A 71,897-nucleotide genomic window follows, 5' to 3' on the forward strand; every position below is an offset into this window, starting at 1 on the left:
ACTTCTGACTCAGAGTCGAACTCGTTGTCTTCGCTAGAAGAGGGGGTCTCTCGTGGTGGTCGCAGTTCAGATGGTGATTCTGCTCTAAGCACTTGTGTCGCCCCTAGTTGAGCAAGGCCTGCTCGCTCAAGGTCTATGGCTGCTACGTGTTCTAACCAAGCATGGTCACAATTCATATGCATGAGTCCTCGCTCTGTCTTGTAGGCACTTTTTTTTGCGGCTTGGAATATGCCTGTATTTGTACTATTTCATGTCCCTCCGTGTCGTACTCTATCGAATCCACCTCACCCTCACTTTCATCCCTGAAGGGTTGGTAGTCTTCGTACTCATCATCAAAGTCCTCTACGCTAGCCGGTTCATCATCCCGTAGGGCTTGGTACTTCTCTTATCGTTGATCCAGGACTAAGGCCCAGTTGTACATAAGGTTCAAGTCTTGCACTCTGGTCCATTGCCACTCGGATTCGCCTAAGAGGTCTTGGAGAGGTGTGAGGTTTGCTGTTGAGTTGTCAGCTAGCTTGTCTGTTAAGTATTCCAGGGCCTCTTGGAGTTCTTTCTTGTTGCCTGGCACTTGGAAGGTGACGGGCTTAGGTCTCCCAAGATGGGTTCCTTCCATCATGCACACTGGTATAGTGGGCGTGCCATCGGTCGCGCCCATCATTTGGATGGCTTGCTCATGCGCTTCTTGGTCCGAAAATGACAGGTCGATTGTAGCAAGGACATGCATCCAATCCCGCTCGTCTTCTGGACATGGAATATACTTGGTCAAGGGCCCATAAGACTTCTTGACCTGACTGTCACCCTTGAGCATCGAGGAGATGGCATCCAAGTTGACTGGTAAGGTTTTCCAAGTGTCCATCTCCACCCTCATAGCTTCCGTCCTATTTCAAAAAGTGAATGGAAGCTCATTCTTTGGTGTGTGCCCAACAAGAGCTTTTCTCTTCTTCTCTTCTTCTCTTCTTCTCCTCTCCTTGCTTGTGTGTGCTCTTGAGAGAGGGAGTGATTGTGAGAGTGAGGGAGGGAGTGAGTGGAAGTGAGGGATAAAGGGGGTGAATCTCTTCACCATCTTCTCTTCTCTTCTCTTCTCTTTCCTTCTTTTGCGCGCACCGTGTGGTTGGAGATTGGAGAAGGAGGAGGCTTGAGCATGCTTGAGCTAGCATCTAGGATCGTGGAGCTACCGGAGTGTGGAAGAGAGGAGGCAACTCATATCGACATCAAGGTAAGCTCACTACACTCGTAGGATCGAGGGCGCATCGGCTATGTGAGAGGTAGCCATTAGAGCTTGCTTGGAACCCTTGAAACAATAAGCGGTCCGTGGGTCTTGGCTGTTGAACGAAAGCTCCCACATTTTGGTTCCGTTTGCCGGGACCAATGGATTCAAGCTTGAGCGCTTGTGCGCCCCATATTAAGCATCGAAGTAAGAGATTCTCCCCCGAAACGGAGCTTGAGGTAGGTAGGAAGGTTGGGTGTTTTGATCTTCGAAACAAGTAAGCATTTTGGGTTAGTTAGTTAGTTTGATGATTGGAAAATAGGGAGAAATATGTCAGTTTGTTGCTTTCGATTCTTGTTGCATTTAGTGTAGGATAGCATTAGGAAATCGAATTGGGAAAGGGTAGGGTTTACTGTTATAAACAGGGCAAAACAGGGCATAAAACATGCAAAAAATGGCAAAAAGCTAGCTTGGATGCTTAATGTCGGCAAGTGAACGATTGAGAGTGTCAAAGCCCTGCCCGGAAGGGGTTTAAGGGCCAGGAGACCAAGGGAGAGCTCATTTGCAACCATTGCAGTGAGAGAGAGAGAGAGGGAGAGAGAAAGAGAGAGAGAGGGGGAGAGAGAGAGAGAGAGAGAGAGAGCCCCTGCAAAGATTTGATTCGATCGCGTCGTCGGAGAGCCTACCGCTCACCCCAGGTATACCAATCACTTCCCTTGGTGCCTTAGACAGGATCTGGAAGTTTATGCAAGGGATGATTGCTTGACTAGGGAGATTTGATCGAAATCGTCATTGCGCGGCATTCATCATGCCGTGTTCAGCCCATCTGAACGGCCCTTGTTAGGCGGGGTCCCAGACTCGACGCTCGGACCCGCCCATTCAGACCTTGACCCGAAAACCCTACTCGGCCCTCGAACCCAATACTCGATTCGGCCCGTCTGAGTTACTTGGCTCGGCCCTTTGACCAAACTAACATTCGGCCTGAAGTCCACTCGGCCCGAGTGCCCACTCGGCCCAGGACACGATACTTAGCCCTCGGCCCAACATGTGGCTCGGCCTGTCCGAGTTACTCCACTTGGACCTCAGCCTACGAAAAAACTTTTTGCACTCGAACATGCGAGATTCGGCCCGTCCGAGTCACTCTCTCAGCCCCTGCAATTCGAATCAGTTGGGCCGAGTGTGTGCCCAACTTAGTCTTAGAGATTTGACTGGAGCTCAGCGGCATAACTTGTCGTAAGCCTTCCTGACGTTTAAAGCATGATTCTGGCGCACCGAGTAGGCAAAATCGTAAGGCATGGCCGCTTAATAGTTTGAGTGGGCTGTTGCGATACCTAGAAACCCAGAGACCTAGAGGTAACCCACCGAGCCATAAAACCCTGATCGAGCCCAAAAGAAACGGCAAGGCAACGTAGCCGAGAGGCCCTAAACCCCTCCTAGATGGCTAGGCCCAAGGATGCATGAGACACTTAGAGGCTGTTTGTCCCACTCACCTTGAATTTTCACACTTGAAGGGCACTTAAGAAAAACTGAAAGCCTGATTGAACACACGTGCACCAGAAAGAACACACGCACGAAGTGGAGATTAACTTGAGAATTGTATTTAATAAGTCAAGGAACTCACTCAGATAAGCCACTCAAGGAACCCACAAATAGGAGAGAACCCACAGACGGAGACAAACCATCAACACGCAAAGTAGGACCAAGCAAGCGCCACAAGAGAAGGGGATTTGACAAACCCACTCAATCCGATTGATAGCTTGGCGAGGCACGAGAACTCAACTATGTCGGAGGAAAGCTCGGACCTCAGGTCTAACGAGGAACTCGACTTGGGCGTCTTCCAAGAGGCGATTCAACGATTGATCAGCAGCTATGATGCACACGCCCGATATGAGCACCGCGGTCGGACAGCAGATGCTATCATCGCAGACTTAGAAGAAGAGAGGAAGCTAGCCCATAAGGCGTTGCAAGACATAGCCGCGTACAATAGAGACCAGCAGGTCAGGAGTCAAAGGCAAAGGATGGAGTTGCATGAGGTACAGTGAGTGCTAAACTTAGCCAGCAGAAATCGAACAGATCACGAGAGAGCCCTAGAAGGAGACTTAACGCTCAGCGAACTTCTTATGAAGCGATTGCTAGACAACACCGCAGCAGAGCAAAGTGCTGCAGTGTTAGCAACCTCATTGCTGGCAGGGTTAGGAGCAACCCAAGGCTCTGTGGAGCCAGTCTAAAATCCCGATAGTCACAAAGCAGCTCGACAAGTACCAACCCCATGACGACCCATACAGCTTTGTAGAGCAGTTCGAGCAAGTCTGCAAAGCCAACGGCCTCAGCGACCTAACTCAGCATTCTCAAGCGTTCGAACTCTGCTTAGGTGACAAGGGTAGGACCTGGTATACAAGTTTAGATGCTGCAGAGTGGGCAAACTTCAATAGCCTCAAGGATCTCTTCATTAAGAGATTTGCCGAGCCTGGATACTCTGACAAGCTGCTGGTGCGATTGATGAATGTCAAGCAAAAAGAGAAGGAGGACATTCGCGATTATGTAACCCATGTAAGGAGCCTCTTCAAGAGAATCCCTACAAGTAAACGACCGACTGAAAGAGCAGTTTCAACTGTGTTCATCAGTGGAATTCGAAACAAGAAACTGTATAAGGATTTGGCAGCCAACTCGAGCTTGCAGCGAGACACGTTAGCTAGGGTTTTTGAGGAAGCTATCAGAGTTGACGACCAATTGAAAGAGAGGAGCTCTAGGAACTCCAATTCAGAAGAAACTAGCTCTCGAGGTTTGGAAAGAGCACCAATCTCTGGTGAGCGACCCGCACCATCATCCCAAGATAAGGGGAAGGCCACCGAGAAGAACCACGACTTGGATGATGTCAAGATGGAGATAGTCAAGCTGCAAGACCTATGGAGACAACCAACGCGGCCACACATCCAATGTGTGTAATGTGGCGAAAATCATTTGCCAGCCGAGTGTCAAGACCCTCAGTCGAGACCTTGTGGTAACTACGGAAGGTTCAGTCATGACGCTATGCACTGCAAATTGCCCAGGAGACTTCCGTACTCCCAACCATATGGTCAGCCTTACCTAGCAAATAGACCGCAACCACTTTTCGGAAGGGGAGCCCCATTGCCCTTCCTTCGCATAATGACATGAAGTCGGCTGTCCCCAGGATGGACATAAACCCTACAGGTATACCTAGGCCACCCAGTCCCTATGTGACCCATCCACCGAGTGATGCTCCAGTCCACTACGTGGAAGAGCCAAATAAGGAAGAGACTTACTTATACCCTTATGTCTCTTACGACGAAGAGGGTAACATCATCCTCATGGACTATCGACCAGTACCAGTGATGGCGTTAGGAAGAGGACGAGGTAGAGACCCAGGGGGGCAGATGCAGGATCCAATCATCTGTTGAACCTATGGACACCCAGGCCATGTCTCATCGCGTTGCTCTGAGAGGGAGCAGCAGAACAAAGAAAAAGCTGACCTAAGGTGTGTAGAGTGTGGAATCACCCATCTCTTCATCGATTGCCCAAAGCGAAAACCTTCTACAAATTCAACCGAAGTACCATTTGTCCCATTGGTGATGTTTGGCGTCGAGAATCTTGATGGGGAGGCCACACCCATCCCATTGCGGGTCATGACCCGTGCCCAGACAAAGCAGGCCGCTACCAGGGCCTAGCAACCTTGATGCAGCCTCGATGGGAAAAAAGAGCCACAAGCGAAGGAAGAGGAGACTGGAGACTAAGATCACACTGAAAGCTGAGAGTGCTACAACTCTACCTATTGGAAAGAAAGTTGAAGATGTAGAGACGAAAACTTCAGCCCCCAAGATGGCCAAAAAGGGAGTGCCAAGGTAGGGGAGTACCTGCATCCGAAGAGCCAACTCGAGGCCATAGAGAAGGTGAGCGACTGGGTAAAAGAGGCACAAGCGCACTTAAGAGACGCTGAGCCCATCCTAGAGGATGGGAACGAGGATCTCATCAGCATGACCACGGCAGACTCACCCCCTCAACCAAAGTCAGGAAGGGCAACTGCACCCCAGACAGCACCACTTAGGGCAAGCCTTGATGTTGAAGGCCCACAAATTAGTCACGGCCATTGGCTAGGAAAATTCGGCACAGGAGAGGAACGAGGAACCGACAGCCTCCTCACCACGCTAGTGACCACCCCAGTGACATTAAGCCTAGGAGACCTACTTAAGCATCACTTCACCCTATGGCGAAACCTCAAGCAGTGGGTCCGAGGAGTCATGAGAACAGGTGTTGGATCTGTAGGATCAGGACGAAGAAACACAAATACCGAGTCTAGCACTACACTTTGTGCCAAAATCCTTGCACATTAACGCTTTCTGGGAAGGCACTGAGATGCATGTAGTGTTACCAGTCCTAGCCTTAGGAGGCACAACAAGAAAGGGGATCATAGACACGGGAGTCGGGGTTAGTGTGCTAAGCCATGCCGTACTGCAAACTTGGGGTAATTGCACGTTAGCAAACGACATGAGGGTGAGGCCATTCGGGGTACTTAAAAACTGGCCAGTAAAAATCGCAGGTGTCCAGTTCTCGGTCGACTTTATAGTCATGAAGGGGGTGGACTACGATGTCCTGTTAGGTCGGCCCTGGATGCACAATGCCAAAGTTATTGAAGATTGGGGTAACGGCTTGATATTCTTAGGATGCTAGTCAAACAGAGACCATATCCTATGAATCCCAAACATGTGTATGCTGTGAAGGGGGAAACAAACAAGCTTAATGCACGCTGGGTTCATCTATGAAATTGAGCACACAGACTAGGTTTCACCCATTGTCATCATTATGAAAAAGAATGGAAAGATCAAAGTGTGTGTCAATTATAAGAAGGTTAATTTTGCCACGAAGAGAGACAATTATCCACTACCATACATAAAGCACATGCTAGTTCACTACTGAGTGGGGTGTCTTTGCCTATGTAGTCATGCCCTTCGGGCTGACTAATGCACTAGCCATGTTTCAATAGCTCATGTTTGCCATTTTCAAGGACATGCTTAGGCATGAGCTAGAAGTATTCATAGATGATCTTTGTGTCCATTCTAGCTAGTAGGAATACCTAGATAAGGTCCGCATTTTCTTTAAACAATGTCGATTATATAGTCTCTCATTGAACCCCCTTAAGTGCTAGTTCTAAATAAAGCACGACTACATTCTAGTGCATGTGGTGTCGAAGAACGGCATTGCCATGGACTTCTTGAAAATCAGGGTAATTGTTGACCTTCCATCCCCAAGGAGTTCAGTGCTTTTTAGGCCATACAAGATACTATCGATGGTTTATGCTAAACTATGCATTGATTGCTAGACCTATTTACAAACTACTCATAGTATTTGAGTGGACCGAAGAATGTCAGTGTGCATACGAGGAGTTGAAAAAGGCTCTAACAACACCACCTATCTTAAGAGCCCCAGACTGGACCATAACCTTCCATGTGCATATTGATGCTTCAAAGTTTGTTGTGGGGAAGATGTTGTGCCAGTCTGGTGAACACAACTTAGATTATCCTGTGAGCTTTGCTAGTAGACAACTCACAGATATATACAAAGATGAACTACTCCACCATGAAAAGGGAAGGACTAGTCATGGTATTTACTGTGAAGAAATTCTGGCATTATCTCTTGGCCATGCCCTTCACTTTCTTTGTGGATCATCAAGTTTTGCTCTATCTAGTGAATAAACCATGTGCTATAGGGCACATCGCTCGATGGTTGCTTATGCTTCTTGAAATTGACTTCTTAGTGGTGATATGCAAAGGGAAACAAAACTACATGGCTAATCACATGTCCCGCATACCCACTAGAGAAACCGCTGGACAGGGTATAATGGAAAACTTGTCGGATGCACACCTCTTTAACTTGTCTGGTGAGAGAGAATTATTTAGAGCCGATTTAATGCCATACTAGGCAAACTACATAGTCCAAGTGCTAGAGTACGGACTACCTGAGACACCCATTGAGAAGGCTCGACTTAGGCATCTTATCCTCAAGATACAACTATGTCAACTCATAGCTGGTCAACTCTATAGGCTCGGACAAGACAACTTGTTGCATAGATGCATGTGCGAGTATGAGATGCATGATGTGCTCATAGAGGCACATGGCAAAATTGCGGGAGGACATTTTAGCGAAGACACAGCATCCTCCAAGGTGCTACAGTCTCAACTGTGGTAGCCCACCCTTTTTCATGATGCAACAAGATTCATGAAGCATTATGATGAGTGCCAAACAATGGACCAAGGTACCTGTTCGGAAGGACAAAATGGAGCTAACCCCTGTTATTGCAAGACAACCATTTGAAAAATGGGGAATAGACTTCATTGGGCCCATTAGTCCAACAGCATAATACTCACAAGCCAAATATATCATAGTTGCCACGAATTACCTTATGAAGTGGGTCGAAGCTTGAGCTACTAAAAAGAATGACACTAGAACCACGGCTAAGTTTCTTTGGGAACAAGTGATCTCACGATTCGACTATCCCATCAAGCTGGTTAGTGACCAAGGCACACACTTCATCGGCAAAGTGATTGCCCACCTCCTATGCACCTTCATGATCATACATCGAAAGTCCTCACCCTACTATCCTCAGGAAAATGGTCAAGCAGAATCCACGAATAAAATTCTAGTAAACATGTTAACCAAGGTTGTCTCTGTCTCTCTTAATGGGGTGATCAGAGCACTGTGACGGGGATATCTAGTACATGTAGTACAAGTTACGAAGGGGGAAGGATGTGTCTGCCAAGTGTAAGAGTGTACACAAGGGTTACACATAAATGAAGATGGATTGAGTTCTAAGAAGAGGAAGTGCATTAGCATTGTGTATATGTATTTATGTGTGCATCCAAGGATGCCTAGGAACGTTTTCTTGTGTGTAATGAGCATTGCGTTCATTTGGTGTCATCTTCTCCCTTACAAGTCAAGTTTTAAGGTCTTTTCTTTCATTAAGAAAGACGGGAGAGGTAATTCTCTCACTAAGAAAGACGAGAGAGGTGATTCTCCCACTAATAAAGACAAGAAGTGTGATCCTCAGGAAGTGAGGAGAGAAGTGATTTTCTCTTTCTAAGGTCTAAGATGACACGAGCTTTTGTGGGAAGTCAATCTTAAGATTGAGACCCAATGCAATCTAATGAACTCTCCTTATCTATGGCTCAAGGTGGTTGCATGGACCATAAGTTAAGAGTAGAGGTTAAAAAGCTACTTTCTTAAAATAGATATGGTGAAAACATTTTTAAAACATCTCGTAATAGAAAGTCGATCTCTAAAAATGGCCTACAAAGGTTATCAAAAATGGCGATATCTACAACTTTTGTGTCGGACGTTTTTCCATCTGAACAACGCACAGAGAGATATTCCAAATTAGTGTTGCAGAGCAAGTCCTAGAATAGCCACATCTTGCATGAAGATCAACCTTTCCAATCTTGGCACTCAAGTCTCTCTCCAAGAAGAGAATCTCTTGAAGCCTATCAAAGAGGAGGCTCTCCTTGGGTGTGGAGGAGGTGAAGGAAGCATCACTTTGCATGCATCCAAGAGGAGGAGAGAATATGCAAGTGCTGCAGAAGCCCTGCTGAAATCAAGTTCCAAGAGGAGAGAAGATGTAAGTGTTGCAGATTGCAAAAGCCTTGCTGAAATCAAGTTCCAAGAGAATGAGAGAAGGTGTAAGTGCTACGGAAGCCCTGCTAAAATCAAGTTCCAAGAGGAGGAGAGAAGGTGCAAGTGATGCGGAAGCTCTACTGAAATCAAGTAGCAAAAGGAGATCCCTACACATATTGTGTAGGAGAGAAGGAGAGACTCAAGAAGGATCAAAAGGTGCCAACTTCCAAGTTGTGCAAGTGTTAGCCAATTGTATACCGTGCAAGGGACCGTGATCTTGTTCCCAAGATCTACAAGTTAAGAACTGGTTTATGTGTAACAAAGGAGCTTGCTCCTTGTCAATAATATAACTCCACAAGGGGGGGACTGGCCCATCTTCCAGTCCCTAGTGTGTTGTCAATCTCTCTATCCCTCTCTCTTTCTCTCTACATCTTTCTTTTCTCTCATATGTTCTCTCTCTGCGCCAGCATAATATTCACCATATATCTTTTAAGTATATAAGAAGGTTGAGCATATTTCTTGGATCTTATAACAGTGCTATCAAAGCATGTCTCTTTGCTTTTCTCAAAGTAAAGGCGATCCTTGCAAGAAAAAGGTAAAGATGGCAATTGATGAAGTGCCTACAAGTAAGCAATTACAAGCTCAATTGACAGAGTATTGTAGCTTGTTGGAAATTCCCGAAGTACATCAATTGATCGACAGCTTAAGGGCAAGGGAAGAAGCTACTTATGAAGGAACGAATCCTCCAAAAGATGGTGATATTGGAGGAAACACCATTGTACCGAGACTCTGAGATCAAGAAACGTAAAAAGATCTCACTTTGAGTGAGGCAAATAAGGAGGGAGTCATCTCCCTAAGCAACAACCAGCTACTCCCCTAATTACTCAAGTTCCTCCTCCTCCTCATCATCTTCTAGTTCCTACTCTCTTGGTTCTAAGTCTTGTGCAATTTGCAGACGGACAAAGAGGGACCATAAGAGGAGCAAGCTTAAGAAGACTAAGACTTTCAAGTCTGGGGATAAGGACATAAAGTTTGACTCTTACTCCGATAAGAGAGATCCTGCTAAGGCGTTAGCCTTTGTCATGCAATTTGAAGTTACTTTTTCTGATGGTAATTTCTTAGAAAAGTCCAAGCTCAGGCATGTAGGCATGCACTTGAAAGACACTGCTAGCAATTGGTGGTTGACTCTCATTTTGGAGTGAAGGAAACCTACAACTTGGGAAAAGTTCAAGAAGAATTTTTATGCTCAATTCTTGCCTCCTGATATTGAGAATGATATCAAGAAGGAGTGGGATTGGCCAGGCCATGGCTATTCCTGCAATGTTTGGAAAAGGATACTATTGTTTTTTTGTTGACTAATCAATTAACATCCAAAATGCTTTGCATTAAACTGATTGATTGTTGGGATGTGATGTAAATGATTATTCCAAGTGCTTGTGCTTGATGGTAAATGCATGGCAGGGGTTAATGATGACAAGTTGCCATGGGGAATAAGAAAATGCTTTCTTGGAAGATGATATCAGGCTGGCGGCCTTGATTTTGATTGATTCTTAATTAGATTAATTAAGAAATGATATTTTGCATGGGTGGATCATCTCCAAGGTCATGCTGCATTTCAACCCAAGAGGGCACTGCTCGATTCACGAGCCGAAGGTCGAGTGGTGAAAGGCCAACCACGAAAAGTGTGTCTCACTCCTAGGTCACTTGGGGTCAATGGAGCTCTGGGCACCCCTTGCCTAGTCCGGAATGGAGTTGTAGACTGCTGTGAGCCCAACATCTGGGGCGTTGGAAGATCCTATTCTAGATAAAGGAAAGAAAATTATGGTGCCATGTGATTTGGACTAGGTACTTCTGTTGGACAGAAGGGATATATAATTTCCCCTGTGTGGGCAAGAGACAAACAGAAATAAACGTGAAGATAAGGAATTTGTTTGAATTTGTTTGTCAAGGGATTGCTTGCTCTATATTCATGTTTGTGCTATAAATTACATGAACAAACTTTGTTTCCTAAAGGCTTAATTAAGGAAGCTGGTTTTAAATGTCACACGTAACTATGGTAGGACCTAATTAGAAAACTAAAGCTATCAAGGGAAGAGGATGGGCAGAACCCCTGATGGGTCTATCCTACTGTAGGGTGGTCCCAGAGAATAGGGAGGCTTCTCACAAGGTTTTATCATCGTTGGACATTTAAGTATTGATAGGTTAGAACCCAATTCATGCCATTTTAGGAGACCAGAATGGGACTATGCCCTATGGATAGAGAGGTTGAGCTATGAATCCCTCTCGTTTCCCATTCTCCTTGAACCAAGTGTGGCATGGGTCTGTTTCGGCTTGGGTATCTCTGCGTAAAAGTAGGATGTCCATGAATCAACGCTAGAATGCTATCAGGAGATATTGACCACTAGGAACCCAAATTTCAGGTCGATCCTATTGGGTTCAGCTGTGAACGTTCCATTGCGAGGCGGACTCGAGAAACCCTAGGCGACAAACCTCAGAACATTCCATGGGAGTGCTGGGCGGTGATGCTTAAATTCATTTCTCGATGGACCACTAAAACATGCTTGGACAACCGAGCACATTACACATACTTTGTCATTGATTATCTTGTCAATTATTAAGAGGGCTATTATACCTCATATTTGATCATGGTGGACCTCTAAATCAATGTGGGATGTCTTGGAAAGATGTTTATAGCCCAAAATGAAGCCATAATCTCTTATTTGCAAAGACAATGAGTTTATGCACATATGGATTAGGGTGACAATATTTCCTATCACCTTACACACTTGCAGGACTTATGTGAGCAACTTCTGAATATTGATGAGGTTATTGTGGATGCAGAGATGGTGAATATCACTCTGAATTCACTTCTAGAGTCTTATCTTGGGTTCCACACCTCACTGAATCTTTCTTTTGGGGGGTAGGGGGGAGAGTAGCTCCTTACATTCCTTGAGTTTTAAGGCCTCTTATTACAAGAGGAGCAGACTCAAAAAAATATTGCTATGTGTTCAAGTGATGTTGATGTACGACAACCATCTAGCAAGGTTGCCTAGGACATGGAAAAGACAAAGAAAATGTGGAAATGCCACTAGTATAAGAAACCTTGGCATTACATTGATAAATGCAGGAAAATATTAACCAAAGAGAAGGAGCAAGACTCTAGTTTGGCAAGAGACATTAGCCCCAAAATTGACTAATGATGATGCTATAACTAATTTTGTAGAGGAGGATTATCCATTTTTTACATGTGGTTATGACATTTCCATGGCTAATTCTACATTTAATGCAGTTGAAATGTAGCATACATGGTATTTTGATAGGGGGCATCAGGGCTTGTCACTTCATAGGACTGTTTATTTAAATCATTGCATTTAGCCCCTCCAAGGAAATGTGTTCTCCAAAACCTTGGGAGGCAAGGGTGCAATAGGGCACTTAAACAATCTTTCCTTCACCATTGTCAAAGTTGCATGCTCATTGTTGACTTAGGTCATAGTGCCCATGACTATAAGCATAACTCTACGATGCTCTCTATTCATTTGTCTACCTTTTCATTCCCATTAAAAGTAGATTGAGACTGTTTGAAGATTTTGCAATGGCTTGAAAGCGAGTAACCTATGAGATCCTTTAGGTGACTCTTTACACACACACACACACAGATGGAGAGAGAGAGAGAGAGAGAGAGAGAGAGAGAGAGAGAGAGAGAGAGAGAGAGAGAGAGAGAGAGAGAGAGAGAGAGAGAGAGAGAGAGAGAGAGAATCTCCACAAACTAGGAGGCAAGGGTGTAGAGGGGCACAAAACAATCTTTTCATCATCATCATTAAAGCTACATGCTCATTGGTGGCTTAGGTCATAAATGCCCATGACAATAAGCACAACTCTATGATGCACTTTATTCATTTATCTACCTTTCCATTCCCCCTAAAAGCATATTGAGGCTGCGTTTAGGGGGAATTGACAATTCCATAATGGCTTGAAAGTGAGTAACCTATGAGGTCCTCTCGATCACTTTTTTATCACCTAGCGAGAGAGAGAGAGAGAGAGAGAGAGAGAGAGAGAGAGGATGGTGAGTAATGTGATAAGTGGTTGTAAGGTAAGGGTGACTTGAATACATTTTCGATTATGAGAGAGAGATGACTATGTATCCTCAAAAACAAAGCATTAAATATTAGCTATCATTTGCTCATTTTAGATTATATTTTTATGAAAAGAAAAGGACTTTCTAATGAAAGGAAAAGAAAACGTTTCTATGGACCATGATTAGCAAGAAGAGAGAGAGAGGAGCATTACCAAAATAGTAAGTAGCAAGGTATATGTTGTTGGGAGTAAAGGCGCATGTGCCTAGCCGCATGTGTATTACTACATTAATAGTATCCACATACCTGTACACTGTAAGTGGCAGCGGGCTCCCATCATTGTCACTTCATTCTTTATTCTTTTAGTGACATTTGAATAAAGGTAAGGCCGATCACACATTGTGACTATTGGAGTCCCCACATCTCTCTCTCTCTCTCTCTCTCTCTCTCTCTCTCTCTCTCTCTCTCTCTCTCTCTCTCTCTCTCTCTCTCTCTCTCTCTCTCTCTCTCTCTCTCTTTGCTTCACCATAGCTATTGCTTTTGCTTGCATGCTTTCACTCCAAGCTCACTCCCTTCAATTGATATCAGAGCCATCTTCACTAAGAGCTTCAATTCAACCCATCATTGCTTTAGCTTCCATTCGAACACCTCCAATAATTCACAATCAATGACAGCCATGGCTTCTTCCATTCAAGGTGAGCATTGACCTCCATTGCTTTGAGGCTTGTTTGTCCCTTCTTTAAGACCTTCCTTAGGCTACTTGAGCCCCATTTAAGCCATCATCAAGGTCAGTATGAGTAGTAGGATGACCAGCAGGAACAACTAGCCTGATTTGCACCTGGCTGTCCTGGCTTCTCTACTACCCACATTCCACCTCATTCCAACTCCCATATGGTCTTTGGCACTTGGAGAATCATCTCCAACACTCCCTGACATTAGCCACTTGTGCATTGGAGCTCCCAACCTCCATTATTATTGAAATATATAGTAAATTGTTGTAATATAGGCCTAAACAAAGTTTTCTCAGACATTGGAGCTTGTACATGCTTCCCAGGATACCCATATGCGTATGTATGGATGCCAGATACTTAGGGGATGGTATGGCATTGATGTGAGATTCTATTGGCTGGTTTGAGCACACATTTAGCTCTGTTTTCTCAAATATTTCATTACTGCAATAGCAGGGTTGAATGCCATTTATTTGGAAAAAGCATATGCCTCTTGTTATTTAATGCTTCTAGGGCTTGGTATTAATGCTCAATTGTTAACTTGATACTTCGGGATGCTTGATACATGTCTTGGAATGCTTTTGCATTTTTTTTGAGCTTGCATTGGCTCAATTTTAATAGAGATTTCACTCTTGTAATAGAAATGTGGACAACAAGCTTTTCTCAGGGAACACTAAATGCCTATTGCTCTTGAATGTCATTTAGGTGTTTTAGATACATGTGTTGATGCTTAGCATTAGTCTATGCACTCAAATATACTATGGGATGCTCTTGAGTTTTGGAATATTCATCTTAATTGTGGTTCAAGCTTTGGTTGCTTCAATGGCTTATGTAGTTATGTGCTTGAAGAATATATTGGGTTTATGCTTCAAGATTATTGAATGCTGAAATGACTTGTGTTTTTTGGTTGATTTTTATTGTTTTTGAGGGCTGAATAGATGATTTTATATCATGATTGAATGGTTTGGAAGTGGTTTGTGAGTGTTTTGGAAAGGAATGAATGGTTTTGATAAGCTCATGATGTTTTTTAGTAGAGATATGAAGTATGTGATGTTCTGTTGAGGTTCTGTTTGGTTCTGATAGCTTCTATTTTGTTATGTTTTTATTATGTATGGAAGGATGGAGTAATGTTTGATAAACTTTGAGGTTTTTTGAAAGCTCATTGAATGTTTTTTGATGGTTTGGAATGGTTTTAGTATGGATTTTGTGATTTTGATGCTTTCTGTTGACCTTTTGTAACCCTTTGTTGAGCTTCTAGAGCCTCTGTTCATGTTCTATCCTGTTTTGTATGCCTCTGTAAGTGTTATATTGGATGAGGGTGTACTTTGAAAAAGTTTTCTAGCCTTGGAAAGAGGTGAATGCAAGTTCAAAAGAGCTCAAGGAAGTGGATGAAGCAGCTGCTTATATATATATATATATATATATATATATATATATATATATATATATATATATAGAGAGAGAGAGAGTTAGAGATAGCCAATTCTATGCAAACAATGTATCTATCTATGAGAGATTGTGAGAGAAAGCTATGGAAACTTTGAAGATGAATAATATGTGATATCTTTCCATTCAAAGTGGAGTATTATTTTGTGTTTTCAAAGTCTATCAAATAATTCTATGAAGAATATGAATAGAATGATGGATTTTGTTAAAGTTAAAGCCGTGGGAGAATTGCTTCTATGAAGCTGCATGAAGATTTCTTATTTATGGTGTTCTTTTCTTTGTAGGGATCATATCAAATATGAAAAATATGGTCGTTGATAATACAATATAGATTTTCTTGCAATAGAAATCCCGTTTTTCTTGGTGTCTCTCTTGGGGCTCCATGTTTTTTGTGCGTAGTTGGGGAATACTGCCATCAACAAGTATCAAAAGAGGTTGAAAATGAAGGAAATGGCATTGCCAAGAGGAGAAGAATGAAATGGATGCTTGCAAAGTTCCTTCGACCACTAAAGAACTAGAGATTCTCATTGCCAAAACCACTTTCTACAATAAGTTCATTCCACAATGGTAGAAACATATTACCATCATGTTGTAGGCTCTATGTGGTGGACTATTTCCTCTCCCTATTGAAGCAATAGAGACGTGCATCTTGGTGGCAAGTTATTTGGGAACAAACTGAGGTGCAGAAATAGAGAGAATGATCATCCATGGGAGATTTGACATTCATTGAGAAGTTTTCAGACATCATCAAGTGGGAGATCGTGAAGAAGCTTCAGGAGTTGTGGTCAATGGAGATTCACGAAAACAAGAAATAAAAGAGTTGGAATTTGTTCATGGATGCTCAACAGCAGGACACGTGGAACGTGTGGTGCACTGACAATCTCCTATTTGTCCAATTAGCAACCCAGTAGAAGTTAGTAGACAGATGTTAACGGTATTTTGAGAAGGCTGTAGAAAGCACAAGTGCTGGATACTATTTTTTGGTGGATTACTATTTTGTGGAGCTTCACTCATGGACATCATCAGACTATCATGGTTGTATTATTTTGTGAGAGCCGGGCTCACTCCCGTGCACATTGTATTTATCACCCGTAGTTGTATTTGTCACACCCGCATGTGTTGCGTGGGTTGCGCACATGTAATTGTGATTAGAATAGTGTAGGCTTGGTCTATTTAGGCTGAGGTTCAAGCATGTTTCAAGGATTGACCCGCCTAAAGCCCACTATGTGGGTAGGATGCCCAAAGAGGGTGCAAACCCTAATTCACAGTTGTGGAAACCCTAAACGCAAAAGGGACGCAAACCCTAACCCTAACCCTAAATACAAAAGGGGCGCAAACCCTAACCCTAACCCTAATTCTATGTCTATATAAGGGTGGGAGGTCTCAGTTGTATTCTACATTCATGCTGCGGAAGCTCTGTTAGTGCAACCATTCAATCTTTCTATTCTATCATCTTGCTTCCATTGTGTTGAGAGTGACTGAGAGGGAGAGAGTGAGAGGTGTGTTGAGCGAGGGACTGAGGGAAGGTGAAGCTCTTCGTCATCTTCTTGCTTTTCTCGTCGTCTCTACTAGCTCTTCGACTCGTTGGTGTGCTTGGTGGTGGATGCAAAGGAGCGACGGCATCGGATCGTGTTGATCGTGGTCGTGGAACTATCTTCGAGCCTTTGAAAGGTAAGTTAGGTGAGTTCACTATAACTCGAGCTAGTCTTGTGTTCTTGCTTCCTTGGGTTGGAGAGGAGAATGCTTGGTTAGTTAGAGCGGAGCATGAGAGACAAGGTGAGAGATTGTCGCCAACATGAGTTGCAGCTTCTGAAAGAATAGAAGTCCGTCCAAAGTCCCGACTGTTGGTGCATTTGCCTCAACATTTTGGTTCCGTTGCCGGGACCTAGGATGGTGCAACCGTCGAGGTTCTCACACTCCCACCGTGTGGCGGAATAGGAGGCTTGTGCATGGGCGTGGATAGGATCGATGTGGTTCCGATCGTCCGCGTTTGTGGCTAGCTTCCGAAACCTATGCGGCTAGGTTAGGAAGGGCCAAATCGGAAGGAACCGGTTTGTTGGATTGAGATTGGAATAGGGTAGAATAGAAGAAAACACAAAACATAAACTCAAAAACACAAAAACACAAGAAAACACAAAACTTAAAACTCAAAACTCAAAACTCAAAACTCAAAACTCAAAGCGCTCTTCTTGTTGTTGGACATCTTGTGTGGGAACGTTGGGAGATGAGGGTTCATCGTTCTTGCTTTTGTCATTGGTTACATACATGTTTATGGTTGAGATCTAACCAAATATACTGCTTGCCTTTGTACTCATCTTCTAAAGTTCTTTGCTTGTGAGGTAGAGGAAGGAGAAAGCAAAGAAGGCCAAGAAGAAGTAGATAGAAGATGGTTGGGAAGAAAAAGAGATAGATGAAAAAAAGGGTGAAATAGAGAAAAAGAAAGAGAGCTAGAAGAAGAAGAGTAAGAAGAAGAGAAGAAGAATACAAGAAGAAGAAGAAGAAGAAGAAGAAGAAGATGCAAGGATTGAGATAGAAGAACGATAGAAGAAGAAGAAGAAGAGAAGGATAGAAAAACAAGAGAAGAAGAAATTAAGAAGGAGTGACGAAGAAGAATAAGAGAAGTGGAAGAAAGAGGGGAAGAAGGTGAATAAGAAGAATAAGAAGAAGGGGATAGAAGAAGATAAGAGTACGAAGAAGAGGAAGCGTAGGAGAATATGAGAAGTTGAGGAAGAAGACTAGGAGAGAAGGGAAGTGGAAGCAGTTGAGAAGGAGAAGCGGATTAACGAGAATAAGTAGGGAAGTCGGCCAGAAGGGTCGGTAGGGGAATAGGAAAGAGAGAGAGAGAGAGAGAGAGAGAGAGAGATATATATATATATATATATATATATATATATATATATATATATATATATATATTCTCTCTTTTTTTTTTCTCACCCTTGCTCTAACACATCAACTCGCACCACCTCACTTACTCGCACCACCATCCTTGAACCGCCTAGGGTTTGCACAATCTTACAACTCGCACCACCTCATTTGCACTAGGTCATACTCATTCGCACCACCTAGGTCATACTCATTCGCACCACCTCATTCGCACCACCTCATTTGCACCACCTAGCTCACACTCATTCGCACCACCTAGGTCATACTCATTCGCACCACCTCATTCGCACCACCTAGGTCATACTCATTCGCACCACCTAGGTCATACTCATTCGCACCCACCTAGCACCTTATTCACTCGCACCACCTCTTATCACTCACTAGTACCACCCCAACCCTAATCCCTCACAAACCCTAATTATCACTTGCACCAATCACACCTCACTCATACTCCTCTCTCACTAATCCCCCACTTACTTCTCCACAATCTCCCACTTACTTCTCCACACTCATCTCTCACTCATCCCTACTCACTCATCCTCTCTTAACTCTCACTGACATTCCCACCCATAGTCTCTTAACCTATGCCTTAAGCTTCACTCCTACTTGTTTTACTCACATTCTAAATTTGAACCTCTTGCTTTAAGTATTGGTATCAAGTGCCGTCCTTACTTGCCATATTGTCATCATGACCTGGTTGTGATACTTGGCGGAATTGCTTGTCCCCATGCACATTGTATTTGAAAGGAAGAAAGCTTGATTTCATACTTCGTGTGTTTTTCTTTAAAAATGAAAATGATGAAGAGAATGTGTGTATTTGACCAATATTGAGAGAACCCTTCAGGTACTTTTCACTCCCACTCAACAACTCAACAAAACAACCAATTCGGACGTTTTGAAACATTTGAACCATCATTCACTGAGGACCATTGCTAAGACCTAGGTTAACCTCTCATTGATTTAGTTGTATGCGCTTGCGAAACGGCAAGGTGATCCTCTCTCCTCCTAGGGAGCAGAGCCCTAGCCCCGAGACTCTTACTGTCCCAACAACCTTCACAATGGATGAAGCAACATTTTTAGACTCTCTTCCACAAGATGTCCGAGAGTCCTTGGATAGCTACCAAATAGCTGCACGCTTTGATCGTGCTCGACTCTCCCCAGCAGACCTTGAGGAAAAACTCATGATCCTCAAAGACCAAGGAACTAGTGCTTTTAGCAAGATCCTCGAACACACTATGGACACAAAGCAAGAACTTTTGAACATGAAAACCGAACTGGATGGGATCAAGCACATGTTGCTGAATGCTGGAACATCAGGATCATCCACTAATACTTTAATGGACCTCGTCCAACGCAAGCTCTTTGATCATACCGACTTGCTCACTATGGGAGCTCACATGGCTCAAACACTGCTTACTGGGATGGGTAATACACCTGCCCAACGAGACCAAGCCAAAGTTCCCCTAGTGGCCAATCAAATTGATAAGTATCGTGCTGGCGACGACCCATACAGCTTCATAGAGCAATTTGAGCAAGTTTGCAAGGCCAATAACCTTATAGGCGATGCCAAGTAGGCTCAAGCCTTTGGGCTTTGCATGGGCGAGAAGGGTCGTACTTGGTTTACTGGCCTCGATCCAGCTGAGAAGGCTTCCTTCGCAGCTCTTAAGACTCTCTTCATAAAGCGATTTGCTGAGGCAGGCTACGGGGACAATTTAATTGTCCGACTCATGAATATTGAACAACACGACGAAGAAAGCATGAGAGACTATGTGTCTCGATTAAAAGGCCTCTACAAGAGAATCCCACTAGCTGAAAAACCAGCTGCTAAAGCAGTCACGAAGGCTTTCATCAAGGGTATCCGTGATGAAAAGATCTATGAGGCACTGGCTAGCAATTCCGTGCTAGATCGAGCAAATCTCAATGGAGTCTTAGATGAAGCAATCCGCATAGAAGACCTACACAAGGAGAGAACTCGCGACAAGAAAGGAAAAAGCCTAGAATCTGAATCCCAATCTAGTAGAGGCAAACTTGAGATAGGAAACACCCAGACTCGGCATCTCATGGCCAATGTGATGAAACAACAGCAAGAGCTCTTAAAAATGATCGACTCATTCAGGCAACCTCGACCGTACCGACAAAACGTGCAGTGCATACATTGCGGCGGTGATCACTTGCCATCCGAATGCTCTCGACAGAGTAGGACCTGCACAAATTGTGGGCGGTTTGGTCACGAAGCTTCTACTTGTAGAGCACTTAGGCGGCTTCCCTATGCTGCACCCTACGCAAGTCGTGGGTTTCCATACCCCAGACCTCAGCAGATGGCTCTTCCTGCTCCTCCTGACCATAGACCTGTAGCTCCTCGAGCTGACATTAACCCATCCGGCATCCCACGGCCTCCGGGCCCTATCATAACTCACCCACCTAGTGATCCCCCTGCCCACTATGTTGAAGAGCCCGTTGAGGACGATGATTATACCAACCCATTTGTCTCTTATGAGAAGAAGGAAATGTGGTGCTCATGGACTATAGACCAATCCCGATCATGATGTTGGGACGGGGTCGAGGGCGCGGCTTGATACAATCCCACGAGACTCTCGCGTGCTGGACTTGTGGCCAACCTGGTCACATCTCCACACGTTGCCCGCAAAAACAAGAACAATGAAAGGAGAACGAATCTGATCAAAGGTGTCCTGAGTGTGGAATCACTCACATGTATTCTGATTGCCTGAAGTGGAAAGGTAGCTCTAGCAAAGCTATTGTTCCCACTGTTCCCTTGACTCTCTTTGCAGTAGAAATGTTGAAAGATGAGGATGTGATTCCCATTCCGATTAATGCCATTACCCGAGCACAAGCTAAGCAGGGTGGCATCAGTATCCCTGGCCCATCTCTAGCTATTGGCTCTATCATTGGAAAGAAGAATGCAAAGAAGAAAACTAAACGTGCTGCTCTCAAACTCAAGAGTGACGGGGTGACTTCAGTTCCCGCAGTTGCCTCGAGTGCTGAGTAAGCCACGTCTGCTCCACACACAGAAATGGTTGCTTCAGCCAAAGTAGGTGAATACCCTAATCGTGAGCATCAACTTAAGTTGATTAGCAAAGTAAAGAATTGGGTGGAAGAGGCTCAAGCTGAGATTAGGGCTGAAGAAGCCAAGGATAATTTGCAACCACATGGCATCAATAGCATACTTCCCTTGGCCTCAACAATTGGCCCTAACACCTTTGGACGACCCGCTACCGACCTTGGTGCACAACCACTTGCCCAAGGTCAGCCAAGGAAGTTACAGTATCAGGAAGTAGGCCCTGGGTTGCTAGCTGCCTTAGCCTCTACCAGTGTTTCCATCCCATTGGGCATGCTCTTCAAGAACAATCCTACCATTTGGACAACATTCAAGACTTGGATTGATGGAAGCACCGAGACCCAGCCTATTGAGGACGATCCCCAACATCCATTGCCTCGCTCCCCTCCTACCCCCGTCCTCGGAGCTCTTGGAGTTGCTACGTTCTGGGAGGGTGCTGAACAACATGTAGTACTCCCTGTGGAAGCACTTGGTGATTCCACGAGAAGTGGCATTATCGATACTGGAGCTGGTGTCAGCATCGTGAATCAAGCAGTACTTAAGACGTGGGGAAACCCTCCAATTGAGCCTGTCCACTTTAATCTCACCGTCACAGATGGTTCTAAGGTTCGACCCTTGGGCGTGTTGAAGGACTAGCCGGTGAAGATCGCTGGTGTTAAGTTCTGTGTCACATTTGTAGTCATGAAAGGCGTTGACTATGACCTATTGCTTGGCCGACCCTGGATGCGTAATGCACGACTCATTGAAGATTGGGGCAATGGTCTAGTCTTTTTAGGAAATCGTACTGAGGCTGTACGCATTGAAATGGATAGCTGGAAGATTACCTCAGTCGACCTAGATGCTATCTCCAGCCTGTTGCGTGGTGAGACCATCTGTCCCCCAACCCAGAAGCCCTTAAACAAATATATTCCATGTCTAGAAGATGAGCAGGACTCGCTTAATATTCTTGCTACCTTGGATTTGCCCTTCACGGAAGCAGGAGAGTACAAAGAAGCTAACGAACGTTTGAGTCGACATAGACTTAAGGAAGCCCCTGTAAACAAGCTCGATATTCCTAATGAACTTCCTTCTATGCCGTTGTTGATGATGCATGCTGGACCATCATGCACATCTAAGCCAAAAGGTTTCCGTGTACCTACTGATCGCCTTGAGCTCTGTAAACTCCTCTTCTCATGGAGACCAGCCTTCAAGAATGTGGCTGAGGCTAACCTACTGATCTTTGAAGAGCTTTTAACGTGTCCCGTATGGCATTGGACTGAACTTCATCAAGTTTTGTTCGATTATCATAATAACCTTTTTGTCTCCATGATGCCTCCGGATGACTCGGACACAGAAGAGGATGGTGACTTTGAAGATGACCCGACTGAGTATGCAAGTGATACCGATTCTAATGTAGACTATGACTCTGATGATGTTCCTGTCAGTGCGGTCATGGTGGCTGAACAAACCTGGTATGAGCAACTTGAGCAGAAGGCAGATGCTCATAAGTTGGCTTCATCTAGCACCACACAGAATTCCTCTTCATTTTTTAATGTATGAGCTGTTTCCATTTCTTTACTTGACCCTGAGGATGACCTTGTCATTCCCCCGGCTTTCCTTCAAATCCAGTTGACTGCTGCCAAGCAGGTCACTACTGACGCTCTCATTGATGAAGGTTCTGACTTCAACACCCTTCCATATAACCTCTGGATGGATTTGGGCCAACCCACCTTGACACCCACTCACACTAAGCTTAACCCCTATGGTGGCCAACCTTACTCGCTCTTGGGTAAATGTAAGCTTTTGCTTACTATTGCAACTGAGAGCATCCCTCTTCTTTTTTATGTTCTTCCGAACCGCGAAGATGTGGGCAAGGAACTTCTCTTGGGCCGACCTTTCAAGTATCAGGTTCCATGCACTATCAACTATGTTGATCAGCGCATTACATTGCAATTTCCAGGTGCCCATGTAGTTTCTGCTTTCAGTAAAGGGGATCTTTTTGCGGGGCCAATGCCAATTCCTCTTCCCACCCCTTCTTAGTCCGGTAGTTCCTTATTTCATCAGTTGCTGCAAGCCCAACATCACCATGCTACTCCTGTTAGTCGCGCCTCAAAACCCACGCCTATGAAGTTTCCTCACTTCCAGTGGCGACCTCGCCTCCCCTCACCACCTCCATTTCCACCTTCACCACCCTCAAAGCCGTTGCATCGGCAACCGAGTCAACGTCGTCGAACTCCTCCAAAGCCCACAATTTCCTTGTGTTGGGTGGCACGTGCTCTCTTGGAGGCTCAGGGCTATTACCAGGGTAACACCTACATTTGGATTCCCAAATGATTCTCATCTATCCCTTTTTCTTGGGCTTCGTCCACCGTTCCTCCAGGCTGCTCAAAGCGCCGAATGTCTTATCCGCGGGTTTCTCATTCCTTCCTACCTCCAGTCACCCCGTCTCATGATGAGTCAGAGTCTACGCCCCATTCCGCTTCCCTTAACCAACCACCTCCTAATAAGAAGTCATTTCCACTACCTTCCTCTGTCTCCTCATCTCCATCTTTCGCTCCGGAACCCCCTCCTGACCCTCTTCTCACACCTTCCCTTGGGCCCTCAGCTTCCTCTGAGGCATCCTCCTCTTCCAATCTCTCTCGGCCAGTCCACCAGTTGGATCAGGCAGCCCAAGCTAAACTCCAACATGAACGCGGGGACCCGGTTCCACCTCATCTTCAGATTAGTTCCACCGCTCCTGATCCCCCTTCTGGTCTAAAACCTCTGCTCATTTGCCGCTCTCTTAGTGGCATGGCTGCAGACTTGGCCACGAAGGACAACTCCTCCGACGCTAGTTGGTTACTCCAATTCGATTCTATGTTTACCACCTTTGCGAAATTGTTTGCTATGATTGACCTCGGCCTTGCCGACAATGAGGCACTTGAACTTGCTACTCGATGGAATCCCACGTGGGAGGAGCATGAACATCTCTTTCGCAAAAGTCTCTTGGTGCAGGCTGAGTACGTCAAGACTCTTCCTTAGAAGCGTCTCCAGTCCTCCCGATTAATCTCTTCTTATGCTCCAGTGACCAAATGTGTTGATTCCGCCGAGCTTGCAGCTCTTACCACCAAACAAACCACTTCTAGTCTTTTCTTACGCCTCTGGTATAACCATCGGCTTGAGATTGCTCAGGCTGGCAGTCGTCTGATGACCACTGCCGAGCAACGGTGTGCCATTAGTAACCTTCGGTCTGATCCTACATATCATTCTCATGTTTCACTCCATGCCATCATTTTGGCTCGTGACCTAGAAGTGCCTTCCAATTTGCAACACCATCCCCTGTTTAATAAAATTCTAACGGTGGAAGAACTACATGTGGCTAGTCGCTTTGCTGATCCATGTCTCCTCACAGATATTACCACTTATTTGTGTGGTTTGGCTATGCGCCCATTTGACCTTGATACATTTGCGGAATTGGAGTATAACCCCAACTTTTACACTTGGTGGAAGTCCATCCTTCCTTCATTATCCCCGTCCACCTAGTTGTCTTTCCATTTTCTTTGTCCATACTTCATCTTCTTTTTCCTTTTCCTTTTTGTGTTGCCCTGTCATCTTTTCCGTCCTTTGTCGCTTACCCCTGCAAGCTAGGAAGCTTGCTAGGTCTTTTTGTTGCAAGAGGGCAATTGGCAATCCATTTTGGCATTATTTTTATAAAAAGGCAAAGGTATAGTTTGACTTTTATATTTTATGTGATGGTTAGCTAGAAATTTCTCAAGATGTGGTCTTATCTTTTGATTAAGCATATGACAGGTTCACAGTTTGAAATGTCTACAATGTCGACATTGGTGGCTGTCAAGGATCATCATTATGAGGACAGGGGAGTATTCACTATGGAGCAATGCAAGGAGTTTGGTCTAGAGACCAGCATATGGAGTTTTGGGGCCTTGAAGTTTCGTCAACTTACCAACTTGGAGAATATTGTCAACAGGTATCCTAAAATTGGGGAGTTGGTGGCTAAATGTGGGCTAACCGACTATATTAGAGCAACCACTGGGCCTATTCACTTTGCCAATTGCTACAACTTTGTTCAAAACTACGATCCTAAGACTAAAACAAGTAGGATGAGCTACTGGGATGAAAAAGAGCAAAAAGTTAGGGAGGTAGCACTTACTTCTAAGCTGATAGAACAAGCCTTAGGTCTTTGTCAAGGGTCAAGAGGGCATGGTAAAGCTAGTAAAACTCATCTAGTGGATCAAAGGTGGGAGGGTAAGCCTAATGTTACTACGGGTGGTCTATTGTTCTCTGCCATTGAGGAGTTGGATCTTAGAGCCACTGCACAGGTGTTTCACCATTTGTTTACCTACAACAAAACCAGCACTCGTGCAGGGAGAATACCCAAGGGCTTCATGGAAGATATCTTATCAGACAGGATACTTGATGAGGATTTAAATAAGTTTTGGATGGATCAGATTTGTGAATCCCTTGCCAAGGCACATGAGACTCTTCCTAAAACTCCTGAAGGGAGACTCACCACTACTGAGGCCAAGATATGCATGATAAATTACGGTGCTGCACTCAGTAAGGTCATCATCACAGCCTTGGGACTCTCCGAGCCCTTTCAGGTGACACCCGCAGTTGCTGAGATGGGTCAACTGAAGGACAAACGACCAAGGGAGGAACAAGAGCCAAGTGTTGAGAGTTCACTAAAGAAGATGGGTAAAAAAAAGAGTAAGAAAGGAAAATTTAAGACAGAGCACCACGTAGCGATCGAGGAGTCGCTAGAGAATGCACAACACTTGGGGGAAGCTCTCCACAAGGAAAAGGAGAATCAAGCCACAACCATACAGGAATCATCCATTAAGGACATGAGAGGGAAGGAAGCCTCCACTCCACAGGAAGTTGAAGAAGACGTTGCTAGGAAACCTGGAGATTCTGACAAAGGAAAGGGAAAGACTCAAGGAAAACAATCGGTGATTGGTCCAGGAGATTTTCAGATGCTCATGACCACTTTACAAACCATGCAAGCCCAGATAAACATGTTGGAACATGGTAGACAGAATGAAGAAATTACAGTCACTTCTAGTGTAGAGAAGCTGCGACCGGATGAGACTACCACTAGTTCAAAAGTTTGCACAAGAAGGACATCAGCGAATTTGGATGGTCTTACCACATTAGAGCTCTTATGTGAAGAGTTGAAACAAGACAAGGATCAAGCAATTCTGGAAAATTTGGAGTTACAAAAGAAGTATGAGGCAGAGAGATCATCTCATCAAGAATTTTTGAAACACTCAGCCCAGCAGTTACATGACTTACAGACTCAGATTGTGGAGAACAATAAGGAGATGGAGGGGCTAAGGGAATAGTTGCAAGAAGTTGAGGTCCTAAGGAAAAGGGAAGAAATTCTCTGTGCTCAGGTTGCAGATCTTGTGGTTCAGTTAAAGGAGGAAAAGGCAAGGACATCAACTCTCACCAGAGAGTTGTCAGAAGCACATCGGACTCAGACGCAAATGAAGATAGCCTTTACAGGGTTGCAAGATACAATTGCAATGAGTCTGACTATTGCTGTCAATCAAGTTGAGGAAAAAGCTAACAGAGCTTACGAGGAGATGTTACAACAGCTACTCACAGACTTGGCTCATTCCGTTCATAAGGAACGCCAGTTTAAGCTTCATGCAACTGCCTATCAACATGCACTATCATTACAGCAAGGGCTTTATCATCAGGCCATTTGCACTTTATCATCCAAAAGCACCGATGATGTGGAGGAACTCAAAGCTCAGTTGGGAATTGCTACCGGTGCCTTAGCCACTTTTGACCAGGGTAAGGAGCTCATGTTGTTGACCTCAGACCCAACTAGCAGCCAGATGATTGATCATTTGCATGACATGGGCTATAATGATCAAGAATTGAGGGATGTAGGAATGATGCAGCCAACATCTACTGAGCCATGTGACTTACAATATGAGACACTTGTTGAAGACCCTATTGCAGTAGAGCCTTTTGAAGATATGGTTCCTTCTGAGGATTATATGGATCCTCAAGATTTTGCTGAGCAGGAAGATGGAGCTACTGAGGAAATACAGGTACCCCCAACAGTGTCGGACAAGGAACTTGAGGTCCAAGAGCGCTTTGATAGGATGGTTCAAGTTCTTAGGGCTACCCCTCAGGATGTGCCAGAGTATTCCATTGACATGCAAGGCATCGAGGCACAGAGAGATGATCTAGATGAGCCCATTAAGACCTATCATGAGAAGCAGACGAGGGAGGAGACCATCATTCTTGATTTCAATGTCTATGGAGATGCCAAATTCAGAACACCCTTACCAGTCAGTACAGTGCAAAAGCTTATTAAAGTGGGAGAGAAGATTGCTAAGAAGTGGTTGAAGAAACAGGATAGGTCGGCTTTGAAAGGAGCTTGTAAGATTCCCAAGGAGAAGAACAAGAGGGAGTATCTCACCGAGAAGCCACGAGTGGTGTGGAAGCTTCAACCAGAATGGCGATATCCTATCCTTGAAGCGGATGAAATGGCCCATTCCGCCTTTTGCTACTCAAATCGGAAGACAGATGTACTCCATTGCCCCTATCCGAGAAGGTATGGCAGAAACTATGATGCTGAGAAGCATGGCAGGCATAACTTTCCCAAAATTCCCAATATCAATGCTCCGCATGAGAGTGATATCTATCACTTCCAGTTGTGTGATCTGCTACCCTCTTTTGACAGTTTCCTTAAACTCTACTCAAATTGCCCCGATCCTGCCTTCATAGTCACTTGCAATTATCTCCGCCTCATAGTCAAGCTCTTACAGCAACCGCCGACTCCCTATGAGGATGGCCTGCCACCCTTATTCTTTGACATCAACACAGGGATTGATCGCATTGCCATGGCAAGACTTCTTCTTCGAGCTGTATTATTCCCCTCTTATTGCGTAGCCTTACTTGAGGATATGGTGGATAGCAGATTTGCTCGATGTACCCATCCTTTTTATCCAGAATCACCCATTTATCTCCGAACCTTTCTTAAGCCATATCTTTTGAGCAAAGGGTGTCTTTCACTTACCTTGCAGCCACTTCCTGAGGAGTGACTCCCTTGTGCATCACATGATGGGGGAAAAAAAAAAAGAGAAAGCAAAAAAGTATATATATATATATATATATATATATATATATATATATATATATATATATATATATATATATATATATATATATATATATATATATATATGCACTCACATGCACTGCACTGCACCTAGGGGTCCTCAAGTTGGATGCGTCCAGTGGCTTTGGTCGGCTGGCTCCGTCTCTAACCCCCTAGCCCTTTTTCCATTTCCCCACACATTTGCTTAGGGCACATCAAGGTCAGGACATACCTAGGGAGTCTCGGCTCGCCTAGGTTAGACCTGTCTCCCTGAGTCACATGCACTTTTCATTTCTACTTCATTTATCTCAGTAACACCACATCACCTCAGGTCACTTACCACATGTGGTTGATCCAGTGGAGAACCATGCGCTTCAAGAATTCCTTTATCTATCCCACTTAGGTGTCTCCCTTGCATCTTCAACAACAACCTTTTTTTCTCAGTACCTACCATTCTTTCCATCTTCATCAGATCAAGCTCCCTTGCTTCCTCATCATCGAGCATCATCATCAACAAAAGCACCCATGGAGAAGTCTTCTACCTATGTATTAGACTATGTATGCACGTGCACTCACTATAGTATTTACACCATAACCTATTCACGGTTTTGGGTCCTCAAGTGTGGGACAACACTTCACGCTTGCCTGGAGTTCAACCCATCTCTCAAACTAAAATCATCATATGTCCTGTGCACGATCAGAAGACTAGCACTTTTCCCTTAGGGAGTGACTGCACGTGAGGTTTTACTTTGCAGGTATTCGAGTTGTGGAGAATCATGCGCATCACTTCTACATCAACATTGCATCTCCCATCTTCTACGACCTCTATTCCATTTTCCAATGACCATTCAAGTTCTATTCATCAGAAGGATCAACAATCAAGTGTATCTTCAGCATAGCCAACTTTTACAGGATTTGTCACCAGCAACACCATCCGTCTCACCATCTACCACAATTTGAGCAACATCATTTGTACCAACCGCAGCAGGCAACATCCTCATCTTCAACAACCACCGTTCTTCATCAGCCACATCCATTTCTTCTCCATCAAGACTACTACTTGATCAGGACTGTTCCCAGCATTCCGCGTCTTCGGTGCAAGCTACAGCATGCTACCTACGACGTGAGTGCCCTGGGATAGGCACTCGTCTAGGGGAAAATAATGCTAACGGTATTTTGAGAAGGCTGCAGAAAGCGCAAGTGCTGGATACTATTTTTTGGTGGATTACTATTTTGTGGAGCTTCACTCATGGACATCATCAGACTATCATGGTTGTATTATTTTGTGAGAGCCGGGCTCACTCCTATGCACATTGTATTTATCACCCGTAGTTGTATTTGTCGCACCCGCATGTGTTGCGTAACCCCGCGTCACTATGTGGGTAGGATGTCCAAAGAGGGTGCAAACCCTAATTCACAGTTCTGGAAACCCTAAACGCAAAAGGGGCGCAAACCCTAACCCTAACCCTAAACGCAAAAGGAGCGCAAACCCTAACCCTAACCCTAATTCTATGTCTATATAAGGGTGGGAGGTCTCAGTTGTATTGACCCCCTTTGGCACATTCATGCTGCGGAAGCTCTGTTAGTGCAACCATTCAATCTTTCTATTCTATCATCTTGCTTCCATTGTGTTGAGAGTGACTGAGAGGGAGAGAGTGAGAGGTGTGTTGAGCGAGGGACTGAGGGAAGGTAAAGCTCTTCGTCGTCTTCTTGCTTTTCTCGTCGTCTCTACTAGTTCTTCGACTCGTTGGTGTGCTTGGTGGTGGATGCAAAGGAGCGACGGCATCGGATCGTGTTGATCGTGGTCGTGGAACTATCTTCGAGCCTTTGAAAGGTAAGTTAGGTGAGTTCACTACAACTCGAGCTAGTCTTGTGTTCTTGCTTCCTTGGGTTGGAGAGAAGAATGCTTGGTTAGTTAGAGCGGAGCGTGAGAGACAAGGTGAGAGATTGTCGCCAACGTGAGTTGCAGCTTCTGAAAGAATAGAAGTCCATCCAAAGTCCCGACTGTTGGTGCGTTTGCCTCAACAACAAAGTGTTCTTCACAACATACAATGTTGAAACCATCAGAAGTTGACATTACTATGATGATGGCACCACAACGATCCTCAGAAGAATGAGTTTTGATACCTTCAGAACCGAATATCGTCCCCTCTGTAGCGGATTGAAAGCTCAATTCAGAGACATAGAAAAGAAGGAAGTAGAAGAAATGTTGGCCAAAGAGTCCTCCAAAGATTGAAGCCCCCTTTGATTCTATTCTATTGAGTACATACCAACTAGGTGGAGCCAACTCCTTGATGAATGACGCAATTAAGAGGCAAGCACTAGAATGAGTCCAGAGGTACGTGAGAAAAGAGAATGCAAAAATCAAAGCCAAAAACGAGCTTACAGCAGGCAGAAGCCTCCTTTGATGCCCTAAAGGCACTCTTTACAGAAGTCCCCATGGCGATTCAATGTCCCCTTCCTAGTTAGATCCATACTAGAAATATTGATGATAGGCCAGTGAATATAGTCCCGTTGCCCGTCTTTAAGGCAGAATACAATGAAGACCTTGATCTTCATGTAGCAGAGTTTATGATAGCATGTGTGGCTAACAATGCCAGAACCCCCGAGCATTGGTTAGCAATATTTCTCACCACTTTCAAAGGCATGGTGTTTTAGTGGTATGAGGGACAAGCAACAGGAACTTTTGGCACATGGGATGACATGAAGTTAGCCTTTCTCACTAAATTTAGGCGTGAAGGTTTTGAACAGCAAATGTGAGAGGAGTTCATGACAGTCCTTTGGTGAACAGCTAGTAGAAGCTTATGTCTCGCAAATGGAATCCATACTAAAGAGATGGACCAATCGTCATTTGGATGAAGGCATCAAAAAGGGAGTTTTCCTCAGAGGCTTATAACCAGAAGTTCACAACCAGGAATGGCATACCCACCAAATGCAATCCCAAGGACAATGCCCTACCCCTATCCCCATATGCAAATAGTGCTATAGTACAATGCACCAAATCCACAGTGGTCGCAGATGACAATGCCTCAAATGATGGTTCAACCACAACAGCAGTGGCTTCAGATAGTTTTCCCAATGGTGACTCGACAATAGTGGAACCCTACCAATTGGAATCAACAACCCCCAGTCTCAATAAGAGCTCTGAATTAGAACCAGAATAGAGGACCCTCTAGATCAACCCAACTAGTGTATACAGTGATTATGGAAGCTTCCCAAAACTCTACTACAAGTACTTCGAGAAGTGAAAATTTGAAGGACTACCTATCCAATTCAATCACAAGCATCAAGAAGGAGCTTATGGATGTGATTACAAAACAACTACAGACGTTGAAGGTGAATACCGCTAATATATCCACTCTTATGGAAAGTGGGAGAGATGTGATGTGTTCTAATACATAGTGTGAAAAGTGCTATCAAGCGGGACATTTAGCCATTGAATATACCAAAAAACCAACCATCCTTGGAGCATTTTGTTCATATTGTTTGAGAAAGAATCATACATAGGATATTTGCTCTCTGAAGGAGATGCACAATAGAAGAAAGAAAGATGAAGAAGCAATATTCAACTTGTTGGAATCCAAGATGACCACACAAGACATTGGACCATAGCCTAAGGACTTCAGTCCTAATTTCATCCCAAGGAGGTTTCCCTCTTAGAGTTACAAAGGACGACAGTCTGGCAGTGGCCAGCAATCAAAAGTGGAGTGTTACAAATGTGGACAAAAGGGTCATATCTCATTGAATTGTCCAAACCCTAGAAGGTCTATGGAATACAAGACCTTATGCAATCGATGTAAAGGAGAAGGCCACACTGCAAAAGACTATCAAAGTCCTGCTCCTGTGAAAGCTACTCCTGATACTCAATAGAAGACCAAAGAACCTACTTCCAATTTGGTGGAATTGGAAGTTGCTACAGTAACGCGTGCCAAGAAAAGAGAACCCTCAATTTCAAAAAGAAAATATTCCCTCTTCTAAGACCATGAAGTTCAACCTTTCTAGGGAGAAACAGAACAATGTAGCACAGAATAATATAGCACAGAGCATTACAGAGCCACAGAGAGCCACAAAGACAGTTGCAGAGACAGAACCAGAGGTCTAGGAGATAAAGGATGCTGAAATACCTCCCCAAGGAGAAGAAGTGCAGATGTTGCCACTCCTAGAAGAAAGAGGGAAGATAAAAAGTGGGTATGGCCCCATTCTCTAGCCGATTGGAGAAGCCACTATATCCTATTAAAGAATATGACCTAGTCAAAGATCTAGATACCTTCAAACCAAATCTAACATTCTGACAGTTGTTGATGTTGTCTCCTAGCTGTCGAAAGAAATTCAAAAGCATATTGACAAGAAGAAGAGGCCTATGGATTACTCCCTCAACAGCACAACCAAGTCCAACAGAGCCCCAGATCCTGTGAAGAAAGTGGATGTAGCTAATGCCTTCCTAGATATCCTGGAACCCCAAAGATTGGCATATGGATTGAAGGATGCTTTATAGAGATGCATTGATTGATGGAGACTCATCAATAAACATAATGACGGATGTTATAATGAAGGATCTAGGCTTGCAAGGAATGTAGCCTATGCAGTGGCTTATCAGATTGGCAGACCAAAGTGGAATCAAGCCTTTGGGCATTCTCCCATATGTGAAGACAACCCGCGCATGAAGGGATTATTGGCTAACATATCTGGTGGTCAAACCAAATTCCTATGGGAACTCTACTGATGGGAAGACCTTGGCTTTTTGAAGTAAGAGCAAGAATGGATTTGTTCAAAGGAACCCTAACCCTAGGCCTCCCCTAGGCAAAGGAGCCAACAAAGTGGTATTAAAGTTGTATGGGATCACAAAAAGGCAATGGATCCACTTCCATCGAAATCTTAATAGACTCCTCCAATGAAGTAATAGATGGTACATTAGGAGATAAAGAAGCTGTCAAACATATCTTTCCCAAGAAAACAGAGGCACCATCCCTGACAGTGGGCACTGTAAGCCAACTCTTGAAAGAAGCAAAGTCATTGTCAATGGGTGAATACCTCTTGCCTGAACCCGATTTGACTTTTGAAGTCACATCTAACACTGAGATAGAAACATGGATGTACTGCTCTCTCTATTACATGGCCGTAGTAGAGATAGAGACAAACACAAAAGCAAAAGTAGAGGACATGACAAAGAGTCTGTTCTTCTCTTATATAGAGCCCCCATAGAGGCAAAAATAGAATCTAAAGAGGACGAAGATGATAATGCATAGGAAGACTATGAAAGTGAGCTAGAAGAATCTATCCTCCTCGCATAAGGCAAAAATGAGGAAGAAGTTTCAGAAGCCGAAGATCCCATGCTATTTGACAGAATGAATATGGTACCCTTTGGACTAATTAATGAGTCACATCGTATGCAAAAGATCCATAGGAAATGGATTGAGAAGAATAAGCCTTCCTTCAATAGTAGCTCTTGCTACCCTAATCCACCCCTCTCACGAGAAGATGATGACAATGCACCTTGCCAACAACCACCAGCCTTGCAATTCAAACAGAACATAGATGGTTCCTATTATGTGATGTTCTTAGATGCATCCTCGAAAGATGAGTCTTCAAGCTAAGAAATAACTCATCCCCAAACCAAACCTGAAACCACAATGATACCTTTTCAACTTCCTAAAGAGCGAGCTAAGTCTCCACTGAAAGAATAAGTTGGTTCCAATGAATCATCAGAAGGGGAGACCACTCCCTTGAAGGAGTTCAAAAGCAGTTTGTGGGGCATTCATCTGCGAAGTGGAAAGGGAAAAGCAATTAACGTTTGTGGATGCAAAAGGTATTGAATGTCACTTGAAGGTGGGTATAAATCTTCCAGAAGAAGAACTATTGGTCCTGCATGACCTACTAAAGGAGAACTTGGACCTATTTGCATATCATACAAAGATCTGAAGGGGATTGATCCTACCATGTACCAACACCACATAGACCTAGAGCCTAATGTCAAACTTGTGAGGCAAAGACTGAGGCGTATGAATCCCAATTGCTTTGCCCTCGTGAAAGCCAAATTACTAAAGCTCCTTGAAGCTGAGTTTATCTATCCAGTGGTTAATAGTGAATGGGTTTTACCCATTGGGGTAGTATCCAAGAAGAATGGGAAGCTGCGAATATGTGTGAACTTCCGAAAGTTGAATTCCAAGACCAAAAATAATCATTTTCCTATCCCTTTCACAGACCAACTATTGGACACAATGGCAAGCCATGAGCCATGTTCCCTCTTGGATGGATTCAGCGGATATAATAAAGTCCAAATTGCAGAAGAAGATCAATCCAAAACAACCTTCACAACCGAATGGGGAACCTATGCTTACAAAGTGATGTCGTTTTCGAGCTCTATAATGCCCCTGCTACCTTCCAACCAATGAGTGATGATGGCTGCATTCCAAAACCATCCGCATGACTTCATTGAGGTGTACCTAGATGGCTTCTGTGTCTATAGCCTAATCCGTGAGCATTGGGGACACCTAGAGTAGTGTTTTGATAGATGTCGAGAGTATGGGATCTCTCTCAACCCTAACAAATGTGTTTTTGGTATCTCATCACGAGTTCTTTTGAGCCACATTGTCTCTGCACAGGGGATAGCAACAGATCCTGCCAAGATTGAGAAGATTACCGCCTTGACACCAACTCAAACAATTAAGGGGATTCCTTGGCCATGTGGGCTATTATAGAATATTCATTACACACTTTGCAACAAAGGTAGCCCCTTTGCATAAAATCCTTAGAAAAGATGTAGAGTTCACGTGGACCACTGATTGTGACGAGGCGTTCATCACCCTGACGCAATGTTTGATTGAGGCATCCATCCTGCAATCTCTTGATTGAACAAAAGAGTTCCATGTGCACACTGATGCATCAGTCAAAAGCCTAGGTGCAGTCTTATGCCAAAAGGGCCCCTCAAAGTTAGATCAATCTATCTATTATGCAAGTCGACAAGTAACGACAAAGAACGAAACTACACAATGATGGAGCTTGAGTACCTAGCAATGGTGTTTGCCTTGGAGAAGTTCCAACACTACTTACTGTCAACACACTTTAAATTCTACGTGGACCATGAAGCCCTGTCCTTCCTAATGAACAAGGCCAATGTGAAGGGAAGAATGATGAGATGGCCACTTTTGTTTCAGCAGTTTGACTTTGAAGTGGTCATCAAACCCCATCACTCTCATGTCATGGTGGCCGATCATCTGTCATGAATCCCTCAAAGTGATAATGAAGAGCAAGATGATCCAAACCTTCCTAATTCTTCTCTCTTTCTAGTCAAAATTATTACCCCATGGTACACAGATATAGCCAACCTCTTGGCAACCCAACAATATCCTCCTGGTATCTTGAGCCATGAGAAGAATAAGCTTCTGTTGGAATCAACCTCCTACACCTTGTTAGGTAGTGCTCTGTACAAGCAAGGAAAAGACAAGGTCTTGCAAAGATGTGTTGCAGGAAAAGAGATTGGAATCGTGTTAAAAAGCATGCCATGACAAGCCCTGTGGCAGACACTTTGTAGGAGAAGCGACAGCTAGAAAGGCCTATGACTATTGCAAACGTTGTGATGCTTGTCAATGAATGGGAAAGCCTACCAAATTTAGAGCATGCCACTGCAACCCATTTTTTCCCTAAAGACATTCAAGAAAAGGGAAATTGATCTTGTTAGTCCCATTGATCCACTAACCAGAAGAAAACAAAACATATACATTTTGGTCTGTACAGACTATGTGACAAAGTGGTGTGAAGCCAAAGCTCTAAAGCGGGATGATGGCAATAGCGTGGCCCTATTCGTGTACGAGAACATCATCGCCCGTCTTGGTAGTCCCCTCGAGCTCATAAGTGACAGAGGCACTCACTTTCTTAACAAGATTATGGAGGAATTGATCAAGTTGTACAATATCTGCTATCGTAAGTCCACATCCTATTACCCTAGAGCCAACAGCCAAGTTGAAGTTACCAATCGCATCCTCTACTCAATCTTGACAAGAACAATTGCTACACATTGTGGTGATTGGGACGATCGACTTATAGAGGCCCTCTGGGCGTACATAACCTCCCATAAGGTTGCTATAGGATAAACCCCTTTCCAATTGGAATATGGGATAGAAGCTATATTTCATGTCAAACTCGAGCTACCCTCTCTGCGTGCAGCTATCAAAGAACCTTTGGGAGATGACGGGTCATTACAATGTTGTCTCTTGTACTTGGAATGTCTAGATGAGACTCGCAAGCAGGATGGCCCTACAGTGCATGGAAGCCACGCAAGCTTGTAGAAAGGTCTATCGTGACAGCTTCATCAAGCAGGAGTTCAAAGAAGTTGACTTAGTCCTAGCCTATGATTCACGATTTGATAAGTTTCCAAGCAAGCTTCAACAATGATGGATGGGGCCCCTATAAGGTAATTTCCATTAACCTCTAATGATTCTATCCAAGTCCAAACAATCAATGCCTCTGATGATCCCTTCTTGATTAATGGCTATTACCTCAAGATGTATTACCCTCCCTAGGGATCCTGACAATCATCGTCAAAAGCTTCCTCATTCCTTGCATGATAGTCGATACAGCTTTACCTAATGCTCCCGATAGCCCTCTTGCTGATCCTGATGATGTGGCTTCATTTTGTTTGTCTGTATGAGTTTTGTGTATGTTGTGTTATGTATGTATGGTGTATTATCATTTTTTCGTGGAGTTGAAGATGAAGATGGACCTGATTGAGAAGCTAATGAATGGTGGTTCATGATTCTATTTGATTGATGGATGGAAGTAACCTCTTGTATCCTTTACAAATTTATCAAGCTTTTCTATTGTTCATAAGATGTGTTAATGGATAAAGGGTTTCCTTTCATTGTATTCTTTATTAAATATAGGTTATAAGTTGGGGTTGTGGTTGGAAGGTGTTATTGAAGGTGTTAAAGAAGATCAAGGTGAGCTCTTTGATGAACTTGTATTCTATTTTTCCTAGGTTTGAGGACGCTCCCTTATTAAGTGTGGGGACTTGTATTTTTTGGTTGATTTTTGTTGTTTTTGAGGGCTGAATGGATGATTTTATATCATGATTGAATGGTTTGGAAGTTGGAAAGGAATGAATGGTTTTGATAAGCTCATGATGTTTTTTAGTAGAGATATGAAGTTCTGTGATGTTCCATTGAGGTTCTGTTTGGTTATGATAGCTTCTGTTTTTCTTATGTATGGAAGGATGGAGTAATGATTGATAAAGTTTGAGGTTGTTTGAAAGCTCATTGAATGGTTTTTGATGGTTTGGAATGGTATTAGTATGAGTTATATGGTTTTGATGCTTTCTGTTGACCTTCTGTAACCCTCTGTTGAACTTCTGTAGAGCCTTTGTTCCTGTTTTGTCATGTTCTGTGCCTTTGTAAGTGTTTTATTGGATGAGGGTGTACTTTAGAAAAGTTTTCTAGCTTTGGAAAGAGGTGAATGCAAGTTCAAAAGAGCTCAAATAAGTGGAAGAAGTAGCTGTTGAAGACTCAAGAGAAGATTGGAGTGAAGTGACAGTAGTAGCTATGAAGAGTCATTGTAGTGGCTTTGGTGACCTTTCATATCACACACACCTCTTGGGAGGGGCATCCACAACCAAAGAATGGTTATTGTGAGTGATTATTGAGTATTGCAGTGAGGAGATGATGTACTATTGAGAGAGAGAGAGAGAGAGAGAGAGAGAGAGAGAGAGAGTCAGAGATAGCCAATTCTATGCAAACAATGTATCTATCTATGAGAGATTGTGAGAGAAAGCGATGGAAACTTTGAAGATGAATAATACGTGATATCTTTCCATTCAAAGTGGAGTATTATTTTGTGTTTTCAAAGTCTATCAAAGAATTCTATGAAGAATATGAAGAGAATGATGGATTTTGTTAAAGTTAAAGCCGTGGGAGAATTGCTTCTATGAAGCTGCATGAAGATTTCTTGTTTATGGCGTTCTTTTCTTTGTGGGGATTATATTAAATATGAAAAAGATGGTTGTTGATAGTATAAAATAGATTTTGTTGTAGTAGAAACTCTGTTTTCCTTGGTGTCTCTCTTGGGGCTCCATGGATGTATGCTCTATGGATCTTGAATATATGGATGTCATCATTGTGATGTTTTGAGCTTTGCTTGCTCATTTGGCATTTGACTTTTACTTTAGTGGGAGCTACTCAGCTTTATCTATTGAGCCACATTGACACTTGGATGTACTACAAAGCATTTGGTTTATGTAGTTGAGCTTGAGCTTATTAGAGTGAGCCAATGGGACTTATTTTGACTTGTATATGCACTCTTGATATTTATTCGATGCAGTTACCCTATTGTGGGCTAATTTGATCTCTTGGCTTGGACCTGGTACTTATGTATATCAGGGGGTTTTGTCAGAGGTATTTATATACTTTTGGTTTTTGTATCGAGCCTTTGCTCCAATGGGTTATGCATTTGGTAGTTCCCTTCATTTACCCTTGAGACCTACCCTCTGTGCATGATGTCTATGCCTATTGCATATATCGTTTCTGGCACACTACCAGTTGCAACAGTCTTCAATGCCAATTGTTCTTAACTTCTCTCTTCTTGGTTGCTCATAGCTGGTTGTTCGCATATTGCTGTAGTTTATTACAACAACCTGTCATTTTTAGTTTTATACATTCTATTTAAGGCTAGTCACCTGGGCTTGACAATCTTTTACTTATAGGTCGTGGTAGACAACTCATTACTTTGGCAACATCTATTGTCTCCCACTGGATTTAGTAGTGGTTTTGGGGCTGATTTGCAAGGTGTTACAATAGCCCATATTGCCCTTCTATGTATTTGCTTGGTCTCTTTATGGCTAGTGGTTCTAGTGACAATGCTATCTTCAATATTGAGAAACTAGATGGGACCAATTATAGCTATTGGAAGGCTTAGATATGGCAAGTTTTAGTGTAGAACTTGCAAGTTAGACCACTCAAAAATGGAGATGCCAAACCTAAAAACATTGTCCCTAAGGATTGGAATAAACTGAATGAGCTATATAAGTCCACCATCATTTTATCACTCTCTAAGTAGGTTCACTACAATGTTTTAATTAGAAATCAGATTGCATATGAGCTTTAGACATAGATTATGAATCTTTATGATAAGTAAAGCCCTACCTCTCAGATGTATTGGTTGAAACAGTTGATGGACCTTTGCATGAAAGAAGGGACTTCTATGTGTGCATACTTGAATGAGTTTCACACCATCATTAGCCATAGCTTTGCAGGAGATTGAGTTCAAGAATGCTTTGCATCCTTTATTTTTGCTTGGTACTCTACATGAGTCATGGAACACTTTTTGTATAACTATTTATGCTAAGGATGGGCTGAAATTACAGGATGTTGAGAGTGCTTCCTTGATAGAAGAGGTGAACTAAGAAAGAATGTGGATGCTTCTTGAATACCACATGCATTGATTGTGCAAGGCCAACAAGATGGAAATGGCCATGGTAGAGACTCTAATAGGTCTCAAACTAGGACATATGGAAAACCTCACAAAAAGTCCATGTGGACAACCTCACAATAAGTCATGTGGCTATAGGTCTCAGACTCTAATTGATTGCAACATTGTGCTTAGCAAGTCTAGTATCAAGATTGAAGAGATCAATGTAGTGTAGCCTGATGTATCTAATGATATTATCTTGGTAGCTTTTTCTTTGGATGCTTCATAGCTGACTAATGCTTTGTCAAGATATGCTAAGTGTTGGTTGATAGATTTAGGGGCTTCCTTTTATGTGACCCCTCATAGAGAGTGGTTTTACTCCTATTATAGTATGATTGAATCTGTCCATTTAGGTAATGACTTGGCATTGGAGATAGTTGTTATTGGTGGTATTCAGCCGCATTTTGGTTTAGTAGCATGTTCATTGTTCAAGGTTACAAAGGATCTATGGGCTAGGAAACCTCCATCATATGCTCATTTGTGCATCTTTGGTTGTGGGGCATTCTACTATGTTCCCAAGGACAAATGCAATAAGCTAGATCCTAAGTCTATGAAATACATATTTCTTAATTATGGGAATGTAGGTGAGATGGGCTATCACCTATGGGATCCACTGGCTTGTAAGGTTATCTACAATCATGATGTCATTTTCCATGAGGAGAAGATGCATAAGTAGCATGAGCAGGTGGTTGAGGTATCTAGGGTGATATTTTAGGAGGAGCCTCCTACTCCCATATAGCCAGTTAGATAGCTTGTTGTGTAGCTGATATTCCGATAGCCCAGGCCCCACTTGTTGTGCAAGACCAATCTATTTTGAGATACTCTACTCAAGCTAGACATCAACCTAAGTGCATTACACCCTCCATGGATTATGTTATGGTGGCCGATATAGGTGAACCTCTCTCTTATGATGAGGCCATGCATAGAGATGATAGTCACTCATGGGACATGGCTATGCAATTGGAGTTTGAGTCCTTACAAACTAACCATATGTAGAATTTGGTTCCTTTGTCTAGTGGCAAGAAGGCATTGCCATGCAAGTGGATATACAAGCTAAAAAGTATCCTTGGATCCCCAAGCTCACTTATAAGACCAAATTGATAGCTAAGGGTTTCAAGCAATTTTATGATGTTGACTTTGATGAAATCTTTTCTCATATAGTTAAATGATGACTCTACGTTTGGTACTAGCATTGGTTGCTCAACTAGATCTAGACCTTTATCAGATGGATGTAAAGATAGATTTTCTACATGGGGACTTGTATGATGCGATCTATATGCGACAACCTAAGGGCTTTGAAGAAAAAGGTAGGGAACATCTAGTGTACAAGTTGAGAAAGAGCCTTTATGGCCTTAAGTAGGCACCTAAGGGATGGTGCCACAAGTTTGATGCTTTTATGCATTCATAAGGATATAGCCATAGTGCTATATATTTGTGTTTATACATGAAGAATGTTCATGATGGTAGCCTTATGATTTTGGTCTTCTATGTGGATGATATGCTTATTGTTGGGAGACCTCACGATCAATTGGATGCCTTGAAAACTCAACTTAAGAAGAGCTTCAAGTCAAAGGACATGCAATAGGCCGCGCATATTATTGGGATGTGCATCATATGCAATTGCTCTAAGGGGCTCCTTTATCTATCATAGAAGGAGTATATCCAAAAATTCCTTGAGTAGTTTCATATGCAGGATGGTAAGCCTATTGGTTGTCCTCTATCTTCTCATGTGAAGATTAGTTAGGCCGTCTGTAGATGAGCATAAGGCCGAGATGGCCAAGATCCCTTATGCATGTGCCATGGGTAGTTTGATGTATGCCATGATAGCCACTCGTCCTCACATCGCATTTGCAGTGGGAGTTGAGGCATGCTATATGGCTACACATGGCAGACAACATTGGGATGTTGTCAAAGGTATCATGAGGTACCTAAAGGGCACAATAGCTATGTGCATATGATATGGTGGCCAAGATATAGAAGTTATGGGGTACATTAACTTTGATTATGTAGGACATGTAGACAATAGGAAGTCCACCTCTAGCTATGTCTTCACCTTTGCTAGAGAGGTATTATTTCTTGGATGTCCAAGGTGCAAAAATGCACAGGCCTCTCTAATACCAAGTTCGAGTATGTTGCAACCATTGAGGCTTGCAAGGAGGCTCTCTAGTAAGGTTGTCTAGTGGCAAATCTTTGTATTACTGATGTGGTCCTTACACTACATTCGAATTCTATTTGTGATATCCAGTTAGCTAAGAATCCCTTCTTTTATGTGAAGATAAAACACTTCGAGGTGCATTATCACTTTATCAGAGAGTCATTGATGATAGGTTTGTTGACCTTGTCAATATCTCAACTAACCAAAATCCTACATATTTGCTCACAAAAAGTCTCTTAGTCGAGCTTTTTGCCTTCCTTAGGCAATTCATAGGCATTGGATGAGATGACGTCTTTCCTCATCCTATTGTACTTATGTATATTTGTATTTTGTTACTTTTTTCTTATTCTCTCCTCACTAGGGACACATTCGCCTATAAGTGGGAGATTGTTGGGGGTAAAGGTGTCTATGTCTAGCCACCCGTGTATTAATACACTAATAGTACCTGCACACCTGTACATTGTAGGTGGTGGGCGCCCATCATTATCACTTCATTCTTTATTCTTTCAATGACATTTGAGTAAAGGAAGGGTGGACACACATTGTGATTGTTGGAGTTCCCATATTCTCTCTCTCTCTCTCTCTCTCTCTCTCTCTCTCTAGCTCTTGCCTCTCACGTGCTTCCACTCCAGGATCACTCCCTTCATTAAGCACATGAGTAGTCTCTTTTACACATTAAATAGTAGTTACATCTTGCTAATTTTAGATTAGATTTTTATGAAAACAAAATATTTACCACAATGAAAAAATAAAATCTTAGTCTCAATTTGAGGATCACTCTACATTTGCGATGTAGGATCTATATGAGGTTCAGGAGATCTCTCAATTATAAGATAATATAGATGTTATAAGATAGTATAGATGCTACAAGAGGTGAATATAAGTCAAACTCTCAAGTTAAAATAATTTACAAATACAATTGGTTTCAAATTTAAATGTTAATAGTGGAATTTTTTTCCATTTTCTTAGGGCCATTTTAGATCCATTTGTCTGATAGCACAAAAATGGACACATTGTTTTCATACTAAACAAACATAGATATTGAGTGCACACTTTGTGCAACACGTCAATTATTGGTGATCTTTGATATAGTACTTGAATGTATATTGAATAAGCATCTTGCATTCAACATCATCCTATACATTTTTCTAGTGTCTTTTAATGATATTTCAAAGAGCTCAAGTGGCAAAGTTTAGCAATTCTCTTAAAGCTCAAAGCCAATGGATGAGATTCTAATGCTTAAAGCCCTTCACACAGAAATCATATTATGTGTTGTGCTTTTACATAGAGAAGCTAATATTTTTCCGAAAGAGGAGCTATTGTTTTGGAGGGGGTAGTTGTTGTTGTGGAAGAGAAACTATTATTTTGGATGAGGAGCTACTACTATTTTTTAGCTTGCATGCAATCTTGTACACAGACTTGCCATGCAACCCTACATACCCAGTCTCTTTCAACTCTACTTTGATATTCTCAACCCTGTCAACCAATTTCTCAACCCTGCCTTCCCTTTTCTATAGATCTAGACAAAAACATGCAAAAATGTTCATTTTTTAATATAGGGGTTTTTGAAAGTTTGAGCAATTTCTCATCTATATTGCTCATAATCCCCAATTTCAAAGAAATTTTCAATTTCTCATTGTTGGTGCCAAGAAATTTGGGGGTTTTTAATTGGCTTTCCAATTTTTGAATTTATTTGAAAACCAATTCAAGGTCCCATGTATGAATCTCCACCAAATTTGCCGACATTGTGCAACTTTTATGACGTTGGTGCAAGGGCCCATCATGCATCTCAAGGATGAAGTTGCTAGTTATTGTTTGCGTGCATCTTGAGCCAATGTTTCATCAAATTTCATGCTATAAGTTCAAAATTTATTCAATTAAAAATTTTCTTTTGAGAAATTTGGTCCTTTTTCTTGGCACGCATCCCAAAGTAGTAAAACGTGTGATGCAGCAATATTATCTTCTTATTTATATTAGAGTTGGTTGAAAATATTGGAAATTGTAGTAATATTTTGAGATTTCCAACATTAAGTTGCTAAAGTTAATACATTGGCATGCATTTTGAGGCAAGCGCAATGGTACAACATTGAATTGCGATTAAAAAATTGGTACTAAATTATGTAGCATGGGCGTGCTTTTCAAGGAGTCTAACAATTTTCATAGTTTTGTACTTGCAATAGTATCCCGGGATTTTGATACTCATGAGAGTACATTTCATAGTTCAACTTAAAAGTGTTTGGTTTGTTGAGTTTATATATTTATTTGCAACAATGGCAAATCATGACACTAGGAGGATCACATCAACATTTTGGGAGTCCTCACTCACGAGCACAAGTTAGATGGCACCGTCCCCTCCTTTAGAGTTTTATGGTGCACAATCTACTTGTTGCAAGTGATCTTTGGGACTATGTCACTAGTGATTTGCATAGATCAAGAGTGGTTGCACCTTAAACACCTTAGCATGTGCTAGAGGACAACGATCTACCCTTGTTGCAACGGAGGTGGGATTTGAAGGATGCACATGCCTCATCATTGATTGTTTGGCATGTCAGTTAAGAGAGCTATTATACCTTATATTCAATAATATAGGATCTCTAAACTAGTGTGGGATGTTTGAAAGATGTTTTTAGCCCCCCAAAAATGAAGCCATAATCTCTTATTTGCAAAGAGAATTAGTTTATGCGCATATGGATTAGGGTGATAGCATGTTTGATCACCTTACACACTGGCAAGACTCATGCAAGCATTGCTAAATATTCATGAGGTTATTGTGGATGTAGAGATGGTGAATATCACTTTGAACTCACTTCCAGAATCTTATGTTGGGCTCCACACCTCATCAAATCTATCTCTTCAGAGGCAAGGGGCTAGCCCCTGACATTCTTGGAGTTGGAAGGCCTCTTATTACAAGAGGAGCATATTCAGACTATAAGCACAACTCTCTGGTGCTCTCTATTTGTTTGTCTACCTTTTTCTTCCCACCAATAAAAGTAGATTGAGACTACTTGAAGATTCTATAATTTTTTGAAAGCGAGTAACCTACAAGGTCCTCTGGGTGACTCTTTCATCACCTAGAGAGAGAGAGAGAGAGAGAGAGAGAGAGAGAGAGAGAGAGAGAGAGAGACTATGTATCCTCGAAAGAGAGCATTAAATATTAGCTATCTTTTGCTCATTTTGGATTATATTTTAATGAAAAGAAGAGGTTATAATAATGAAAGGAAAATAAAATATTACTTTTGAATGGTGGAGCTCGAGTGGATGCACAAGCAAGGAAAATCAAGAGAGATGTGACCTATGGTAGATGGAGTAAGAGAGCAAGAGAGAGAGCCACATGATGTGGGAACTCCACCAATCATAATGTGTGACCAACCTTCCCTTATTCAATAGTCACTAAAAGAATAAGGAATGAAGTGATAGTGATAGGTGCCCATTGCCTACAGTGTACATGTATGCGGGTACAGTGTGTATAGTGAATGCATGGTGGCTAAGGCATAGAGCCTTTACCCCCAAAAACCTTCAAAAGGTGAAAGTGCCTTGAGTGAGGAGTGAAATAAAAAGAGAAGAGTACAAATGTACATAAAGTACAATAGGATGAGGAATAGACGTCCTCTCATCCTACACCATTATCTTTATAAGAAAGGCAAAGCATTTCACTCAAAGACTTTTAGTGAATAGACCTGCTGAATTCTTGCTAGTCAAGAACTTGACAAAGTCAACTGACTTTTCCTCTACTACCTCCTTGATGAAGTGATAGTGCATCTCAACACTGGATTCTTAACCAACTAAATAGCACTCATAGAATTTGAATGTAGTGTAGGGGTTATGTTAGTGATACCTAGGTTTGCCATCATACGACCTAACCATAGTGCCTCCTTTGTAAGCCTTAGTGGCTATAATGCACTCTACCTTACTAATAGGCAAGGCCATTAGTTTCTACACTCTAGACATCCAAGAAACAACACCTCTAGCAAAGATAAAGACATACCTAGAGATGGACTTTCTACTATTTGCATATCTTGTATAATTAGAGTCAGTGTAGTCCATGACTCATGTATCCTATCCACCATAACAGATGCACATATATACAGTGCCCTTAAGATATCTCATGATACCCTTCACAATGTCCCAATGTCTCAGCTAGGTGTAGCCATACATCATGCCACAACTCCCATTGCAAATACCATATCGGGACTAGTGGCTATCATAGCATACATCAAACTACCCGCTATGGATATATAGGGGATCTTATTCATCTTTGACTTCTACTCATTCGACTAGGGATAATCGCTATGACTAACTTTCACACGTGAAGGTATAGGATAGCCAATAGGCTTAACATCCTACGTATGGAATTTCTCAATCGCCTTCTGTATGTATGCCTTTTGTGGTATGCAAAGGAGCCCCTTGGAGTGATTGTGTGTGATGCGCATACCAAGATTATGTGAGGCCTATGCCATGCCCTTCATCTCAAAGCTCTTCTCGTGTTGTCTTCAAAACATCCAACTCATCATGAGCTCTCCCAACAATCAACATACCATTTACATAGAGCATTGAGATAATAAGGCTACCATCACAAGCCTTCTTTTATAAAGACATAGATCCATATCATTGTGGGTATGTCCTTGTGAATGCATGAAAGTATTGAACTTATGGTACTATTCCCTTGGTGCTACTTAAGGCCATAAAGACTCATTCTCAACTTGCACACTAGGTGTTCTCTGCCTTTTCCATAAAGTCTTGAGGCTTTTGCATATAGATATCCTCATGCAAGTCCCCATGTAGAAAAGTTATTTTCACATCCATCTGATAAAGGTCGAGATCTAATACGCAAAGAAGGCCAATATCAAGTGTAGGATAGTCATATTGACTACAAGAGAAAATACTTCATTAAATTCAACACCATGCTCTTGCTTAGCATTTAAGGGTACTCTTCAACTTGTATACCCACTTGCATGTAATGCACGTTCCCCACTAGCCGAAGGAACCAAATCTCATGTATGGTTTTTCTACTGTGAATTAAACACAAACTGCATGGCCATCTCCCAAGAGTGACTATCACCTTTGCATATGGTTTCCTTATAAGTACGGGAGCCACTAGAATATATTACCATAACATAGTCCATGGAGGGCTCGAACCGATTAAGGGGACGTCTATCTTGAGTAAACCATCTCAAAACAGTTATGGGGCCTATACATCCTATCCAATATCATGATCATGGACCACTAGAACATCAACTATAAGTTGTCTAATTAGTCATACTGTAACAGGAGGATTCTCTTGAAAGATCATCATGTGTACCTCAACCACCTGTTTAGGCTACTTATGTATCTTCTCCTCGTGAGAAGCAACATCATGGCTGTGGATGACCCCCCCAGATGACCTTCCGAGCTTGCAGATTCTATAAGCAATAGGCCATCTCACTTGCATCTTCATAACTAAGAAAGATGCATTTCATTGACTTAGGATCTAGCTTAACACATCCAAAGACTTTAAGATATGCATACGAGGGAGGTTTTCCTAATTATATCTCCTTTGCAATTTAACAATCAATAGTAGTGCACACGGGGATCTATTTATAAATGTATGACAGTAGTAATTGCCTTAGTCCAAAAATGTTGTGGTAAGCTTGCATGACTAAGTGTACTTTAGACTATTTCTTGAATGGTCCTATTCATGCACTTTGCAACACCATTCTAGGGTGGGGTATATGAGGTGGTAAACTAACACTTAATACCCCTCTCATCACAAAATTTATCAAATGCTTTAGAAACATACTTGCCCCCATTGTCAAACCTTAGGTATTTCTGCTGATACTCAAATTGGTTCTCAACAAGAGCAAGCCAACATTGAAAGGCAGATAAGACATCCGATTTCTACTCAATAGGATATGCCCAGGCCTTATGTAGATAATCATCAATGAATGTAATAAAGTACTTTTACCACCCAATGACTGATAGGGCATGGACCACATACATCAGAATGCACAAGAGCTAGAGGCTCACCCATGTGCATAATGCCAGATAAGGATCGTGCTATTGTTGAAAAAGTATTAGGGGGCAATGTTGAGCTTTAAGTCCATAATGGGGACTCCAAGGGGGATCGATGAAGCTTTCTTAATGCTTTGAAGTATCCCACAGAAGCTTGAAGCAAGCTAGGATCATAACAAACCTTAAGAAGAGGAAAACGATGGCTACCTTGAACTTGAGTTGTAGGTCTTCGAATCCGAGCTGAAGTGAATGATGAGGAAGCTCCCCAATCCAAGCTCTAATAACAATTGAAAGGTGGAGCTTGAGTGGAAGCACAAGCAAGTGGAAGTAAGAGAGATGCAAGCTATGGTAGATGGAGCAAGAGAGCAAGAGAGAGAGCCATAGGATGTGGAAACTCCAACAATCATAATGTGTGATTGGCCTTTCCTTACGCAATAGCCACTAAACGAATAAAGAATGAATGATAGTGATGGGTGCCTACCACCTATAGTGCACACACATGCAAGTACAATGTGTGTAGTGAATATAGGGTGGCTAAGGCACAACCCTTTACCCCCAATAACTTTGAACCACCATTAGCAAGAAGAGAGAGAGGAGCAATAGCAAGTAGCAAGGTATGGGCAAGCACATGACTAGTCTTTACACATTAAATAATAGTTATATCTTGCTAATTTTAGATTATATTTCTATAAAAAGAAAAGATTTTCCATATTGGAAATAAAATAAAAGATTAGTTTGAGGTTGGGGATCACTCTACATTTGCCACATAGGTTCAGTATGAGGTTCAGGAAATCTATCAACTATAAGATAATATAGATGTTAGAAAATGTAAATATAAATCAAACCTTGCAAAATTAGAATAATTTACAAATATAGTTGGTTTCAAATGTAAATATTAATACTTTCTTAATTCATGTGTAATTGTGTCAGAGTGTAATAGAAAATGTTCCCATTTTCTTAGGGCCATTTTAGATCCATTTGTCTCAAAGTACAAAAATGAAGCACACTCTTTTCACACAAAGCGAACACTAATAGCGAGGGCACATTTTGTGCAACACATCGATCATTGGTGATCTTTGATATAGTACTTGAATGTGTACTGAATAAGTATTTTGCATCCAACATTGTCCTATACATATTTTTAGTTTAATGGTGTTTCAAATAGCTCGAGTGGCAAAGTTATAGCTGTTGACTTAAAGCTCAAATTCATGTGTAAAATTCCAATGCCTAAAGCCCTTCACACACGAAATCATATTATGTTGCCAGATATGATGTTGTTGCTTATATGCTAAGAGGAAGGTTTGCACACATGCACAACATGTGTGCATGCACGTGTGCTTTTGCATGCATGCTTGTGTGTGGTGTACTATGTGTACACATGTGTGTGTGTGTACGTAGTGCCTCATGATGCTCTTTTGTCATTTCTTCACTTGGATCATCTTCAATAACCAAATTTGTCATTTCTTTAGTTGTACATACCTTATCACAATCAAGCATCTTTAGCATCATTCCTTGCAACCTATTGTGTCGTATCGAGTTTCAACATACATCTCTAGATCAATAAGTTTTGCACATAGAACGTGTTATTCAAAGCCACAATTGGCTCATCACCAATAGCAAATCATCATTTTCTACATATGCATAAGCCTTACCATAGATCTATACCCCTACATGATTCTTCTCTACCCTAATTGACAATATGCATTTCCATATCAACATTTTTGCATTCTCAACACAAACACATGCTTCAATAGTAGCCATGCATATAAGTTGCTTTGTTAGGATTTGCCAATTTTGGGCAGTGCCACTGTAATTTTGTGGTGTGAACAGTTATTTAAGTGTCAAAGTATAGTGTGTCTAGGACTTTAAAAGTAGTGATACTAGACTCTAGAGTTAAACTAACTATAGTTGATGTAGGAATAGGCCTAACTTAACTCCTATAGTACATACATTCTATCATTATTGTACTTGCATCTTTTGAGTGTAGGACGAGTGCCCACTTTTGTTCGCTATCTTGTAGTTCACACATGCACACAAACATTTAACACTCTCTTCCACCATTTTTTCAACATTTGGCATCAATGCTAGACATGTGGGTTCTATTTGGACACCGCTCAAATGCAAAGTCCAATCAATTAGATAAAGGAAGAGGAGTTGTTGTTTTGGAGAGAGTAGCTACTATTTTGGAATAAAAACTATTGTTTTGGAGGAGGACTTACTAGTATTTTTAGCTTGTACACAATTTCGCATGCAGTCCAAGAAATTTGGGGGTTTTCAATCGACTTTCCAATTTTTAAAAATTCTTGAAAATTCTTTGAGGAAATTTGGGCTGTTTGCCCAATTTGAGCTCTGATGCATGAATCTCCAGCAAAATTGCCAACATTGCATAATTTCTATGACATTTGTGTGATAACTTTGTGTCTTTTATGATTTTTGGGTCCATCATGTTTCCTAAGGATGAAGTTGTTGGTTACTGTTTGGGTGCATCCCAAGGTGACATTTCATCAAATTTCAGGCTATAAGTTTAAAATTGATTCTTACAATTTCATTTGAAAATTTTGGGCTTTTGCTTGGCACGCATGCCAAGCAGCAAAATATGTGATACAACAACATTATCTTCTTGTTTGTGTCAAAATTGGTGGAGATATTTGTAAAAATTTGGAAAATTGCTGTAATATTTTGGGATTTCTAGCATTAAGTTGTTGAAAATGATTCGTGGCATGCATTTTGAGGCACTTTGTAGTGGTACAACATTGGATTGCTATAAATTCCAGATTTGGTACAAAATTGTGTAGCATGGGCATGCTTTTCGAGGAGTGATAATATTGATAGTTTTGTACTTGCATTAGTATATTGTGTTGGGATTTTGATACTCGAGAGACTATATTTCACAGTTCAACTTAGAAGTGTTTGAAATTTGTGCATTTATTTACAGCAATGGCAAATCATGACACTAGGGATCACAACAATATTTTGGGAGTCCTCGCTCAAGAGGATAAGGTAGATGGCACCAACTTTCCCTTGTGGAGTTTTATGGTGCACAATCTACTTGTTGCAAAGGATCTTTGGGACTATGTCATTGGTGATTTGCAGAGACAAAGAGAGGCTGCACCTTAAACACATCAACGTGGTGCTATAGGACAACAAGCTGCTCTTATTGTAGCCCCTACTCCTCCTATAATAGATTAGATGAGATGGGATTCAAAGGATACACATGCTTTATCATTGATTACTTTGTTAGTCAAGGGAGCTATTATACCTCATTTTCGATCATGTATAGCCTCTAAATCAACGTGAGATGTCTTGGAAAGATGTTTGCAACCCGAAATGAAGCTAGAATCACTTATTTGCAAAGAAAGTAGTTTATGCACATATGGATAGGGTGACAACATGTTAGATCACCTTCACTTGCTTGACTTATGTGAGCAACTGCTAAATTTTGATGAGATTATTTTGGATGTAGAGATGGTGAATATCACTTTGAATTCACTTCTAAAGTCTTATCTTGGATTCCACACCTCACTAAATTTGTCTTTTTTTTGGAGGGGGGTAAGCAGTCCCTTACATTCCTAAGAGTTGGAAGGCTTCTTGTTACGAGAGGAGTAGGCTTAGAAAAATATTGCTATGCAATCACGTGATGTTGATACATAGAAAAGACAAAGAAAAAGGGAAAATGCCACTACCATAAGAAACCTGGACATTACATTGACAAATGTAGGAAAAGATCGACCAAAGAGAAGAAGAAAGACTCCGGTTTGGCAAGAGACATTAGCCTCAAAATCTCTCTTAGAGTTGTAGAGACATTCAATAAGACCACCACTGTCCATTTGATGCATGTCACAATAGCGCGCACGCGCGCGCGCACATAGAGAGAGAGAGAGAGAGAGAGAGAGAGAGAGAGAGAGAGAGAGAGAGAGAGAGAGAGAGAGAGAGAGAGAGAGAGAGAGAGAGAGAGAGAGAGAGAGAGAGAGAGCCTTGGGAAGCAAGGGTGCCGCAGGGCACTTAACAATATTTCCTTCATCATCATGACAATTGCATGCTCATTGGTGTCTTAGGTCATAAGCACCCATGATGACAATAAGGATAATTCTGTGGGGCTCTTTGTTCATTTGTCTACCTTTCAGTTCCCACTAAAGTAGTTTGAGATTGCTTGATAATTCCACAATGGTTTGAAAGCGAGTAACCTATTATGAGGTTCTCTGCTTGACTTTTTCATCACCCACAAATGCATGCATGTATGTATGTATGTATGTATGTATGTATGTATAGGATTGGGTGACTCTTGAAAAATGTAGGACCGATACGAGGTTTAGGAGATCTCTCGATTATAAGCTAGTATAGAAGTATAAAAAAGTACAGAAGAATAAAGTTTGTATTACAAGGCATATCGTCAACCCCCACACAATTGGCCACATAACGTGGGCTGAGCTCCCTTTTGTGTGTAAATATTTATTTTCTCTCTAATACAACTATACGCAAATTTCATTAAAAAAACAACAAAAAAGAGGGATTTTCTCTCCTATTATTCGTTCAACCTGCAAGTACATTAGCTAAGGAAAACGAAGAATAACAAGAAGAGGGAGATGAAGAATGCAGACTTTTGAACTCCTTTTCGTCTATTACAGAAACCCTAGGGTGTTTACTGCGCCTTCTTCCGCATTCTTTAGCAGTAAAGCGGGCGTCGTCCCAGCGGTGAAACCCTAATTTACTTGCAAAGACCGTGGCGTTGGCAGCAGTGTCGTTTTTCTGTCTCGCTGTCCCTCTTTGGAGCGAAGAAGAAGAAGGAGAAGAAGAAGCAGACATCACAAAGATCTTCCATCGAAGGTTTTTTCCCCCCTCCCTTTGCGCTGCTGCCTTTCGTCTTTGTTTGCTCCTGTCTGCTCCGTTTGCAATTTTTATCAAGCTGTTATTAATTTTGTGGGAATGTTTGTTTAAACTTTTAGAGTGTTTCTCTCGAAGGTGTTATGGGAGATCAAGCCATGGCGGAACAAGTGCCCATGGACCAGGGATATGCAGTCATGGTAGACCAAGGATATGGCATGGAGCAAGCGACTGTGGCACTGGCAGATGGTCAGGTTGAAGGAGCCGTGACCATGCAAATGCCTGCACAAGTTTCAGACACCGCTTCTGTGGATGCAAACAGTTTGGTTGAGCAGGCTGTTGGTGATGGAAGCAATATGAGTAATTTGCCTCTAGACGGTGTCAGTGAAGTTCAGCCCCAGTCTGAAGATCATCAAGGTGTGACTTTGACCAGTACAACTTCTGATTTGCTGTAGTTTAGTTTTAAGTGTGGATTTCTTACTTTTGAAGTTGAGGGATTGTTACTTTTGAAAGTTGAATGTCGGAATTATCAGATTTTCTACTTTCAAACGTGAGCTTCAGAATTGTTGCATTTCATAAGGTTGCTGCAGAAAGGTCCTTTACATTAAAATTAGTCATGTTCTCTATAGATTAGGGGCTTGTCAAGTGTAGAAATTGTTGAGGTTTGAGATTTTGGATATGGAGCTAGCAAAAATGTAGAGACTTCTAGTAATTTTCCTCAATCAATGGTCCTTTCAAAATTCAAGCGGTTATACATCATTCTGGGCAAGGACAATACATAGTTGGTACTAGAGAGCACTTTGTCGTCTCCCTACTGGCAAATACGTTTTGTGCAGATGACATTGCAAGTCCATCCTTGGTTTTAGGACCAAACCATTTTGAGTTACATCTGCCTTGTCAACTTGGAGATGGATTGTTTCACTTTGCTTTGAGTAGGGTAATCTTGTTGACTCTTGACATAATCACCACCTTAAGGATGTGCCTTTGAGCATGTTTCCTTTTGAAAGAAGAGCTTGTGCCATTGGAGGTGATTTTAAAGCCTTAGTTGGTCAAGGGATATCAAATTTACTTGGAGATTTCATTTCATTGTGACAATGTGCTGCATATGCATCAAGTATGCGTGTGAGACATGCGTTGTGCTTCATCCATGTTAATTATAAAAAAAACCCATGAAACAGGAGACGGAATGCAATGTTTTATGCACCTATGGCAGGGTTCTAGGGAACTGCTTGTATATATTCTGACTGAGCTACAATCAGCCTGTTATGAGGTAACATTAGTTTCTCCAACCTTTATTTATGTTGGTGCTGCACTTGTTAAAACTCTACTGCTAGTAGAAGTCTCGTAGGTCAGACTCAAGTTCACTCAACAAATTGACCTTTTCAGCTTGTGCCCTCATGTGCTCGGCACCACTGCTATTTACGTTGCTGAGGGTAGCTTATGTTCGATTTCTCACCAAAGTGTTACGCTACTTGTACAAGTACTCTAGTTGTCCATGGGTATACCATGGAATAACTTATTTGAGACTGTAAGAACATTCCATTAGACTCTTGGCCAGTCTGATTGTTTGAGTATGCTGATTTTTGTACTGATCTATAAGGTACCAACCTTTAATGGTGGGTCAGAACTTGTGGGGTATTTCTTTTGTTGCTGGTGTGAGCTCTGTATGTCCTGCGTTCTTTAAAACACTAAACATGCTTAAGATTTGGTAGTGAAGAAATGGGAATAGGTTCTCTGTACATCCTGTGTTCTTTATAATACTAAACATGCTTAAGATTTGGTAGTGAGGAAATGGGAATAGGTTCTCTATACATCCTGTGTTCTTTATAATGCTAAACATGCTTAAGATTTGGTAGTGAAGAAACGGGAATGGGTTCAAAGCCAACATCTGTCTTACACTAAAAAACTTCGCAAAATTTAGGATGTTTGCTACTCCTTGTACTACAATGGTATAACCCTGCATATCTAAAATTGTTGATCGACTGCAGTGTAAAGAATCTTACATAGCCATTTCAGCCAAGTTTTTCTTATCTTCTGAGTGTATGTCATTTTCCATTTGCTGGTACCTACCATAGTACTGAAAATCCGTGTAATGCTATACTTGATGCAGCTCCTCCAACTGAAGAAGAAAGACTGTGGGGCTTAGTCAAGATTAATCCAGCAGACTTCACATCGTGGACACTTCTAATTCAAGAAGTTGATAAACTGGTGAAGATATGGTCTCTTTTAGTGTCAATGTTGTGAAATCAAACTTTGAGGGTCAGTGTCATATTTTGTTGTATGTCTGCAGGACAATCTTGAGCGAATCCACAGGGTGTATGACACATTTCTCGCAGAGTTCCCACTGTGTTATGGATATTGGAAGAAGTATGCAGACCATGAAGGGCGATTAGGTAGCCATGAAAGCATTGTCGCTGTATATGAGCGAGCTGTCCAGGGTGTGACTTACTCTGTGGACATTTGGATGCACTACTGCTCATATCTGATAAACAAACAAGAAGATCCAGATGAAATTCGCAGGTACATCAAGGATTTTAATGCATGTGACCTGTGAATAGGATATGTTGGAATGAATTATCTTTTGGCAGGCAGACGCATTCATCTGGGTCCCTTTTGGAAATGACATGAGAAATCCTTGTGTGTTGCTGGTGTGTGCCATTTCTCTGACCTGTGTTTGGTATTGCTGCAGCTATTGGTTCTACATATTATGGCACCTGGCGGAACGGTTTGACCAATTGGTTTACTCTAGAATAACTGTTGATTCCTGCATCTCATCTTTATAGTTTAAATACCTGTCTGCATTCTTTTGTGTGTTTTAAAATTGCCTACTTCATGCATTCTTGTTATCGGCACATGGGTGAAGTAATGTAGGGTAGACTTTGTTGACCCTATTGAGGGTTAATTTGGCTCATGGGTACACATCTGAACTGTACTTCCAAATGCTGCTGTGGAAGAGCGAGTCCAATGAGGGCACAGAGAGCCCGTGAGCGTCATTCCATGTTGCGGACATAGTATGCTTGTGCAGGAAGGTAAATGCAGAGCATTTGTGCCTATGTTTGGCAGTATGAAAGTGATGTTCCAAAGAAATTTTTCCTTCTAATCCAAGCCTTGGTGGGTTGAAACTAATCCTTGTCATAATGTGAAACTCTGGCTGTGCATACTGGAGCTAACCTTGATGTTTTCCACAGGGTATTTGAGCGTGGCCTTACTTATGTAGGAAGTGATTATCTTTCTCATCTGTTGTGGGATAAATACTTGGAGTTTGAGAATAGCCTGGGAGATATTAGTAGGGTTTCTCAAATTCTTTCAAGAATATTACAGCTCCCTATACAGCAACTAGATCGTTACTATAGCAGGTAGGCTACTGAACTTGAATTTTGACCTTATCTGCTACTATTGTTCTGAAACTTGGTTTGCCATAAATGGTTCCTAGAATGGTGATGTGGCTCTATTATGAAAGATGCTGATGGGAAGCATACCAACAATTGAAATTCTTGCTTTACAGCTTTAAGACTTTAGTTGCATCACACACACTTGCGGAACTTCAAAGCCCCGAGGAAAGAGCTGAAACGGCAGCAGCTGCCGCAGCGGCAGCTGCCACTGCCACTGCTGGTGCTGCAGTGACCGAAGCAGAACCTGTGCAGGCTGATGGTGATGGATTGCAATCAGCAACTCTCAGTGAGGCTGTGGCTGTGCCTGCTGAAGGGGAGAGTGCCTATAAATCTGATCAAGTGACAGAATGGTCAGAAGAAGCAGAATTTGCAAAGTTTGTTGCAATTAGGGATGATTGGTACAAACTGGCCAAAGAGCAAGATGCAAAAATTCACGATTTTGAGTCAGCAATTCGTAGGCCATATTTTCATGTGAAGCCGCTTGATGACCTGCAGTTGGCAAATTGGCATCGATATTTGGACTTTATTGAAAAGGAAGGCGACATTTCGAAGGTGGTTTATTATTACGTGCCCTTTTGTTTTTCTCACAAGAGTTTCTTCTTACCTGGCATACTGCATGCATGATCATTGATTTTGCTTTTGTCTAAAAATGTCTGTTTGTGCAGATAGTGAAACTATATGAGAGATGTTTGATTGCATGCGCTAATTATCCGGAATATTGGATGCGCTATGTTCAATGCATGGATCATGAAGGAAGTATGGAATATGCTGTCGATGCCCTAACTCGAGCAACACAGATCTTTGTGAAGGTCAGTTTCTAAGAAGTGTTCAAGGTTCCTTCGCTCTAAAAATCACTACATACGTGTGCATTATTTATCAGCGAGCAAGATTACCTTCATGGGGCATGCGATCTATTGTGTACTTATGTTGATGACACAATTACGAGACTTGTAATGGTCTTCCTTCATTGTTTGGAATTAAAAAATTGACTAATTATATTACTTGACAAGATTAAAAAACTACAAGGTTCAACACTATGGGTGGATGGTGGAACTTTACAGCTCAGGTAGGGTAGTGCACACCTCCCCATTTAGCATTAAGTGGTATCAGGCCTCAGATGCCGTAAGCTCTAGAACCTTCATTCTATGGAATGCCTTGAGCTCTGCTAAAATGGATTTTACGATGATGATGGTATCATCTGCATTGACCTCATAATAGAGAAAGTGGATACTCCTAATAGATACATTGTCAACAGAAAGCCTTTTAAGTATTTATGCAATTGGTTACTGTGGATGAAGCTCTGCTGAGGTTAGTGGCAGCTTAAATCAGAATGATCCGAGCACCACAGATTTTGAATCAGGGAACTACATTTACAAATTTCCTGTGGCTCTTTTCTGTTCCCTTTTAGAACAGAGCAGAGAGAGATTAATAGAGAAAGACAGAAGAGATAGAGAGGAAAAGAGGGAGAGAAAAGGAGGGCTTGAAAGAGCCCTTTCTTCTGCTTATCTACCATGGAAAAAGTATGGATGTAGACGAGGACCTTGGCCTACCAAGGAATGTATGCCAGATAGATAGAGCTTTGTACAGTGAAACATTCCAAACTCTATGTTGTAATTCTAATCCTTGAATGATTTATTCTGAAAACAATGTCATTCTTTTGGCTTGATCTCGTTAAGTTTGAATTTTGACTTATCAAGACCGCTTGATTCTTTGACCAAGAAAGTTTGAGGTCAGTTTCTAACAACTGGTTATGATGCTCATACTTATTCTTGCAGAGACGCCCAGAAATTCACTTGTTTGCAGCTCGGTTCAAAGAACAGCATGGGGATGTTGATGGTGCTAGGTTTGAGTATGAGCACGTGAATACCACCCTTGCACCTGGACTCTTGGAAGGCGTTTTAAAGTCTGCCAGTTTTGAGCAACGTCAGGTGTGGGTCAAACAGGTTTCTGTAGGGTTCTAATAGTCAAAAGTCCCGATTCAAATGTATAATGGTATTTTTGCAGGGGAATGTGCACAGAGCATGCTCTGTCTTTGAGTCTGCTATTAACAGCGAAAAGTCGAAAGAAGAGTCTAGGACTCTTCCTTTACTGTATATTCAGTATGCTCGCTTTCTTGATCAGGTTATTTTCTCAATTAGCAAGACTTCGTTATTTTACTTCCCTTTTCTGATGTCTTTTATCTCTGCAGTTTTGTGTATGCTAACTTTTTCCAACATATGCTTTTGTATTCTTTACTCTAGGTGGCAATGATGACTGATAAAGCTAGGGAGGTATACACAGATGCACTTGCTTTCTTACCTCATTCAAAGACTCTTTGGGAGGTACTGTCTCTGTGTTTGTGGACTTCTTGCAAAAAGGGGTGTTCGAACATATGTATGTGGTAGACGTGTAGGAGGGATGCCATTTGTTTCGATGAGAAAGCATGTTTCTTAGTCTCCTGGAGGAATGCAAGAGTTAATTACTCATCTATTTTACCCGCTTTCTGATGCAATATGGCTGTAAATTTCTTGGACAGCATGTGAAGGTTTGGATTGCAACCTAAGAATGTTGGGTTTTAACATTGACACCTTAAGAATGACTGGATGACTTGATTTGCTATATTGAGTAGAATATTGAACCAGTTGCAATTCTGTTGTGTGTTGGAATTCCAGCTCTTACCGGTCTTTTTGCTGTTGAGCAGGCTTTAATACTCTTTGAAGCTTACAGACCAGGTGTGAAGGATCTAGAGAGGCTGGATTCTTTGATTGAACAAGCAACTGCTCCTCCCAAAACCGAAGCTGCATCGTTAACCCCAGCTGACAGAGAGGAGATTTCAAGTATTTACCTGGAGGCAAGTAGCATGAACCTGGAATGTTTCTTTCTGATTGATCATGCTGCATAATGCTTAACATTCTCAATGCTTTTGTCGGACAGTTTGTAGATCTTTTTGGAGACATCCAAGCAGTGAAGAAAGCTGAGGAACGACATAGGCGCTACTTTCCCTTCCGAAAAAGCTCAAGTGACTCAAAGAAACGGTTATTGTCAGATGGCAGCGGCTCTGACAGAGCCAAAGTCATGAAAGCGTACAATCCTGCTTTATCGACAGTTTCACCAGCCCAAGCTGCAGCTCCTACCTATGCTAATGGGCAGACTCAGTGGGGTACAGGTTATGCTCAACAGGGTTATGCCCAGCAGGCACAAGTCTGGCCACAGCAGACTGCACAACAGGTTCCTCAGCAAGCACAGCAATGGAGTGCTGGATATAACACACAGCAGGTATGCACTGCAGATTTCTTTAATTGCTAACATTCTAATTCAAATTTGTTATTAAGTTTAGTAGTGCTGTTCTAGGCTGGCTACAATGCATATGCAAATTATGGAGCTTATGGACCACCTCAACAACAGGTTGCTGCTCCTCAACAGCAGCCTGCTTCATATGTACAAACTTATACACAGCAGCCGGTATGATGTGCTTAGATGAGCCTTGCACTTGTTGGCCTTCCCCCTTGAAGGGAGCATGGGTTTTTATGTTTCTTTACATTTGTGTTGTGGCTTGTGTACAGGCTTATCCTCAACAGCAGACCTATGCTCAGCCTGCCTATGCAGCACAGCAAACACCAGCACAGCAGGGCTATTATGGCAGTTACTATTAATTAGTTGCAGGCAATGCTCGTTCAGCATTGAAATTTTGCTCAGCCTGCTATGTCAGTGATGGCCAGAGTCTTTCAAGCTCTGCAGCCTTACAAGAAAATGCTGCTCTGATTTCAAGTTTGCATGATTTACAATTGTTAGCAGGATTCTCTGATAATTCAGAGATTGTGAGATGTGCTGCTCAATGCCCCATCATGTACGTGAGTTTTAGTGCTCTCATTTTATGTTAATGGAGGCGGCGATTTTATGTGGGTTGCAATCAGCCACACGGGTCCTTTTTTTCCTTGACGTGGGGAGGCTGGAGGATAGCTGAACTGCTATTCCAATGACTGAATTGTACACCAAAATTTAGATTGTTTAATGTTAACAAGCCAAGTCCACATGGTGAAGTTCTTTACCGGAGTGATTTATTTGTTACTCAACCCCTGGATCTCTTTTCAGCCCTTCAAGTTCCGAAAAAATTGACAATATGAACCTTTTATATGTGATTTTAGTTCCCCTATCCCCACTTGTTTCCATGCCTATCTCTTCCCACCCCTATGGGTGAGTGTCCTACCCTTTTCTGCATGTAGTTCTTCATTAGTTGTTAAAACCTATCTAATCTACTTTCCAGAAGCATCTGCTTCATTGATTCCCTTGAAGTAGAGAACTAGAGATGAGGATCCCTCCCCCCTCACCCCTTCCCCCAAATTGCAAGTTGTATGTTAGTACAGGAAGCATTAGTGTAATTCTTGAATATGGTTTCTGACACATGACCTTGTGGTTTTCAGAGGCCTCAGTAATCTGTAACACATGGAAGTGTTGACCACTTACAGTGGCATTTCTTGAAGTATTAGATACATGTGGAATGTAATTTTCAATGGAAATTCTTGAACTAATTGGTCTTGTGGTAAATGCGAGGACATTTATGCAAGGAAAAAGAAGGTGCATGTTCTAACCAGAAGGCAATGTAATATCAAAATCCTACCTGAACTTTCATGGGTGGAATTAACGTAACAGGTGCTTTTGTAACTGCGAGTTGCTTTGATCTTTTTGAAAATCCTACCTGAACTTTCATGGGTGGAAATAACGTAACAGGCGCTTTTGTAACTGCGAGTTGCATAGCTATCACATGTGATAGCCTAGTAAATTGTTTGATCTTTTTCTTGGTAGTTATGAAGGAAATGAAAAACCATATTATGGTTGTAACTTTGTGATAGTCTACAGTGATTAGACAATTCTTGAAAGTCATCCTTTTGAGAACAAACACAACTCGTCCCCCAGAAATCACTGCTGCAGTGCTCCTCAATAAGGGAAGAAAGTTCTGCTTGATACGTGTGTCACTCTGATTAGAAGTCTGTAAATTTTGACTGAACTAATCGCTCATATGGACACTCATCAAAGATGCGAGTTGCTTGCAAACTTTGTTAAGGATGTGATTATGTGTAGTTATGGCGCATTGCTCTTAAACGAGGACAGCAGATGTATTGGTCACGTGCTCCTTGTGTCGGAACCATAAGGTGAAACACACTAGCTGGTTTGAGAAGATGGGAGTTGCCTACAAGGGGTATGTATATATGATAAATTGACTCAGGTGTTCTAGATGTGTATACACTAGTGGGTGGAAAATATGTATTCGGTGTTTGATAGTGATGGGGACTATCCAAACAAGGGCTGCCCAGAGAGGGAAATGCCCTTCCTAAATGTCCACCCTTACAATGCCAAGAAATGATACTACGGATGTGAGGCCACATGTTTAATGTGCATATAACCATTCCACAAAGAAGTGTTCTAGCTTAATACAATGGTGCTTAAAATTCACATTGTTATTTTATGAGGACATGGCCTGCAGTTGTTGCTTGCTTTTTACTCTCCTCACTTGCCATTTGTATTTTTGTGATTTACATTGTCTTTTGGTAGATATGTCAGCAGTAAACGTTGCTTCTGCTCTTCACCCTTGTTACTTGCTCAAGAAGCTTTTACCCGTCTTCCTCGTTGCTCATATTGTTGCTGTCTGCTGTTGTAGGGTGCACCATGTCTTGGTTGTGTTTTGTTAGGCTCTTTTGTGGCTTCAAAACTTCGTTCATCTGACCACTCGCATGGGGCTTGCAGTTCTGTGATCAAGTGCAAACAGGCATTTTTGGGGCTTGCAGTTCTGTGAGCAAGTGCAAACAAGCATTTATTGTTTAGATTTTAGGGGGGTTGTGCTTTTTTCTTTTTGAACGATGTTCGCCCTCCAGTTGTGAAAGTTAATCATGTTTGTTTTCTATTTTTTATTGCATCTTTGTATCTAAATTTGGAAAAGTTAGCCAAAATTCAAAATATAGCTGACATACATCTTGCTGCTTGCTTTGCCTATGGAAACATCATCTTACATGAGAAGAAAAACGCATTATGAAGATGAATCTCAGAGGGAAAAATTGCCAATGTACAAACTTGAATTACAGTAAATCTTTAGCTTTCTAAATGAGGTGATTCTACATTCTAAGGATAGGATGTTTTGATACTCATAATGCATTTCCAATTACATGCCTTGGTGAATTAGTAGTTTGGTAAAGCTTATTAAACTCTATATTGCTATTGCTTTAGAAAGTAAATTGTAATAAGCAATTTAGAAGCCACGAACTTAGAAGGAATTCAACCTAAATTGTTCCATGCTTGTCTTGTAGCCTTTGAGATTGTTGTGAAAGTAAGTTTTTAAGCCTTGTTGTGATCATTGTCTATTGTATAGGCCTTGAAAATGTGTAGGTGTTAGATTTCAGCGTATATTTTGCCTTGTGAATAAACAACTATTGCCTAGACCATTAGGTACAACTAAACATAGCCTTTGAGATTGTTGTGAAAGTAAGTTTTTAAGCCTTGTTGTGAACATTGCCTATTGTATAGGCCTTGAAAATGTGTAGGTGTAAGATTTCAGTGTATACTTTGCCTTGTGAACAAACGACTATTGCCTAGACCATTAGGTACAACTAAACATTGTTCTAATTTATGTAAGATTGGGTACGTTAAAACTATTGGTTACTTTTCTACACAAACTTCATGGTGATATTGTATTCAACTTCTTTAAGTATATTTGCTTGTAACATAAGAGTGTGACTATCTTAGTGTATTGATTATTGTTGATGCGACCATATACTCAATGGATATGAGTTCTCTTGTCCTTATCAAAAATAGGCCTTTACTCTAGACCTATTGTTATTTTTCCTAAATATATAATATTTCTTGGAGCTTACAGTGGAGACTGTGAAGTCATTGTCTTAAAAAGGAAAACAAAAAAAAGGAGATGTAGTCACAAATGATTTTGTTGGGGGAGGAATAGATACAATATTGACAAAAAAAAGAAGGGATTTGGTCTATTTTCATTAGTAGGCTCATTTAGTATTGCAATAACTAGTAATTGAAGACAAAATTTGACATCTTGAGTAGTTGGTCAACGAAGTTGGTAGCATAGTATTTTATTTTCCAATGCTAATTCTAGATTGAATATCTAGGAGTATGGCAATAGCATCTAGTCTTTTGGCTTCTTACAAGGTAGTAGATCCTTGATGAAAGGCTAGCTTCTCTTTGCCTTTGATCCACATACTTAAGTTTGATTATGTTGCTCCCATCTACTCTTCCTTGTAACATGCTATCAAAGTTAAAATGTACACCTGGGACCACATTTTCATTGCAATTTTTTAACAAATTTCCACCAATCTAAATGTGCCACAATTAAGGATATTTGATTTGATTCCACATGGTGGGGGGAACTTTCCCCTAACAACGATTCTCTCTAATTAAATGTAAAGGGATGGTTGGGAAAAATTAAGATGTAGAAAAGTAGGAAATCTTGTGTGTTTGAACCACAGAGAATCCTTACAACATGAAGGGAGTGTGAAGCTATGGTAGGGGGAAAGTAGTAACTATTGTTTGTATTCTTCCAAGGCTTAGCAGACCTTTTGCTAGCTTTGAGTAGCCTTTAATTTTAGTTTTCATTGGGTTGAAGAGAGTTGTTATTATGACTACTTTTCAATTGGGGCAACCTTCTACAATTGTATGGTAAATCTTTTTCTTCTCTTATATATGACTTTTATAACCCCTTCATTGATGCTTATTGGTAGTGCTCTAAACTTCATGGGTTCTTTCAAGACCATTAAGAGGGGTTAAGTTAGGATATCTATGGATTCTTTAAGAGTTCATTGGGCAACCCATCCAAGTTGGGCTTTTTCCACTTTTGAAGGAGCCTATAGTGTCATGGATCTCTAACTCAACTAGCTAAGAAGTCAACCAAAGATATATGTACTATCTTCCTCCTAACTTCCATTAGCAGTAATGACCTTTGGATCAAGAGAGGAAGGTTTGCTAAGGATATTTGGCAACCAACAAGTTTTCAACATTGTTTTTTGACTTTAGTGCCATCCTTTTTAGTGAGAGAAATAAGGTCACTCGCCTTCTTTTCTCGGGATAATGGAAAAAATCTATTTCAAGGGTCTACCCATTTTCCTTGCCCATTAGCTTTTGGTATATAGTTTGGTTGTTTTTGCATCTTCCTCTTGAACCATTCTAAGCTCTAATCTAGTCTTTATTAGAGATTCTTGCAGGTCTATTATACCTCTGTCAATTTCAGCCTTAAGTGTATACATTGTGCATGCTTTGCATTCCTAATTTTTGTTCTCCTATTGATGTCTTGCTTTTCTTGAGGAATTTCTATGTGATCTCGACTATTGAGGACCATTCTATGGAAGGTTGTTTGCATACCTCACATGCTTCACACCATATTTCCTCGATACATTCCCTTACCTTATGATTCTTAAATAGTGCTAAGTTTGTACGGAACCATGTTTGCTTGTATGTTGTGGATGTTATTAGAAAGTATTCTTGGGAAACGATTAGGCATCATCATATTCTTAAATGGTTTATAGATGAAATTGACAAAAATTGAGAGCAAACTGCTAATATATAGTATCTCTCCAATCTTCCATGTTAACTATAAAACATCTAAGTCATCAAATGTTTTACTTGTTAACCATATGGCCTTTTCTCTTTAAAATTCTTTTTGACCTTATCATAGGAATCTATCTTGAATACCTTTTACCATGTTAAAATCTCCAGCAATGATAATTGGACATTGAAGATAAGTATGCAAACAATATGCTTGTTCAACTTGCCCCATTAACAACTATATAGAGTGAAATCACAACAAACTCTTCTTTTAATTGAAAATGGGCAACAACCCATCTATTAGCAACATATTTGTTGATTTTACAACTTTTTCCAGATAGTTTGCAATTAATTCCTATTGAGGCTCATCCATTCTCAGGGTTATTATTAGTAGAGTATCATGCAAAATCTTTGGAGATAGAGTTAAGGCTTATACTTAATGTGTTGTGAGAAATTTTGACTTCTTATAGGCATAGAAAACATTAGGAAGAAGTGTGAGTCATGTAACCAATCTCTAATTACTCCCTCCCTCTTATGTTTTTTCAACCCCTTCGTGTTATATGCAATTATCTTTAGGGACTTAATTATTGTTTAGTTCTTTTTAGATTTTCCATGTTTTACCCTTCCGCTTATTAAAGGGATTGCTCTCACTGTGACCAATTTTTGAGTATGTTCTCTATGCTATAGTTGAATAATTTCTCTTCTTAGCCATTTTAGGGCTCTAAAAGGGTTGGGGGTCCTTCAGTTGGTCAACAACTTGAGGGAGCTGCTCTTTAGCATTTGTGATATCTACATCTTGCAGGTGTTGAGTAAGGTTAAGTTATCTTTTGCGAATTGGGTATTTTAAACCAATACCTCATCTTCCTTAGAGTTTGAGAAAATGATGCTATTATTCAATTCTCCTTTATCAACATGGCCCTTAGATTCATGAAAAATTTGTTACCATATTTCAGTAGTGATGTGGGTCACTTGGGCACTTTTTTCTCTCTTTAGGAGGTTTTTTTTTCCCTTGGCCTTGTATATATGCCTATTCACTCTAGGATATATCTAGTCTTGCAAATCTTCTCTATTGATACCTCTCAATACATTGTGTTGTTTGAGTTCAAGCTTCTTCTCAAGCTCTGTGTGTGTAGTTCTACAACCCTAAATCTAAGTATTGGTACCAAAGAGGGGTTCAACCTCTTGGGAAAAGTCACCAGTATGCTTTGCTTCATCTCCTTTCATTGGGACAAGATTTGAGGTGCATTCACATGTCAATTAATATCCTAGGCAACCCAAAAAGCTTGGCATTATCATATTTTTGATTTGGATTCATTTGGACTCTATTCACACTACTATTGCTATTGCATAGGTAGTTTTGTTCTTCTATGAAAAATTATTAATAAGGTCATTTTTGTAGGTAAGAGTTGTCACAATCTACTTTCTACTTTGTGACATAGCATAAGTTGGTTTTATGAAAATGTTTCTCTATGTAGGCACTTTTAAATCAAGTGGAGTCAATGGAATGGCCATGGTTGGCAATAAGCAGGTATTCCACATGTTGGATGTTGAGAACAAGTTGGATGGAGCCAACTCCCCACTACGGGCTTATATGATGCATCATGTATTGGTTTGCAAAAGGGATTTGGGACTTTGTGGAATGGATTGAAGTATGTTGTGCTATGATTTTGGAAGCTGCAAGTGCCAAAGATAGGTGGTATTGAGGATATTGCAAAAGGTACTTGGAACATTGTGCAAGGAATTGAAGTATGTTGTGCTATGGTTGGAAACAAGGATGTATTTCACATGTTGGCTATTGAGAACAAGCTGGATGAAATGAACTTTCCATTATAAGCTTATATGATGCATCATGTATTGGTTACAAAAGGGCTTTGGAACATTGTGCAAGGAATTGAAGTATGTTGTGCTATCATTTTGGAAGTTGCGAGTGCTATTGAGGATATTGCAAATTCTTAAGGAGTAGTTGATTACTACAGACAAGAATTTTCCAAATAGTTCACTTGTATATATTGACTCAATGGTTTTCTTGATTCTTGTTAGAGTTTTACATCTACTCTTAGTTTGATGATGAAAGACAAATTCAAAGCTTTGTCATTTGATGAGTTGGTTTCTATTTTGTTGCAAGAAGAACAATCTCAACAACAAAATAGGTCCATCATTTGTGTCATAGATTAAAATTTTGTGGAAAATAAAGAAAAAGCTAACTTTTCTACTAGTAATTAGGAATTAGCAAATACCAGACAAAAAAGGTTGGTAAGGATGAGAAAAAAAAAGATAGTAAAATCTATTATACATATCATAAGATAAGAGATCATGTCATTAAGGAATATTGTAAATTGGTTGAAAAAGAGGCTAGCAATAGCTTAATTCTTCCTTGGTTTACCACTTATGGTATTGCCCCCCTTCTCGTACATGCATTGTCAAATTCTATAATGTCTCTACCACATACAAGCCAGATCTCTTAGCAGGCACTGCAAATTCTACAATATCTTTACCACATACATGTCAGATCTCAGTTCTAAAACTTCTTTACATGATTTTTGCATATCTATTGTGGATTTTGATATATGTCACTTTGACAATGGTGCCACTAAGCATATTACTTCTCAACACAATTTCATCACTTCTCTTGTCTTCCCTTAAGGGCAACACTGTCATTATGCCAAAAAGTCCTACACTATGAAAGGATTTAGCAAAAGTATATGGAGTACTTTCACTTATAAATGCTTTGTTTTTTGATTTACTATAAGTTTTTGTACTTGCTAAGATTGGCTTGATTGTTGAATTTATGGATGATAGATATATAGTTCACGATCTCTTATTTGGCAATATAATTAGTACATTTAGCATTAAGAGGAGTTTGAGGTCACTTTTCAGCCTTTTAGCATGTAGAGAGAGAATGCCCTCCACTAATGATGGGAAGGCTTTAGTTATAGAAACTATTTTTTCAAAAATCATTTTTATATTTTCAAAAAATAAATTTGGCATTTTAAAATTAATCATTTTTTGAAAATAGCTAGAATAATTATCACTTTTCAGTAGTCAAGTAAATTAATTATTGGTTTTATTGAGATAGATTGGAGTGATGGTCATTTTTCAATTTATAATGTTTTGCCATTTCATTTCAATGCTTTCACTTATCAAGGTAAAAAAAGGTGGCATAACATTCTATTTATTCGAAATCTTTTAGTGTTGATTTCCCCCTCTCTTCCCTCCACTTCACACCTTTTGGAGTTCCTCTTTGTTTTCTCTCTACTTTGTTGCATGTTTCTGCTCTCTATCTTTCTACTCCATGGAGGTATCTTCTCAATGTTCTAGATGTCATCCATGCCTCCGTTTTGGTGAGGAGCTTTACAAGGAGAGGACCAAAGTGGCATTGGCTAAGAGGGGCATATTCTTTTATGACCACTCTTATATACCACCTTATTCTATTGAGCAATGGGGAATCGTATCCAACCTTCCCCTTCTAGATTTCAAGAGCAAAGAGTGATTGTTGCTAGATTTAAGGATAAGCAAGAGTTATAGGTGCAAAATGTTTCACGAGGTGCAAAAATTCCTAAAGGCCAACATTTCATGCAAGCAAAGAAAATGATCTATTTTTATATCCATTGTCATTTTTGTAAACTTCTTTTCCAACACTTAGGTCAGGCCTCGTAAACCATGTTCCCAATGAAGTGCCCAGATGGAGATAGTATCATAGAGTTTGTGGATACAAGATGGGATATAAAGGTACAAGATGGAATCACTTGCAAGGTGCAACTAGATCTGTTGTTGCAAGTATATGATTACAACTCAAAATTTCGTCATTATGTTTTTGTACAAAAGTTAACACTATGTTTGCGGGAAATTTGTCTCACTAGACCAAGACATAAGGGAGTTTTTGAAAAATTCAATACAAGATATTGATATTTGGCTACAAAGTGAAATTTTGATCATTATGAAGCTAGGATCAATCTCGGGAAAGTTACTATATGTATATCCTCTACATTGCGTGCGTTCAAGGTCTATTTATAAATATCCTTATTTGTAAAATTTTCCTAAATAAAATATAACCCTTTTCTATTCAGTATGTAAATAACCCCTTTATATTACACCCTTTTGTATGTAAAGAATGTATAAATATGATATTTTAAAAATACCTTATTTTGAACCCACGTGATGCACACATATATTCATGAGTAACTTACTCGAGGGATCAATGTCCACATTATAAGAATTGAGGATGGACTTACATAATGAAGACATCCAACTTTCTACTTCGTTTACCTTCTATGCTAATAATAAAAATATAAATTATTATTTGTATTCTTTATTTTGCTTTACATTCATGTGATCAAATGACTTGTTTGCATCACGTTATCTCTAATTGCTCTCTTTTGATATTTTCTAGGTCCCAATAAGAAAATAAGGGATTCTTATGTGTAAAGAGATAACAAACAAAACTATACATCTGCATTAGAAAGCTATCAGCTAGACTTACACACATGATTTGTAGAGACCATCATATGGACACTTTCCACGTAAGAAAGACAATATTTCATGACAATTTTATATTCAAGAAATATAATCCACTTAATAAATGTAATCAAGTTTGCAAATATGAATGAGAACCATTTTTTTGGATTTCAATTTCTCATGAGTTGTGTAAAAAGTGATAAATGGGCCAATTACATAGTCAACGGTTTCCTCGAGGGTGGGGGCAACAATGTGGGCGGCAAGGCTGTGGTTGGGATTGGCAGTGAGGTTATGGTTGGGATTGGGAAGATTGTGTTGGGGATTAAAGGCCACCTGTGCCTAGTTGCTTGCATTTACTTGTACTTATTGCCCATACACATGTACACCATAGGTGGCAATTTCTAGTTATTATCACTTTATTATTTATTCTTTACATGACAATAATATAAGGGAAGGCAAGTCACACGTTGTGATAACTATTAGAGTTCTCACACATCATCTTGAACCTCCATAGCTCTTGCTTTTGCTTGTGGTTCCACTAGAGCCCCACCTTTCAATTAGTATTAGAGTGGGAATTTGAGGAGCTTCTTCAATATTACCATTATCTTGGGAAGAAGAGCTTGCTTGAAGCTTTCATGGCTACCCCAATCCTACATTCCTAAGGTATGCATTGACCTTCCACTTCCTTCTGCTTGTTCTATGGCTGCTTGAGGCCTTCCAGGGGATTTTTTGAGCCTTTCCAAGTGCCCCATATGGCTATTTACCTCAACCTAGTCAACAACAACACCAATAGCAACCCATGTGCTTGTGCCTGCTATCTACACCCATGTCTCGGCTCTCACAGGTCACCTACAACTCGTGCTCATTCCTTGATACTTGGGCAAACACTTGGGACATTGTTATGGCATTTGAAATCTTGGTCTTGAGTGCTATTTGGAGTCATTGAGCTTAGCCATTGACAATGAATACATGGAAGGTTTGTTGTATACTATTTGAGTATCATGTATTTGAATGCATATAGCTTATATAATGCTTATGGGGGACAAGTTTGTAACACCTAAATGTTAGTTTGATGCTTGAGAAACATCCTTGGATCTATTAGAGCTCGAATAGCTTAAGATTTGAAGAGTTCTTTGCTGTAGTAGCAAAGTTTGGACATCAAGCATTCATAGTGAATATCTATGTATTGAATGCCTGCATGCTATTAAGGTGTGCTACATGGTTATGTTGATGCTTGGCATTGATAATTGGGATCGGATATGCTTATGGTAAGCCTTGAGCCTGGGATTTGAGCTCAATTGGTTGTATTTGGGCAATGGTTATTTGCTTCAATGATTTCCACTTGTAGACTTGAAGACATATTGAAGGTATATGCTCTTGGATGTATACATGATGCATTTTGGACACTTGGATGTTATGAGATTTAGGCATTGAGATTTGTTTTGCTCTTGGACACTCTGGATTTGCTTTTAGTGGGAGTACTTTGGTATTTTCTTTGCAGAGCTTGGTTCATTTGAGTTAGTGGGAGACTCTCTTATGCTTTCTTGGTTTATGCATATATTCTCATTGTAGAAGTTTATGACTATGGGCATGATTTGCCTTCGATTTGGACACCTTGTACCTTTTATTGTTAGTGGGTTGTCAATGGTGGATACATGCTTGGCATTCATATTGGTATGCATGAATGTACCTTACACCTTGTTTTGATAAGCTTTGGTACTCAATGGTTTATGCTACTCTCACTTTATAGTACTAGTTGCATTGTACATCTCGATTGTTGCTATTCAATTTTCTTGGAAGTGGGAGCTTACTGTTTGGTACATTTGCCTATAGTTACATCTCGATTTATTACAGTTTCATGGACAACCATGTTGAAAATAAATTGGAGACTTTTCATTTGAGAGTAGACACTTGTATTCAACACTCTAGTGCTTCCTGCTTTTGTGGACATCAGTATATTAGCTCATCTTCCTCTCCTACTACATGTTTTTTGGCTTGGTTTTGGGGCTAATTTGCTATTATTACAATAGTCCATATTCTCTTTGTTTGCTAGACATAATGTCAATTTCTTCTAGTATTAGAAGACTCAGATTTGGCAGGTATTGGTGCAAAAGAAGTAAGTCAAGCCATTGAAATTAGAGGGCATAAAGCTAAAACTTTATGATGTTGATGATTGGGAAGACCTTGATGAGCTATGTAGCTCTACCATTATTTTTTCATTGTCAAAGCAGGTATACTTCAATGCATTGAGACTAAGGGTGGTGCTTATGCATTATGGAAAAAGATTTGTGATCTCTATGATAAGCAGAGTCATGTAACATAGTTGTATTGGCTTAAGAAATGTATGGAGCTTCATATGAAGAAATGGACATCTATGTCTTTTTACCTAAATGAGTTGCATTCCATTTTCAGCCATCTTACTTCGCAGGTCTTTAAGTTTGAGGAGAATATTAAGTCTCTTTTCTTGCTTGTCATACAACCTTAAGTCTTAGGATACATTCTGCACTACAATGAGTGCAAACCCTTTGATGATAGCCTTAAGCTAAAGGATGTAAAGGGTGCTTTGCTTGTATTTGGATTTTTTGATCATGTTTTGTCTGTGACTAATCTTCCACATGTATCTCATTGGTATTGCCATCTTGGGCATATGTCCCTTAAAGGAAAAAAGTACTCACTCGTTTATAATTTTTACCACCTCTTGACTACTCATATTTTGACTCTTGTGATCATTGTTTATCAGTAGGTAAACTCGTAACTCTTATAATAAGTCTTGTTCTACATGCGTGTATAAGCCATTGGCTCTTCTGCATTCAGATGTTTGTGGTCCCATGTCCTGTTAGTCACTAGGTGGTGCTAAGTATTTTATTACGTTTATTGATGATTATTCGCATACATTTTGGGCCTATCCTACTAAGTAAAAGTTAGAGGTGTTAGCTACATTTCAATGCTTTCTTACTATGATTGAGAACCA

General features: G+C 41.1%; 1 protein-coding gene across 2 annotated transcripts; it reads left to right on the forward strand.

Annotated features, from left to right (window-relative positions):
- Nucleotides 1-52,276: 52,276 nt before the first annotated feature.
- On the forward strand, nucleotides 52,277-60,382 carry PRP39 (Tetratricopeptide repeat (TPR)-like superfamily protein). 2 transcript variants are annotated; one of them, XM_087679515.1, is made up of 14 exons: nucleotides 52,277-52,553; nucleotides 52,689-52,967; nucleotides 54,661-54,758; nucleotides 54,841-55,070; nucleotides 55,739-55,906; nucleotides 56,056-56,494; nucleotides 56,608-56,751; nucleotides 57,718-57,870; nucleotides 57,947-58,063; nucleotides 58,183-58,263; nucleotides 58,623-58,772; nucleotides 58,856-59,197; nucleotides 59,273-59,383; nucleotides 59,485-60,382. In XM_087679515.1, exons 2-14 carry the CDS (start codon nucleotides 52,694-52,696, stop codon nucleotides 59,572-59,574), a joined length of 2,397 nt encoding a protein of 798 aa, XP_087535641.1. In that variant the 5' UTR covers nucleotides 52,277-52,553; nucleotides 52,689-52,693; the 3' UTR covers nucleotides 59,575-60,382. The 2 variants fall into 2 exon arrangements, with proteins under 2 accessions (XP_087535641.1, XP_087535640.1); XM_087679514.1 differs by having other exon boundaries at nucleotides 52,278-52,553; nucleotides 52,673-52,967.
- The last annotated feature ends 11,515 nt before the right edge of the window (nucleotides 60,383-71,897 follow it).

Source organism: Lygodium microphyllum, chromosome 6 (assembly GCF_053477565.2).
Source record: "Lygodium microphyllum isolate KBCC chromosome 6, Lygodium_microphyllum_v1.1.10, whole genome shotgun sequence".
Lineage (NCBI taxonomy): Eukaryota > Viridiplantae > Streptophyta > Polypodiopsida > Schizaeales > Lygodiaceae > Lygodium > Lygodium microphyllum.

Excerpts from the sequence above, each read along its gene's own strand:
- PRP39 (XM_087679515.1), top strand. The coding sequence starts at position 52,694 with ATGGGAGATCAAGCCATGGCGGAACAAGTGCCCATGGACCAGGGATAT. Across the intron at positions 58,773-58,855 it reads TTTCAAGTATTTACCTGGAG|TTTGTAGATCTTTTTGGAGA; the intron begins GCAAGTAGCATG and ends TTTGTCGGACAG. Across the intron at positions 59,198-59,272 it reads CTGGATATAACACACAGCAG|GCTGGCTACAATGCATATGC; the intron begins GTATGCACTGCA and ends GTGCTGTTCTAG.